The 72,089-nt window shown below is 37.7% G+C and overlaps 2 protein-coding genes and 6 non-coding genes across 8 annotated transcripts in view; all 8 read left to right on the plus strand.

Annotated features, from left to right (window-relative positions):
- Positions 1-20,687: 20,687 nt before the first annotated feature.
- Positions 20,688-26,542, plus strand: LOC134757015 (uncharacterized). The gene has a single exon (XM_063697465.1). It carries the CDS (start codon positions 20,688-20,690, stop codon positions 21,057-21,059), a length of 372 nt encoding a protein of 123 aa, XP_063553535.1. The 3' UTR covers positions 21,060-26,542.
- On the plus strand, positions 22,515-22,598 carry MIR17 (microRNA mir-17). The gene has a single exon (NR_106267.1). It is a non-coding gene; the product is annotated as a microRNA mir-17 (primary transcript).
- On the plus strand, positions 22,661-22,731 carry MIR18A (microRNA mir-18a). The gene has a single exon (NR_106268.1). It is a non-coding gene; the product is annotated as a microRNA mir-18a (primary transcript).
- MIR19A (microRNA mir-19a) lies at positions 22,801-22,882 on the plus strand. Its single transcript, NR_106269.1, has one exon. It is a non-coding gene; the product is annotated as a microRNA mir-19a (primary transcript).
- MIR20A (microRNA mir-20a) lies at positions 22,975-23,045 on the plus strand. The gene has a single exon (NR_106270.1). It is a non-coding gene; the product is annotated as a microRNA mir-20a (primary transcript).
- Positions 23,102-23,188, plus strand: MIR19B-1 (microRNA mir-19b-1). Its single transcript, NR_106271.1, has one exon. It is a non-coding gene; the product is annotated as a microRNA mir-19b-1 (primary transcript).
- MIR92-1 (microRNA mir-92-1) lies at positions 23,224-23,301 on the plus strand. Its single transcript, NR_106272.1, has one exon. It is a non-coding gene; the product is annotated as a microRNA mir-92-1 (primary transcript).
- Positions 26,543-70,737: 44,195 nt separating the features above from the next.
- Positions 70,738-72,089, plus strand: part of GPC5 (glypican 5) — a 1,465,923-nt gene continuing 1,464,571 nt past the window's right edge. The window contains exon 1 of the mRNA XM_019039972.4: positions 70,738-71,343. Within this exon, the coding sequence (XP_018895517.3) occupies positions 71,181-71,343 (163 nt within the window). The 5' untranslated portion in view covers positions 70,738-71,180. The remainder of the gene's footprint in view (positions 71,344-72,089) is intronic.

The following is a 72,089-nucleotide window of genomic DNA, read 5'->3' on the forward strand; positions in this document are numbered from 1 at the left end:
ACTTACAATTTAACAAGCATGCCAAAAATATGCATATGAGTATATACAGACTTTCTGGATCAAAATAAAATCAAGGGGTATTTTTTGGTAGTTTTAAATATAATATTTGAATCCATCCTGCTTCTTTGGTAGATAGTTTTGTGGTATGTCATCCATGCAAGGAATTAAAAGTCAGTCCTAGTAATTAGGCACCTACCAAAGTGTGCTTCTGAGCTATGTTACTTTCTAAGTTTTGAAGCCTTAGAGAAAGATTATATGTTTCCCTCAGTGTAAACCACTAAAGGGAATTATAAAATTGGTGTTTTCTAAAGCCTCTTTTAAAATGTATTGACACTGTGGTTGATGGCCTGCTTACTAATGGTTTGTAAGCAAGGTTTGCAAAGATAGCTGATTATATACACAGTTCATTTTAGAAGACTATTAAAGGCTTTTGATTGGTAAAAGTGCTATGTTTCTAAAAATACTTAATTAGGGGTCTATCAATACAAAAAGACAGTTAAAAGCCTTGTTAATTCAGATTTCTGCATCCTATCAGGGTTGTTCTTGTCTCTGATTGTTTCATTGAATAGATACATTAATCCTTGGAAAATCAGAGGATCCAATAGAAATAACATACTGCGTAATTATGACAATTAACTGACATGTTTCCATTTTTCCATAGCTCGTTTAAGTAATAATAAATTAACATCTACCAGAAAAAGATTAGAATCTTAGACATAGTAGAGATTTTTCTTTCATGCACATGCATACACCACTTAAAATGAATTAACTTTAAGAAGATTTAACTTAAATAACATTCAGAATTTTTGTTCTTTTTTTTTATCCTTTATGCCTTTATTTGGCAAAGAGAGGAGCTGATGTGAAGGGTAATAGGGAGACTGGAGTAGAAATCACTTTGAGTAAAATAAAGTTGGGATTATGAAAAAGAGGAGTCAATAAACCAGAATCTTTAGGTTGTGAAGAATCTAAAAAAGATGACTGCCTTATATTCTAGTTGAGAGAGGCAGCAATTAAATAATGGATAAAAATATGAAATTAAGTGGAATATTTTAAGATAAGTGCTTAAAAATTGTAGAACAAGGAGAAGGTTGGGGACATTTGCACTTTTAAATGTATTCTACAAAGAACATGGGAAAACGGGACTTGGCTGCAATTATTGGGGTAGAGGTGGGGTGGGGGGGTGTTAGATAGAGACAGGCCCTGGTAAAAGAACCTCAAGAGATTTTTGGATGAGACCACTATGCTGTTAAATAAATAAGGAAAGAAATCAGTGTTCTCTGCTTTGGTCCTGCTTTCCCTTCACTCATCCACGGACAAACGCTGACATCTCTCTTAATCTCAGTTCTCTGTACAAACAATGCTGAAATGATAGAAAATCAGTGAAGATCCACTTTCGGTACATTTTTTTTTAATGTATAGACACATACAAAGAACCCCTGTATCCAGCATCATCTCACTGCAAGGTATTGTGCTGGCTGTTTTTCCTATATAATACTTACACACATGTACATCATATGGATATTTCTCTTTGAAAACAAGCTGTCTATGTTATACATTTCTGTATCTTACTGAAATATTATTTGTTGAATGACATAAGATGTAAATGAATTCATTGATTCATTCATTCATTATTGAATATTAGATTTAGCCAAAGGAAAAAAGAAAACAAAAAAAATGTCCTATCATGCTCCAAAGGAAGACAACACCATATTCAATATAGAGCAAGTGTATAAGTTTAGAGGTAATTTTAAAGTTTTTTATTTACTCTCATAAATCTCAAACCAGGGAGAAAAGACTTTGTAAAAGAGTAAGTTTCTCTTCTCCTTTGTGCTAATTGCATAACTAGATGCAAATGTATTTTGCTTCAAAAACACATAATTTGTTCAGTTCTGCATCTGCTGAATGTGTGTGTATGTGTGGTTGGGTATGTAGACATGAGCCTATATGGAGAGATCTCTAGTACTTTGATGGTAGAATGGACATGCTTATGGTGAAAATATTGCTATAGCATCTTTGATTACAATTTATTCATGGAAAATGGAATATTGCGAAACTGATTCAATATATATACGATTTAGCATCTATTCAACAATAAAAAGCTACATGTTGTAATCTTACAATATATTTTAACTTTCCATTATTAATAATAATAACTAATATTTATTGAGTCTTTGTATATACCTTTATGACACTCAACCACTTACATATATTATCTTCTTTAATTCTTAGAAGTAATCAATGAAACACATATTAATAATCTTCTGCTTTTATTTTATTTTATTTTATTTATTTATTTATTTATTTATTTATTTGCTTTTCGAGACAGAGTCTTGCTCTGTCACCCAGGCTGGAGTGTAATGGCGCAATCTGGGCTCACTGCAACCTCCGCCTCCCGGGTTCAGGAAATTCTCCTGCCTCAGCCTCCTGAGTAGCTGGGATTACAGGTGTGTGCCACCACACCTGGCTAATTTTTTTGTATTTTTAGTGGATACAGGGTTTCACCCCGTTGGCCAGGCTGGTCTCGAACTCCTAACCCCGTGATCCACCCGCCTCAGCCTCCCAAAGTGCTGGGATAACAGGCGTGAGCCACCACACCCAGCCTGTTATGCTTTTTAAAAATGAGGAAATTGAGAGGTAGAAGGTTGTCCAGGATTATAGTAAGTAAAAGATCTAAAACCCCTACACTGATCTCTATGGCTCTAAATTTTATTCATCAAACATTGGACTATGTTGTGCCTTCCCTGCTTTCACAAAGAGCTGTGGAAATGCCAGCTATTTTATTAACCAGATATTTTAAGATGCGCCCGAGACTTCAGGAGAAACAGAAAGAGATTACTTAGTTTATGTTATATTCTCAATTTTCTATTATCTAGAAAGGGCAATGTGAGGAAAATCCTTGTCTTTTACTAGTAATCAGAACAATCGCAACTTTGCTATTCTTTGGATATCTGTTGGAACTGAAGAAAGTTAGATATTTTTGAAATGAGTACATTTTTATTATTTTTTCTAAAGGTTTACTGAAGGAGGGTTTGGTGTCTTGGAAATGTAAAGACTTAATTTTTCTTTAATATATTCATATGACAAATTTTGAATGACTAAGAATCCCATATAAAAGTAGTAATACCCTTCAACCTAGCTTGGCAGTTTTTAGATTTAAAAAACCACAAGATATTTCTGAAAAATGAAAATGAAAATGAAAAAGTATACAGAGTGTTTTGAATCTCTAAGTCTCTAATTCTAGTTTAGCTGACATTATTCGAATGTCATCTAAAATGTATCAAATGTAATAGTGTCTACCTGTAAAGTACTGCTAAAATGTATCATTTAATCTTGTCTGAGACCAGTAATAGAAGCTGGAGGGAATCCAGCCTCTAGGGTCAAAGAAGGAATAGCACAAATAGAGGGGAGTTTTATGAAAGGTGGCCCCTGACGTCTCAGCTTAGAGTCCAGTCACTCTTAGTTTCTTATAACACCTTTAGTCTCAACTTCACATACCTGCTATTCCTTACTGATTTAGGACTGCCAGTGTTTAGTATACTCCCTGAAAAGGAAATACTTAAGAAACTCCTAGGTGGAACAGAATTTTACCTCTATATCGGTTTTTACCAGACACTGTTATGATTACTGGTGCTTTGCATTGACTTTTTTCATGCTGTCATCCTCACCTGATTTCCACTGTTCTACAGGGGAGGGCAGGCCTTTTGGCAGGTGGGCAAGGTTGGAGGACTCTTCTCATCCTAATATCACCTTTGCGTTCCGCATGGCCCCAATTTGATGAACTAGATATAATTCACAGATAATGATTAATGATTTCTGTTTTCATGCATGCATATAATATGTGGTTATCACTACCCGTGTGTCAGCTTCTTCAATTAGATAATGCATCCACTTAGCTTCACAAATACATACACGTGAATGAATGGTTATATTAACACATCATTCAGTTGGTCAATGATTACAGTATAATCTGCTACAATTTTGTAAGACTGTTCAGTGTTCTAGTCAACTATGTTGATTAGAAATGCTCATTTCTATCCCATATCTACTTGGTCTTTTTTAAATTAGAAAAAAATTTTACGTAATTTATTTTTTATTGGCTCAGATATACATATTTTTTGGCTACAGGTGATAATTTGATACATTCATATAATCAGATCAGGCCAATTTGGGATATCCATCACCTTAAATATTTATATTTTCTTTACTCAAGGAGTGTTTGAATTAGTCCCCTGTATCTATTTTTGAAAGTACACTTGATTAATATTTTGTTTTGTTTTAAGATGAGGTCTTGCTTTGTTACCCAGGCTGGTCTCAAACTCCTGGCTTTAAGCCATTCTCCCACCTCGGTTTCTCAAAGTGCTGAGATTACAGGCATAAACCACCACATCTTGCCTTAGAATCCACTGATGTTAATTATAGTCACTCTACTCATCTATTGAGCACCAGGTCTACCAGGTCTTAGTTCTGCGAAGTGTACATTTGTACCCATTAATGAAACTCTATTCATCCCCTCTTTTTTCTACCCTTCCTAGCTTCTGGTAACCACCAATCTACTCTCTATCTTCATGAGATTCACTTTTTTTTTTTGAGATGGACTTTAGCTCTTGTTGCCCAGGCTGGAGTGCAATGGCACGACCTTGGCTCACCACAACCTCCGCCTCCTGGGTTAAAGCGATTCTCCTGCCTCAGCCTCCTGAGTAGCTGGGATTACAGGCATGTGCCACCACGCCCGGCCAATTTTGTATTTTTAATAGAGATGGCCAATTTTGTATTTTTAATAGAGATGTTGGTCAGGCTGGTCTGGAACTCCTGACCTCAGGTGATCCATCTGCCTTGGCCTCCCAAAGTGCTGAGATTATAGGCATGAGCCACTGCACCCAGCCAGAGATTCACTTTTTTAGCTCCCACATATGTATGAGAAGATGCAATGTTTGTCTATTGTACTTGGCTTATTTCACTTAACATAATGACCTCCAGTTCCATCCGTGTTGCTGCAAATGACAATATTTTAATCTTATTTAGGGTTGAATAATATTCCATTGTGTATATTTACAACATTTTCTTAATCTGTTTATCCATTGATGGACACTTTGTTTAATTTCATATTTTGGCTATTGTGAATAGTGCTTGTATTAGTCCATTTTCACATTGCTATAAAGATACTTCCTGAGACCGGGTAATTTATAAACAAAAGAAGTTTAATTGATTCACATTTCCACATGGCTGTCGAGGCCTCAGGAAACTTCAATTACAGCAGAAGGCGAAGGGGAAGCAAGGCACCTTCTTCACAAACCAACAGGAGAGAGAGAGAGAGCAGAAGGGAAACTGACACTTTTAAACCATCAGATCTCATAAGAACTCATTCACTATCACAAGAACAGCATTGGGAAAACTACCTCTATGATCCAATCACCTCCCACCAGCTTCCTTCCTTGACATGTGGGGATTACAATTCGAGATGAAATTTGGGTGGGTACACAGAGACAAACCATATCAGTGCTATAATAAATATGGGAATGCAAATCTCTTTGATATATTGATGTCTTTTCTTTTTTTCTTTTCTTTTTTTTTTTTTTTAGACAGGGTTTCACTCTGTCTCCCAGGCTAGAGTGCAGTGGCATGAAAATGGTTCACTGCAGCCTCAACCTCTTGGGCTCAATTGATCCTCCTGCCTCAGCCTCCTGAGTAGCTAGGACTACAAGTGCATGCCACCACACCTAATTTTTGTATTTTGGGTAGAGATGGGGGTTTGCCATGTTGCCCAGGCTGGTCTTGAACTCGTGGGCTCATGCAATTCACCTGCCTCAGCCTCCCAAAGTGCTAGGATTGCAGGAATGAGCCACTGTGCCCAGCCTGATTTCCACCAACAGTGTATTTACATTTCCACCAACAGTGTATGAGGACTCCCCTTTCTCCACATCCTCACCAGCATGTTATTCCCTGACTTTCTGATAAAAGCCATTCTAATTGTGGTGAGATAATGTCTCATTGTTGTTTTTATTTGCATTTCTGTGATTAGTGATGTTGAGCATGTTTTGTATACCTGGGGGCCATTTCTTTGTCTTCTTTTGAGAAATGTCTATTCAAATCTTTTGCCTATTTTTTAATCAGATTATTTGTTTTTTGCTATTGAGTTGTTTGAGCTCCTTATGTATTCTGGTCATTAATCCCTTGTCAGATGGATAGTTTGTAAATATTTTCTCTATTCTGTGGGTTGTCTTTTCACTTTTTTCATTATTTCCTTTTCTGTGTGAAGCTTTTTAGCTTAATGTATTCCCATTTATCTGTTTTTGGCTTTGTAGTTTGTGCTTTTCAAGGTCTTAACACAAAAATTCTGTGTGTAGCCCAATGTCTTGTAGCATTTTTCCAATGTTTTCTTCTAGTAGTTTCATAGTTTCAGGTCTTAGATTTAAGTCTTTAATCCATTGTGATTTCATGTTGGTATATGGTGAGAGATAGGGGTCTAGTTTAATTCTACTGCATATGATTATTGTTTGCCTGGCACCATTTATTGAAGAGAATCTTCTTTCCTCACTGAGTGTTCTTGGTGCCTTTGTCAAAAAATGAGTTGGCTATAATGTATGGACTTATATCTGGGTCCCGTATTATGTTCCATTGGTCTATGTGTCTGTTTTCATGCCAGCTATTTTTTTTACACCATGATAGTTTGGTTACCATAGCTTGGTAGTTTATTCTGAAGTCAGGTAGTGTGATGCCTCCAGCTTTGTTCTTTTTGCTCTGAAATGCTTTGGCTATCGGAGGTCTTAGGTGGTTCTATTTATGTTTTCGGATTTTTTTTCCATTTCTGTGAAGAATGTCATCAGTATTCTGATACAAATTGCATTGAATCTGTAAATTGCTTTGGGTACTACTGCCATTTTAACAATATTAATGATTCTACCAATCAATGAGCATAAAGTATCCTTTTTTTTGTTTCTTCTTCAATTTTTTTCATCGATGTTTCATAGATTTCCTTGTTAAGATCTTTCACATTTTTGGTTAAATTGCCTCCTAATATTTTATGTTCTTTGTAGCTATTGTAAATTGGGTTGCTTTCTTGATTCCTTTTACAGATTGATTACTGTTACTGTATTCAAAGACTGCTGATTTTTGTATGCCGATTTTTTTTTTTTTTTGAGACAGTCTCACTCTATTGCTGAGCCCGGAGTGCAGTGGTGCAATCTCAGCTTGCTGCAACCTCTGCCTCCCACATTCAAGAGATTATCCTGTCTCAGCCTCCCGAGTAGCTGAGACTACAAGCACATGCCACCACGCCCCTCTAATTTTTCTATTTTTAGTGGAGACAGGGTTTCACCATGTTGGCCAGGATGGTCTCAAACTCCTGGCCTCAAGTGATCTGCCTGCCTTGGCCTCCCAAAGTGCTGAGATTACAGATGTGAGCCACTGCACCCAGCCTTGATTGTATATACTGCAACTTTACTAAATTTATTTGTCAGTCCTAACCAATTTTTTGGTGAAGTCTCTAGGTTTCACTAAATACAAGATCAGGTCATTGCATTCAAAGCATATTTGACTTCTTCCTTTCCAATTTGGATGTTGTTTCTTTCTTTCTCTTGCTTAATTGCTTTAGGCAAGACTTCCAGTATTATGTTGAATAAAACTGGTGAAAGTGCATCCTTGTCTTGGTCCAGATCTTAGAGGAAAGGCTTTCAATTTTTCTCCATCCAGTATTATGTTGGCTATATGTTTGTCATATATAGCCTTTATTATTTTGAAGTATGTTCTGTCTATACAAAGTTTGTTAACAGTTTTTATTACAAAAGGATGATGAATTTTATTGAATGCGTTTTCTTCATCTATCAAAATGATCATATGGTTTTTGTTCTCTGTTCTGTTAATGTGATGTATCACGTTTACAGATTTGATTATAGTGAATTATCCTTGCATCCATTGGATGCATCCCATTTGATCATGTAAATGGTCTTTTTAATGTGTTGAATTTGGTTTGCTGCAATTTTATTGAGAATTTTTACATCTATGTTCATTAGGGATATTGGCCTGTAGTATTATGTTTTTTTGTGTCCTTGGGTTTTTTTGTGTGTTTTATATATATACATGTGTGTATATATATGTATATATATGTGTATATATGTATATATATGTGTGTATATATACATATATATGTGTGTATATATGTATATATGTGTGTATATATATACATATATATGTGTGTGTTATATATATATGTATATATATGTGTGTGTGTATATATATATATATATATATATATATATCAGAGTAATGCTGGCCTCATAGAATATATTTGGAAGTATTCTCTCCTGTTAAATTTTTTTTGATGAGTTTGAGGAGAATTGCTATTATATCTTCTTTAAATATTTGGTAGAATTCAGTAGTGATGCCATCACATCCTAGGCTTTCCTTTCTTGGGAGACTTTTTATTATCACTTTGATATCATTACTCATTACTGGTTTGTTAAATTTTTCTGTTTCTTCAGGTTTTAATCTTGATAGGTTTTATGTGTTTAAGAATTTTTCCAAGTCTTCTAGGTCTTTTAATTTGTTGGCATATGATTGTTTGTGGTGGTCTCATAATTCTTTATATTTTTGTGGTCTCAGTTGTCGTTTCTCCTTTTTGTGTCTTATTTCACTTATTTTTGTTTATTTCTCTCTCTTTTCTTTTTTAGTAAGTCTAGCTAAAAGTTTATGGATTTTATCTTTTCAAAAAACCAACTTTTTATTTCATTAATTTGTGTTTTTTATCTCAATTTTATTTATTTCTGCTCTGATCTTTATTATTTCTTTCATTCAATTTTGGGGCTTGGTTCATTCTTGTTTTTCTAATTCCTTGATGTACATCATTAGGTCATTTATTTGAAGACTTTCAACTTTTTTAATGTAGGCATTTATTGCTATAAACTTCCATCACAGTACTGCTTTTGCTGTACCCCATTGATTTTGGTATGTTATATTTTCATTTTCATTGGTTCCAAGAAATTTTTAAATTTTCTTCTTAATTTCTTCATTGACCCATTGGTCATCTGGGAGCATGTTGTTTAATTTCTGTGTGTTTGTGTAGTTTCCAAGATTATTTTTGTTATTGATTGCTAGTTTTACTTCTTTGCAGTAAAAAAAAAAAGCTACTTGATATAATTTCTACTTTTTAAAATTTATTGAGACTTGTTTTGTGGCCTAAAATATGTTCCACTCTGGAGAATGTTTCATGTGCTTATGGAAAGAATGTGTATTCTACAGAAGTTCGGACAAATGTTCTATGAGCATCTAGTTTGTCTAGTGTGAGGTTTTAACTCTGATGTTTCTTTGTTGATTTTCTGTCTAGGTACTCTGTCCATTACTGAGAGTGGGATGTTGAACTCCACTACTATGACTGTATTGCAGTCTATATCTCCCTTTAGGTCTATTAATGCTTGTTTTATATACTTGGGAGCTCCAGTGTTGGGTATATAGACATTTATAATTGTTATACCCTTTTACTGTATTGACCCTTTTATCACTATATAGTGAATGTCTTCATCTCTTTTTATAATCTTTGACTTATAGTCTATTTTATCTGATACAAACAGAGCTACTCTTGATCTTTTTTCTTTCCACTTGCCTGGAAAAACTTTTCCCATCATTTCTCTATGTGTTAGTCTATGTGTTTCTCTATAGGTAAGGTAGGTTTCTTGTAGGCAGCATACAGTTGGGTCCACTTCTTTATCCATTCAGCTACTCTATGCCTTTCAGTTGGAGAATTGAGTCTATTCACATTCAGTGTAATAAATAAGGACTTGCTACTGCCATTTCGTTGCTTATTTTCTGATTGTTTTGTAATTCCTCTCTTCCTTCTTTTCTTGCTGTCTTCCTTTATGGTTAAGTGATTCCCTCTAGTAGCACTGTTTAATTCATTGCTTTTTATTTTTAGTGTATCTATTACAGGTTTTTGCATTGTAGTTACCATGTACCATGAGGCTTACAAAAACATCTTATAGATAAAACAAGTTATTTTAAAGAGATGACAACTTATCTTACATTACACACACACCACAAACAAACAAACAAACAAAAGCTTTTAAAGAAAACTCTACACTTTAACTTCATCCTTTTCACTTTTTGACTTTCACTTGTCTCAATTTGCATATTTTATAATGCCTATCTCTCTTAACTTGTTTCTGTAGCTATTATTGTTTTTGATAGATTTGTCTTTTAGGTCTAATATTAGAGTTCTGAGTCGATTGCACACAACAACTATAGTATTGGAATATTCTGGGGTTGTCTCTGTACTTAATTTTACCAGTGGGTTTTAAACCTTCAAAATTATTTTTGGGCATTAGTATTTTTTTTTCCTTTTAGATTGTAAAACTGCCTGTAGCATTTCTTTTAATATTCCTCCAGTGGTGATGAATTATTGTAGCTTTTGTTTGTCTGGGGAAAACTTTACCTCTCCTTCATAGTTGAAAAATAGATATGCTGGACAAAGTATTCTTGGCTGGCAGGTTTGTTTTTTTTTTTTCTTTCAGTGCATTGAAACTGTCATTCTTCCTGGCCTGTGTGGTTTCCCTTAAGAAGTCTATTGCCAGATGAATTGGAATTCCTTTCTATGTTATTTGCTTCTATTATCTTGCTGCTTTTAGGATAATTTATTTGCCTTTGACATTTGAGTGTTTGATTATTACATGCCTTGGGGTAGTCTTATTTGGGTCAAACCTGTTTGGTGTACTCTGAACTTCCTGTACCTGGATATTTATATCTTTCTTAAGTTTTGGAATGTTTTCTATTATTGTTATTTTTAAATTAAGCTTTCTACCCCTTGCTCTTGCTCAACTCCCTCTTGAACACCAACAATTCTTAGAGTTGGTGTTTTGAGGTAATTTTCTTTATCTTATAAGCAATCTACATTCCTTTTCATTCTATTTTCTTCTCTTCTGATTGTATAATTTCAAATAGCCTTCATTTAAGTTCACTTATTCTTTCCTCTGCTTGATCCACTCTGCTGTTGAGAACCTCCAATGTGTTCTTCAGTTCAGCGAATGTACTTCTCAGTTCCAAGATTTCTGGGTTTTGTAATTATTATTATTTCAATCTGTTTGTTAAATTTCTCTAATACATTTCTGAATTGTTTTTCTACATTATCTTGGATATCACTAAGTTTTTCATACTGCTATAAATTTTTTATACTGCTATAAATTTTTTATACTGCTATAATTCTTGGTGAGAGAGCTCACATATTGCTCTCTTGTTAGGGTCAGTCACTGGCTCTTGCTTTGTCCATTTGGGAAGGTCATAGTTCCCTATTTGCTATCATTTCTTATGTCTTTGCATTGAAAAATTAGTTATTTATTTCAGTCTTCTGGTCTGTCTTGTTTTGATTTTTTAACAAATAAATAGCATCTTGCTCTATCATTCAGGCAGGAGTTCAGTGGTACAATCATGGTTCACTGCCAGCTCAGCTTCCTGGGCTCAAGTGATCCTTCCACCTCAGCCTCAAGAGGAGCTGAGACTACAGACACGTGCCACTACACCTGGCTAATCTTCATTTTTTGTAGAGGCAGGGTCTCACTATGTTGCCCAAGCTGATCTTGAACTCCTGGGTTCAAGTGATCCTCCTGCTTTGGCCTCTTAAAGTGCTGGGATTACAGGCATGAGCCACTGTGCCCAGCCTTATTTGTTTTTCGTTGAATATGTTTGCTTAGAGATTCTTCATAATTTACCTATTGAGTTTCTTATGTTTTCCCACACTAAGTCACTACCTCCTTTTTGGTGCTAAATGGTGCCTAAAGCCCAGGTTTGTCTCAGCTCTGGCAAATAATCAGAACACTGCCCATTCAGAGTGGGAAAGATCCCAGAAGGACTATCTGTGTAGTGTTGAAAGACTTGCTAGGGGTTTGTGCCCAGGGGACCTGTGGAACATACCCACTTCAGCATGGTGCTGCTGAACAGCCATTCTAATTTGGCCTCTCCTTTGGCTGAGATACACAGCAGAGTTTCCAGGGGTGGAGATGCTAGTCTAGCTTCCACCCTTTGCCACTGGCTGTTCTTAGAGATATATCTCTCTTCAGGCAATCATGATGTTTCCTGTGGTTTGAGGCATGGACAGGTCTCCTGCCAAAGAAAAGATGGTGGGGAAGCTGCTTGTCCACCTCGATTTCACTTTTTCTAGTGTAGAAAACATGAGTCAAGGACAAGTTTTTGCACACTGGTGCCAGTCAGCTTGGGATAAGGAGTGTTGCATATGTGAAAATCTGATTCTCACACAGTCTGGTTGGAGAGTTGTTGTTGTTGTTGTTTTTGTTGTTGGTTGTTTGCTTGTTTTTACCATTTTTTGTGACCCCAGGAACTGACTCATCTTCATATTTGAGTTCTGGGATATTCCTGGTGACAGTTTCAGTGCTGTATATTTGTTTTTTTGGTTTTCCATGGGGGAAAGCAAAGCTGGCTTGTGTCTACACCACCATTTTTGAAGCTGGAAGTTTCCTGTTTTAGTTTTTATGTCACGGATATGTGATACAATATATAGTGCCCTAGAAATTTAATGAATCAACCTATATCTAGCCCACACAGCTGAAATTCCCCATTGGCCTACCTGTGAAGTAGTCACTCTGATATTAGAATAACTCAAATGACACATGGACAATGGAGGAAGGCAGTGTCTAATGCTCTTTAAGACAGAATAACTTTCTGCTTAGGGCCAGAGATGCTTTGGAAATCACTAAGCCTTCCCAGATAAAATGTGTTTTCTTAAGACCCACTCATGATACCAGTGATTTGTTCAGAGCTTCATCTTTGTTTCTGTTTCTCTGATTCGAAGTGTTTATATCCTGTTTATATCTTTCTGCTTCCCTGCCATTTTGATTATACCCCTTACCCCCAGCCATTATTAATATTTTATTCCTTGGTCTCAACTCACTCCTGATTTTGTAACTCAAAAGCCTGACAATCTTAACAGATTCTTATATCAGTATCTCAATCATCTCTTTATTCTGGTATTTTCTGATCTCTGGCATCCCACTGGTTCTTACCAAGGCTTCAAAGCTTCAAAGCTTACCAAGGCTTACCAAGCTTTGTATAATACTACATGAATGTAAATTAAACCCAAATGTGTTTCCCATTTCAGATAAGATTATAAGACATATTTATTAAATATGTCTCTAAGGATACACTCATAGAATGGTAATTGCACTCATAATTCTTTAGATAGGATTTTCATACTCATTAATTATTTCAACAAACAATTTTTGAGTACACACTTTGTGGCAATTATTTTAAGTGAACATGTATTAGACTTTAAAATAGTCCAATCTTTTTTTTTACCAATATTAGGCACTAATCTTTCTTGAACACTGATTATTAAAATAACCAAGTGCTACAGCTAATGTTCAGTGAGGATCTAAACAATGTATATTAAAACATCCAGCTCACCTGGATAATGTAAGATGTCAGTCATCTCTTAACCATGTAATATTGCAAAAGAGAATTCCCTTGGCTAATGTTAGCGATTAGTCTTTTCTTAAATATTTGGTATCATAAAAGCCACCTCTTCTGACTGCTGGGCATTAGTAAGTAGTTTCTTAAATATTAACTGTGATGATTTGTCCATTCTGCTAATGACTCCTTAATTGCAAAGAACACATAAAAGCCAGCAACAGCAAATATGTAAGAATTTAACTACATTGTCCTTGTGTGTACCTCATTAATCCCTGCCCTTCTGTTTACCTTGGGTTCCTACACTGATTTCTTCCTGCTTGCTGTTATTGCTGTTAGTACTGTTTTGAAACTGAGAAGTAACACACAGAAAAAAAGGCATAAAGTACACCAATTATAAGTGTGTAATGGTGACTTTCGTTTACATCTGTGTAACCACTTAGAGCAAAATATAGAATATTTCCAGCACCAACCTTCCTAGGCTATTTTCTATACCCTATTCCCATCCTTCGGGCTCCATCTTCCTCCTTGTTTCAATATCCTGCTTGGGTTTTTATGACTCATATGCTTCAGTTTTCCTCATCCTTTCCTATCTTGACTTGGCTTTAAATACTTTATTGGATAAATTTTACTTGTGGCTCTTAATAACAGCTACCATGACATCGCAGCCAGAGAAGGAGAACAATTTGCTCTAAATATCTTGCAAGCAAATGTTAACACTGGACACATGTAAGCATGTATGGCTAAATCAAATATTTGCTTTTTAATTTATACCCACATAATTTTGGAAAATTCTTACAAACAAATATGTCAGACATAGCTGGTCTTCCTACTAACACAATGCCATTATGCATATATTCTCAGAGAACAAAGAAGATCATTCACATTCTCAAGGATGGTTTCTGTGACTTGGGTGGGTACTGATTTCTCCCCGGACAATTGCAGTACAGAGCTCCCACTTATTCTCCATAATGTTAATTGGTCCTTACAGTTTTATCATTTCAGACATGATTTGTCATTACTGTTCAAATTCAGTCTTGGTTTTACCTAGTCAAAACTTTGTAATATACTTATTTGTTTTGAACATGAGTATGTGAAAAATAAGCTGGTATATTAAAATTTACTGCCTGCATAGGGGAAAGGCTTAATTAACTGGTATTTAGGGGAACTAAGGTGCACTGGTTTGCAAAATTTATCAAACGTGTATTTCCTTCACTGTAGTCTCATGTAAATAATACTTCTGAGTTTTTATAATTTTATCAGTTTATTCTTTGCACACTTAGAAATACAGCAATTGAACCTTCATAAATATTCCTTCTGAACACGTTGCTATCCAACTTTTAAAGTGCCCCCAGAAAGGCAAATTATTAAAGATATAAATAACCAATTACAATTTACACAAAATAAAAATAAGTTTTCATCATCTTGATATACATAGAAATTATTAGGCTTGATGGTTAAGATGAATATTGGTACTTAAGTATAGTTTTGTGAAATAGTATGACAACTGTCAAATCTGTGTTATTCTGAGCAATCTTAAGGACCAAATTATATAATCAATATCTTAAGTTGTTTCTAGAACTATTATCTAGCAGAATAAAGCCAGATGATAGGCTGAATCAACTTGTTTCTTCTGGGAAAAACTGAAGTTAAATCCTACATTTGAAAGCAAGAATATTAAAACAAACAAACAAGCAAACAAACAAACAAGAAAAACCTAAGAAGAGTTTAGCAAATTGAATGAAATTAACTAAAATCAGTAGTATTTGGCAATTTCTCTGCCCTGGACACTTCTTGTTGTTGTCTTTTATTATTTAAAAAAAATTTGTGGATGATCCAGGTGATCTCTACGTAGCCCTTTTTCATTGCTAAGTGATTGAGAACAAACTCAATTTATCATATCTAAACATGTCCACTCCAGAGAATTTTTTTCAAACATAACACAATCCATGTGAGGAATAATTTTTCCACGATTAAGTATATTTGTTAGTTAAATTAAACTTCAACCCCAGATAGCAAAGATATAACAGCACTCTAATTACCAATGTGTCTTCCCAAACAAGGTTACTACAGTTTAAGGCATTAAGTTTTCAGAATTATTTCTGAAGGTTTTCTGTCTCTCTTTTTTTTAAACTTTATGCCCATAACTCCTTGATGAAGGAGTTGCAATATCCTGGGCCAGTTTCTCATTGCTTCCTTATGTGTTAATTAATAACATACATATGCAGTAGAGATAAAAACAGGCACAAACACTTATCAAGATTAATCAGCTAATAGTAATGATTAATCAAACATTTTTAGTTCATTCAAGAACTAAGTACCAGAGCTTGTCAGTCGTGATTCATATAAGTATGACCAGGGAATTTTTTGAAAAGGATTTTGGCCCCACTTCTTACCACCTAAATTAGAATATCTGCAAGTAAGGGTCACACATTTGCATGTTTCAAAGGCTCCTGGTTGATTGTAAAGTACAGCTGGGCTGGGAACCACTGAGTTAAGAACAAGAAATTGAAAATAAGCCATTTCCAATTTTGATGTTTCATTCTTCTAGTGAAAACAAATGAAAAACTAGTGAAACACTTTACCACGATGTACCATAACAATATATTGCCTTTAAATGTTTAAATTCAAAATGTATTAGTTTTATAAAAGCCATACCACTTTACATATACTGATAGACATCAATGCATAGCAAACTTCCTTAAGGGTAGAGACTATATCCTCTTTATTGTGACAAATAATACCTATTCTGTTTATTTTTCTTAATTAAATAATAATTATACCCATCTGGTTCTACAGAGTACCACAGTAACAACTTCAAAGATATGAAAAAAGAGTAATTTTTTCAAATTGCTTCTTTATTCAAAACCACACACGTTCATTTTTCCCTCTATAATTTATAATTTCTTAATTCCAAAACCTTAAGTCTATCAGGTTAAATGATTATGGTCTTTGTGTTCACTATAAATTTATTGTCATTAGTAGCACCTTGGAATGCCATTTGTAGTGAATAATTCATATATTCATGTTATGCAGGATTATCTACTACCATAAACAAAATGCAGATGTTCTAAATTCTAAATTAAGAAGGATGTAAAATAACCTGCCATCAGAATAACAGTTGGATTAGACATTGGAACAAGTAAAAAAAAAAAAAAGGTTGAAGACATGAAACCTTCAGCTTATTTGTGAACGATTCGTGGTAATCAATAATATTCTGGAGTTCCTAAACTTTTCATGGACACGGGTTCTGTCTTATCCCTCCTCATATCTTTGACCAGTGCAAGCATAGCAGACACATAATACATAATTGCTAAAGTGGACCGAACAGTTTCAATGGAAAACATAATTAATATGGGAGGACTAGACTGTGTCTTTTCAGACATTTATAGATACATATTGTAAAAAAATCCCAAATTTCATCATTGAATGTGTGTCATTGATTACTGTTTGCTACATTACAAAAGAGTCCAAAATGTTCTCGGTTTATAACCAGTTCACTTTCTGAACTCAACGTGGTGTTTAAATTTGTATTCCTTTTCCATAAAATACAAATGCCGTGGGAAAATAATACATACTTACAGGCATCTATGTTAAAAATGCCAATTCGCAAAAATATGAAATATACTTAATTGCTTAGCCAATTTTTAGACCCTCTGAATTACTATTTAAATTATATATAAATACAGGTTTAAAATAACACTAGAAGTTGTCTTTAACTTAGATTCTCGCATCATTCCTATGTTTTCACATCTATAATGTGAATGTGATTATTGTTTTATTAGTTTCTTAAACCCTATAATTATGCTAAAACATAACATTTTAACTGAATTTATCTTTCAAAAATTCAACACACTTAACTCAGTTGATACTGACATAGTTAAACAATAAAAGGTAGGAAATAAAATCCTCAATATTATTTACAAGGTCAATAAGTTTTCAGATCTTCTTAATTCATAACATCTATAAGACCGAAACACATGGGTAAAAAGTAAAAAATACAGATATTCTCTATTACTTTCTATATATCATGTAAACTGAGGGCTATATAGAACTGCTCTGACGTTGAACTGAGCTTTTCATTTTATCTAAAACGTTCTGAATGTTCTGGATTGTGTAAAACAGTACTGTGTTTTAGCTGACTTGAGAAGGCTGTGTGTCTCACTTTGGCATTTCAGATTGCTTTATTTTTACATTCCTTGGTTGCAGAAGGCATTTGTTAGCAGTTCACATATTTTTGTGATCTTCAAAATCATAACCACAAAAATCTTCCCTTTAGTTATCAAGTATACCCAAGTGTGGCCCCTAAAATCGGGGAAGATAGGTTTCTCACTAGTAGTGACTTCCAAAAAACATCAAGTTGGCTAAGCTTCAAATTCACTTGGGATTAAAACGTTTTCAATTATTCTAATTATACTTAAGATAATTTATTAATTTTGAAAGGAAGTATGAGCGAAACCCTTAAAAATAAAATGCAACCTACTAATTCTGAAACTTTCTGGAATTTCCAAGTCAGTAGGTTTAAATGAATTTGCGTCTTCCAAAATCCTGATTACCATAAAAAATGTGTATACATTAAGAATTATTTCTTATACTGTAGTCACAGAAAATAGTTGCTTGTATGTCAGATTTCCACCGAAATATAGTGAGATATCTAAAAACAGCTTTTTAAAGCTAGTAGTATTTCAATGTTGACTTTAATTGGAAGGAAACTATGAGATGAATAACTCCTGCTAAGAAACCTGTATATAGGTGGGATTTCCCATGATTCAGAGAGTGTGATGAACAATCTTACTCACAACACCCCCCGCCTCAACCATTCTAATTTGAAACAGAAGATAAAGTTTTAAAGAAAAAGGCATTGACATATTAGTCAATGCCGACCAAAAGTAACGTAAAATTAGACTTGTAATAAAATTAGCAGTGTTTTCCTCTTTGAAACGTTCATAAATGACTATATTACAGAAATATTAGATATTGTAAAATTTCAGATTTGGCCTTCTATTTTGATTTACAAAGAAAGGAATGTCTAGAAACTAGACTCAATAAAAAAAGAGTAGCAAAACTTTAATCCACTATTTTTTATGTCATCACTAGTTTGACAATTGGATTTAAGCAAAGCATGATAAAATGAGTCAAAAAGACGGTAAATGACAATACTGTCAAAGTTTGAATGTCAAAAATTTTAACATTGGGGCATTAAAGACATCCTTTGGTAATGTGTGTTTTACAGTTGACTTGTACAATCACGAACCAGTGATATGTGCTTTGCAGTAGCTACTTACTAGATTTAAACCAATTTATAATTGCTGTATTTCTCGTAAATGTTATGAATCCTCACTTTTAACAATTATGTTTCTGAGAATTCCGGAATTTCCTGAACCACAATGTGAAGAAGGAGGTGCTCCTGATTGGGCTTCTTTTCTCAGCTTTGTGGTTGTTTATGAGGTTCTTTCCCAGCTATGCTATTTCTACTGGAGAACCCAGAGTTCTTACTAAATGCAGCTGGGCATGAGAGGGGAGGCTCAGGTACTGCAGCTGTGAAACCTCTGCTCGGGCAAGCGTTTTGGTTTACACGCGGCCAGGTTAAGGAAACACATTGCCACGAAGTGTGCATTCACAAGAGTGTCGGGTGTAATGTATTTATTTCTGGGTCTCAAACGATCTTTGCAGCGAGTAATTCTGTTTCGATGTTAAAGTCACTGGATTTTACTTCTCTGGTTCCGGTTGGCCTGGAGCAGGCCCCTAATTACCTCGGAAACCCACCAAGGGCCGGTAAAGTAATAAACTGTGATCGCATCGCGTACACGTCGAGTCCCAGGGAGAGCAGGGCTCCCAGGAAGCCCCGGGAAGCGTGCGCTTCCAGGAGGGTGTGCGGCGCGCGGGGGTCTGCACGCGCGCAGAGCTTGTTAACGGAGGGCGTGCCGGAGGCGTGGCGCGAGGTGTTCGGGCGAGGCGCTCCGCGAGGCAGGCGGCGGTGGGCGGGCCACGGGGGAGCGCGGCCCGGCGAAGGCTGCGCGGCGCCGCCAGCGGCTCCCGGCTCCCGCTCTCCCGGCCGCCAAGAACGAGCCGCCGTGGGCGGGGCCTGCGGTGATTGGCGGGCGGGCGGGGAGGTCGGAAGTACTTTGTTTTTTATGCTAATGAGGGAGTGGGGCTTGTCCGTATTTACGTTGAGGCGGGAGCCGCCGCCCTTCATTCACCCACATGGTCCTTCGAGGTGCCGCCGCCGCCGCCCGACCTGCGCCTTCGCGCCACTTCGCGCCCTCGGGCGAGGCCGAGGGGGTGGGGACGACTCCCGCAGCGCCGCCGGGGCTCGCGCTCCTCCGCGAAGCTCTCCTCGCGGGGCGGGCCGGCCGGCCGCACCCCCGGCCTGGGGCCTCCGGTCGTAGTAAAGCGCAGGCGGGCGGGGAGGCGGGAGCAGGAGCCCGCGGCCGGCCAGGCGAAGATGGTGGCGGCTACTCCTCCTGGTGAGTCTGCCCGCCCCTCCGGCGACGGAGGGAAACCTGTTGTGTGCGGCCCGGGTCTGGCGGGCGGGGCGGAGCGGCCCGGGGCGGACTGGCCCGGGGCAGCGTGGCGGCGGCGGCGTGGCCGGGGCGGGTCTCGGCCGTTGGCCGCCCCGGCGTGTGGCAGCCGCATCTGGCTGCCCCCTCGCTCGCCCGCGGGCCGGCCGAGGACAGGGCAGGGCCGGGGCGGGAGGGTGGAAGGGGGCGGCGCGCGCGTGGCGGCCGCGCCCGGGACCCGCGCAGACCCTGCCTGGGCCGACCCGAAGGCGGGGGGGCGGATGGCGAACACAATGGCCCCTCGGGGAGAGGACGTGCGAGGCCCGTGCCTTCTCCGGGGCCCGGGGCGCGCGCGGGGCGTGGGGTCTCTGGGTAGGAAAGTTTCTCCCGAGGGCGAGAGTTAAAGCGCCTCCAGAACAAAGCGGCGGCGGCGGCGGCACATGGGGCAGGCCGCGGGCCGGGAGGGGGCGCGCCCACGAGGTACCTGCGCGCCAGCGGGCGGCGTGGCGTGGGCGGGAGCCCGCGGTTCCCCAAACTTTGTACGCGCGAGGGTGGGCGGAGGGGCGCCGAGATCCGCGCGGCCTGGGCGCCACCCCCGCTCCGCGTGGGCTTTGTTAGCCCGCGTGGGCAGCCTCGGGGCGGGGCCCGCAACTTCCCCGCCGTGGCCCTCGGAGGAGGCCGCAGTCGGCCTCAGCTGCGGCGTGGAGCCGCCTGCGCCCGGCCGCTTGCTGGGAGTGTGGCGCGGGAGGGCCGGCCCGGCTCGGCGGGAGCGGCGTCCCCGCCGCCATGTTCCTGCGGGGCGGGCTGCACGGGGGTGAGGGCGGGGGACATGGCGGCGACTGCGCGCCGCCGCCGATTGTTCCCGGCTTAGGCCTTGGGCCGCGTGCGACGGGCACCGCGGCCGCGGAGCCCCCGCCCCTCTGGGCCGAGCTCGGGGGGGCTGGGGGACACAAAGGAGGGGCGGCGCGCCCGCGTCCCCGCCGCACTCGGGCCTGGGCGCCGCCGGTCGCCGCGCGGCTGCCGCCGGGAAACGGGTTGGGGGGGTTGCCGCGTCCGGCGGGGCCTGACTCTGACCCGCCGCCCCCTGGCGGCTACGCGGAGAATCGCAGGGCCGCGCTCCCCCTTGTGCGACATGTGCTGCCGGCCCGGGCTCCATGAGCGTGGCGGGCACTTTGCAGTCTCGGGTGTTCCTGCCCGGTCTTCTGTTCCTAAACTGCAGCAAAGGGAAAAGGAACTGAAAAAGGCAGGCTCGTCGTTGCAATATCACCAAAAGAGAAAATTAACGGCATGCCGTCAGGACCACAGCAGTTGGAGAAACAACTCTTTATCCCGGCTTGCAGCCACGAGGTCTTGATTGGGGGAGGGGTGGTGAAGAATAGTCTGTGGGCTGCTTTTTTTTTTCCTTTTACTGGAGCTGTACAGTGGAGTCGGTGATTGCTGCTGATCATAATCAAGTATTTTAGGAGCTTATTTAGACATGTATCTGATAGCTAAGGATTTTTCAACTTTATTCTCTTACGTATTTTTCAGCTGTACATTATTGGGCTTTTAAATCCTGCTAGTATTGCTCGACTCTTACTCTCACAAATGGATGGAATTAATTGCTGTTAGGAGGTTGGAAAATAGCAAATATAGATTTGGACGGTGGTAGTAATTTTGAGCAAATAATGTTTTATCTTTTTTTTCCTTATTTTTCCCTATTCCAGTCATACACGTGGACCTAACTGCACCAGTAGCTTTTCTGAGAATACTTGCTGAAAAGGAAGTTTTCTGGAATGGGTAAGTGTATTCTGATTTTCTTGAACTTTTCTTAAAAACAAATTTTTCTTGCTATTAAAGTTGAATAAACAGGATTGGTTTCTTAGAGAGTAAAAGTAGGTGTTTCTTACTTTAGACAATGTACCTTTTCTGAAAAACTAACTCATTAAGTACGGATTTGCCAATTTTAAGGTAGTAAAATTACAGTGTAAATATTCCTGTACGTTTTTGGAAACTGGCTTATGCAGTTTACGAAATATAATTTTAGACCCTCTTTTAAGTTGGGTGATAAAGTAGATATAACCTGAGATGATAGATTTAAACAGGATATTTACGTTCTGCTACAATTGACTGATAACACTTGAAGTGTAGTCTGAACAGTAATTTTGTTAATCATTTCAACAAGTATTTGCTAAGTGGAAGCCAGAAGAGGAGGAAAATGTTTTGCCACGTGGATGTGAAGATTTCCTCTAAAAGGTACACATGGACTAAATTGCCTTTAAATGTTCCAAAATTAGTTCTCATTTATTTGCAGTCTCATTTTGTTTTGTTTTTTTTCTTTATGTGTCAATCCATTTGGGAGAGGCCAGCCATTGGAAGAGCCACCACTTCCAGTGCTAGTTGGATGGTTGGTTATGATTGCCTTCTGTAAAGAATTCTTAAGGCATAAATACGTGTCTAAATGGACCTCATATCTTTGAGATAATTAAACTAATTTTCTCTACCCCATTAGGGATTATGCCGAATTTGTATGGTTTATAGTTGTTAGAGTTTGAGATGTTAATTCTAATTATCTATTTCAAATTTAGCAGGAAAAAAGAGAACATCACCTTGTAAAACTGAAGATTGTGACCAGTCAGAATAATGTCAAAGTGCTTACAGTGCAGGTAGTGATATGTGCATCTACTGCAGTGAAGGCACTTGTAGCATTATGGTGACAGCTGCCTCGGGAAGCCAAGTTGGGCTTTAAAGTGCAGGGCCTGCTGATGTTGAGTGCTTTTTGTTCTAAGGTGCATCTAGTGCAGATAGTGAAGTAGATTAGCATCTACTGCCCTAAGTGCTCCTTCTGGCATAAGAAGTTATGTATTCATCTAATAATTCAAGCCAAGCAAGTATATAGGTGTTTTAATAGTTTTTGTTTGCAGTCCTCTGTTAGTTTTGCATAGTTGCACTACAAGAAGAATGTAGTTGTGCAAATCTATGCAAAACTGATGGTGGCCTGCTATTTCCTTCAAATGAATGATTTTTACTAATTTTGTGTACTTTTATTGTGTCGATGTAGAATCTGCCTGGTGTATCTGATGTGACAGCTTCTGTAGCACTAAAGTGCTTATAGTGCAGGTAGTGTTTAGTTATCTACTGCATTATGAGCACTTAAAGTACTGCTAGCTGTAGAACTCCAGCTTCGGCCTGTCGCCCAATCAAACTGTCCTGTTACTGAACACTGTTCTATGGTTAGTTTTGCAGGTTTGCATCCAGCTGTGTGATATTCTGCTGTGCAAATCCATGCAAAACTGACTGTGGTAGTGAAAAGTCTGTAGAAAAGTAAGGGAAACTCAAACCCCTTTCTACACAGGTTGGGATCGGTTGCAATGCTGTGTTTCTGTATGGTATTGCACTTGTCCCGGCCTGTTGAGTTTGGTGGGGATTGTGACCAGAAGATTTTGAAAATTAAATATTACTGAAGATTTCGACTTCCACTGTTAAATGTACAAGATACATGAAATATTAAAGAAAATGTGTAACTTTTTGTGTAAATACATCTTGTCTTGTTTTCATTCAAAAACATTTCACTTTTGGGGTTGCGTGTCAGATTTGGCAGTATAAATTCTGGCTATATTTTTTGTTGTTAGATTTATTTGGCTGTTAAGTATCGCGATGTGACTAAACATACTGTATACGTGATGATCATCTGTAAAGTTAGAATATACCTTTTTGCTTTCTTTGGAGTTAGTGTTATTCCAGGATATTTTACTTAATCTAAAAGTTAATTTATGTTGCTCATATATTACTCAAGTATTTAAATTTAGAATGCCGCTCTGTTTAAAGCAGTGTGTAAAGATGGGTTTTTTTAAGCATGGAATTTAGGGTTGGGGTACAATTTGTTTCTATTAAGCGAGTACTAGTTTACCAATACATGAGTAACTGAAGTGTAACTGTTAAATGCTTGTATACTAGTTTTTCTTTCTGATTGTCAGTGATTTATAAGCTATAAATGACCAAGGTCCTCAGACTGCTTTTAGCATCTGCAACTTAAAAAAATGGGAGTTAGAAAAAGAACAAATGCTAAATAGAGTAACAGTTAAATGTATGTGTACACTCTTCCCAAATGCCAAGAGTGCAGCGGTGGGGTGAGATTCAGATATTCATTTATTTCTAAGTCTGTAGTTAACATTTATGTTCCCTACTCCCTACGTAAGCCAGACTTTGGCAACAGTGATAGTTGATTCCAGGCTTATTTGACTTAAAGTCACTGAAGTGGAAACTAAGAAGTGGCAGTTAGTGTTTTATCCAACATTTCTGCCTTCTCTCTTTTCTTCATGTGTTTTTGTCTCTAGCCTATGTGTATCTGTGTAGAATAATGTGGGATACCTGAATAATAGATTTAAAAGGACCAAGTGGTAAAATTGGACCCAAGCTGTACAGGCAAACTTGATGTTTGAAAGATAAGTTTTGAGAAATGTCATTGTATTTTGGAGTAAAAGAGGCTATCTTAGTAATATAAGAAATAAACTTCCATAACACTAGGTTAGACCACCCAGTAAATCTAGAAATCAGCTTTTAAAAATATTGTCTGAAGTCTAACAAAGTTTTCACCTCTAATGTGTTCTTTAAGAAATTTAAGGAACTTAATCTTGGATTCCTGAATAGAAAGGTAAGAATTCCATCATTCTGGAGTTGATGAAAAGATAAATTTTCAGGATGTGAAATGAACAGTGATTTATAAAATGGAAATCAGATTGTACATTAGCAGAGTTCTTAAGCTTTTTGAATTGAAGGAGACCTAATAATTGTGTCTTTTTGGTTATTTAGTGACAAACGTGGCTTTAAAACTATGCTTAAAAAGTTCCGGCTGGATGCGGTGGCTCACACCTATAATCCTAGCACTTGGGGAGGCTGAGGCGGACGGATTACCTGAGGTCAGGAGTTCGAGACCAACCTGGCCGACATGGTGAAACGCTGTCTCTACTAAAAATATAAAAAATTAGCCGGGTGCAGTGGCGTGCACCTTGTAATCCTAGCTACTCTGGAGGCTGAGGTAGGAGAATCACCTGAACCTGGGAGGTGGAGGTTTCAGTGAGCTGAGATCCTGCCACTGCACTCCAGCCTGGGCGCAAGACCAAGACTTCAACGCAAAAAAAAAAAAAAAAGTTTCATAATACAGCATGGTCTGGTAGTTTGCAAAATGGTGTGCTGTGGTTATAAGTGAGGAAAGTATTCTGTTTTACATTTGTCAGACTATATCATTTTATTTTAAAGCTTTTGGGGAGATACACTAGCAATTCTTTTAAAAAATGGAACAGTGTGATAGGAAGCCTGCTGGATGATTTCTTAAATATTCTAAAATGTAAGTCAAATATGTTTTAATAACAAAGACTTAAATGGCTTTTCTCCCTAGAGACTGGAACTAGTATTCATTGTGTTCAGAACTTAATTGGGCTTGAACTGAGATTTAAATCTAATAAACAAGTTAATAAATGTGTATGTTTTGTTGTGGGTTTGGTAGTGATCTGTGGTTCTATAGGGTTTAATAGGAATTGCTTTTGATTTGTTTCTGGCTTTAGAATGTGAGGCAAATTTTACATTCTTGGTTCTATTAAGATTTTCTTAGGCATGCTAACATGCCAAGAAAAAGCCATGTAAGTATTGTATAAAAAGATTCACATTGTTAATTTAGCCATTTTGAAATTCAGATGAGTGAGCAAGTTGATAATGGCCTTATCTCTGACCTGAGAAAAAACAGCTTTGACCCTTGTTCTTAAAATGCTTTAACCTTGAAGTTGCTTGAGACTTAAGAGGTCATGTTGCTTTAGGTTTAATAAATAGCCTTAACTATTTGGAGGTGAAAAAATGGGTCAACATTTTTTTTTTTTTTTTTTTGGCGTTTGCATGTACAACTTTCTATTTTTAGCCTATATTTGGAAAGAAAGCACTTAACATTTTAGGAATTCTTTTTAAAGCTGCTTGCAAAGTATTGGTGATTTTACTGAAAACTTTTGAGATCTTCATTTTACAGGCAGACCTGTCTAACTACAAGCCAGACTTGGGTTTTCTCCTGTAGTTTGAAGACACACTGACTCCTGACAAAATGCAGCCTGCAACTTCCTGGAGAACAACTCAGTGTCACATTAAAGTTTATTATGTATTTAATGATACACTGTTTAATTGACAGTTCTGCATAGTTTGTCTAACTTTAGAGAATTAAGAGCCTCTCAACTGAGCAGTAAAGGTAAGGAGAGCTCAATCTACACAGAGCCAGTTTTTAGTGTTTGATGGAAATAAGATCATCATGCCCACTTGAGACTTCAGATTATTCTTTAGCTTAGTGGTTGTATGAGTTACATTCTTACTAAAGTCGAAATTAATGTAGTTTTCTGCCTTGATAACATTTCATATGTGGTATTAGTTTTAAAGGTTTATTAGGAAAATGCACATATTCCATGAATTTTAAGACCCATAGAAAAGTTGAAGAATGCTTAATTTTCTTATCCGGTAATGTAAACACACAGACACAACATTGAGATGTGCCTAGTTCTGTATTTACAGTTTGGTCTGGCTGTTTGAGTTCTAGCGCATTTAATGTTAATAAATAAAATACTGCATTTTAAAGCTGTTAAGAAATTGTCCAGAACGAGAATATTGAAATAAAAACTTCAAGGTTATTATCGCAGTTTTTATGGCGTTTTTGTTTTGTCACTACAGATGGTCTAAAGGTTACTTATTAATTAATTGGGGAAGTGGAGACAAGGACCAAAGTTTATCTGGATTTTCTTATTTAATCTTCATTACCTGTGAAATATGTATTTGTATTCTTACTTTACATATGAGATCAGAAGTTCATTTTCAAGCAGAATGGAAAGGTGGTAAATGGACTCTGAATTAAAATATGTCAGTATTTTAAAAGGTTATCTTCTGCCTAGTATTTTTATGGAATCTGACAAGTTCTCAGATCACACTTGTTTCCTTAAATCTTGATAAGTCTGAAGCATTCCTCATTTTGTTTATATTATACACGTTAGTAAGGTGGGAGTTCTTTTGTTTTTTGTGTTTTTTGGCCAATTGATAACATGAAAGTTTAAGAGAGGAGGCCAAAGTATATAAAAAGTCTTAAACTCCTGCTTCTAATAAATGTCCAATATTTGTTGGCTCCTGGGTTGAGTGTTTATTAATGGGTCTGTACTAACTCTAAAATTTTACATTAAATAAGAATGGTATGTTCTGACCAGCCCTCAAAGTTCAGCCATTTCTAAAAGTTCAAAAAATCATTGTAAATATTTTTTAAATGAGGTACGAGATTGTACCTGTCTATGGCCAGTAACACAAGAAATCTAGGCTCATGCAGAGTTTTAGCATAGTTGACCCTCAGTATCAGTGGAGGGATTGGTAGGACCCTCAGTGCATACCAAATTCTTCAGATGCTCAAGTCCCTTATGTAAAGTGGTGCAGTGTTTGCATGTAAATCTATACGTGTCTTCGTGTATGCTTTAAGCTGTCTATATATTGCTTGAATAATCTGATAAAATACCTTACATATTATTCATGTAGATTCAGTATAGTATTTGTGTGTGGCAAATTCAGGTTTGGCTTTTGGGGACTTCGTGAGATTCTTTTTCCTGAGTATTTTCAGTCTGTTTGTGGTTGGATGCAGGAACCACAGATACATAGGGCTAACTTAAGTAAGTGCCGACATAAATGCGTTAGTCATAGAGGTAAATAACAAAGACCTGAGTTTGGTAGTAAGTTCCCCGAAATGAAATGTTAGTATACTCCTAAGTGATTAGTAATTAGATCTCAGGTTGAATATACATCCTTAATAACTGCATGTTTACTTTTAAGACCTAGATTTGTCAGTATATTAGTAGAGGTGAGCATGTACTAATTGTTCACACTTGTTTATAAAAACATATATACTGTGAATTTTTAGTACATTTAACGTTGACTTCAACTTAACAGACTGAAAGAGATTGAAAAAAAGCTTCGACGACATCAGTTCTGCACTTGTTGAGATGTACTGATCCAGATGGAATACCACACTTTTCTGCAGGTTGGGGTAACTAGATGAGACTAGTGAATGTTCCAAGAGTAGATGAAAATTGGGGTCCTGTAAGGTGGTGCTAGGAATTCTAAAGTGATTATGCATTTATCAAGAAAAGGTTCTTAACCAGTTGTCTTAAAATTATTAAGACGTAAAGACCTGGAATCTTAATCTAGCTGCATTATATTAGAGTCTTTGGGGCAGGATGCTGCGCAGACAAGTATTTTGAGAAATACCTGTTGATTTTGCTGTATATACTTCAGGATATATCTACTACCCTGAATTGTTGGAAATGCTGAGCCATAGGAATGCAGAAGAACATCAAAACACCTTAGAATTTATATGCAGGAAGGAGACCAGTAAACTATTTTTATGGTTCATGCAGTCATTACTCAGTTTTATAGCTGACTGACAAAATATGTGCCCCAACCCCACATTTATTTCTAAATCCACAGGCTTTTCCTTACTCTTCAATTTCAGTAACTTCCCTTTTTCTTCTCCAATGATACTTTGTTTTGGTAACAGCACCTAACAGGCCAGGTGTGTAGTTGTCTTTGTGCTATACCTGTATTTCCTTGGTTGGCTACTGTCACAGTGGCCACCATCATTCTGAACAAGTTAAGGTGCACAAGGTACAAGCCATGTCTTTAGACATAGGTTATCGTCAGCATTTAGGTTCTTCTCTAAGGCTTTCATCTAAAACTCCCTTGGTTTTGTGTTTAAAACTTAGTCCAGTTTTCTAGTGTTACCCTCAGAATAATTGTCAAAATTGTACTTTCTCATACTCAAGATTGCATCTAAATTTCAAGTTAGAAAAGATGTTTATGCCATATTCTGAGTGTCTTGTGTTTATAACCTATGATTCTGCCCTTGACTGTACTTACGAATACTCCTTTTAAAATACGAAACTTGATTGAGACCCCAGCTCATTTACTGATGTCTTAATACAACTGCCTTTCCACTTAAGTGTTTTGGCTCCCCCAGTTCCCATCATTTATCCTCTCCAGGCAGACTTCCACTTCAGACTGCATTTGCTATTCCCTTAGTTTGGGAACTCCCCACTCCGGATACCTATGACTTAGTCTTGTTTCCTTGTAGTCTTTGTACACAGATGTCAGACTGGCTCTCCCTTAAACTGCATACTCTGTTCCTGTTCTCTGCATCATCATCCTGAATTAGTGGCATCACCTGGGATATTGGAAGTGCAGGTCCTTCCCACCCCCTTCCAAACCTGAATTGGGAGCTTCGTTTTTTAATCCCCCCAATTAATCTCTAAGATACAAGGCCTCCAAGGGCAAAGATTTGAAGATGTGTGGTTCATGGATGCTTATTCAACATCTAAAATGGTACCTGGTGTGTAGAAGGCACTGAATAGACTGAACAGGTAAGTGGAAATGCCCGTGGGTGAATGTTACTTCTAGAATGAGACAGGGTCTGAAAGAGAAAAGCAAAACAAGACTAGTATGGGGGCAAAGTGCATTATTGACGGTGTGGTAAAAAGTCATTAGAGCAACATTGGTGGAGCAAGAAAACAGTAAGTAAAAAGGATTTGCTGTGTATAGTAATCCCAGCAAAAATGAAGGAAAGCCTAGAAGTGAGGGATCAAGAAAAAAACCAACTGATAGATGCTCCATTTGTGTGGATATGTAATGTCCATCTGTTGGAAGTAAATGTAAAACCCAGCTTCTAAATCTCAGCAACTGACAGCAGCAATAGGGTGAATGTGAAAGCACTGAACAAAGTAACAAAAGTGCTGAGAAGTTGTACTTAGTGACAGATTAGTTTTCAACATGATGTTGCGTGGATGCGAGAAGGCTCTGCTAATAGTTATAGTCAGGTGTCTTTTTTTTTCGGTTTGGTTTGTTCTCTGTATTACTTTGAAATTTAGACTATCAAGTACCAGAATACTATAGTTTTCTAACTCAGGTTCACTCCCTGCAGAAGGTTCAGGAGTACAAGAAGCCCTGCACTGAATCGTGGTGCCTCAGTTAAATTTTGAGTTGTCCCTTTGGCTTCCTGAGACAAAACAACGTGTTAAACCAGTTACTTCGAGTGTGTGACATGAGAAGATGGATGATGGTAAAGAGAAGTTGAGAAAGGCACCTCAGATTAATTTTAGGAAACAAATGTAAACTAAACTTGAATTCTATTCTTTTTGAGTCATGTAATACTTGGCTAATTGGTTGAGAAGCTTAAAGAACTATTTAAGAAGTCTTACAGTGTAATGTTTAGGACGGAGAATTCTGGATTCAAGTACCAGTTTCCTCCATTAATAGCTTAGGCAACTTAAGTGTGTTGTCTTTCCCCAAAAATTGTAAGCTTAGGTAGGCTTTCCCATCTTGATCAAAAAGGTAGCTATCATGTTCACATCCAGCTGGAAAATAAACCTTTCCTCAACTTCAAAGTGAATTTTCAGCTCCACTCTGCCCACCTGAACTCGGTCTGAGGAACAAGATTACATTCAGGCTTGAGCTTTGTGTACCGTGTCTGTTGACAGTACCACTGAAAGTCTGTTCCCTTCCTGAAGCACACAGGATACCTAGGCAGGTTGGTGGCATGGATAACTGAAAGATGAGAATACAATATTAACATTTGGGGGCACATAGATTTTAGTGAGGGTAGAGATGGAAGAGAGGAAGGGAGAGGGTTTTCATTAAGTTGATAACTTGAGCACAAGTCTAAGGCAAACATTGTCAGGCCTCTGCTCTTCAACCGCACTTGGCAGGGCTGATGCAGCTGCTGCTTATAGGTCTTGGCTAAAATATTACTTCCTCAAAGCCTTTTCTGACTGCCCTCCCCTATTCAGTTAATCTCTGCCATGTTTTATTCAAAGTACTTAACTACAATTTGTAGTTATGTGTATTTGGATATTTTGTTATTTTGAATTCATTACATTACTGCTTTTAACAAATTGCCATAAACTTTTTTGTTGTTTGAGACAGTCTTGCTCTGTCACCGAGGCTGGAGTTCAGTGACCCAATCAGCTCACTGCAACCTCTGCCTCCTGGGTTCAAGCGATTCTCCTGCCTCAGCCTCCCCAGTAGCTGGGATTACAGATATGCATGCACCAGCACGCCTGGCTAATTTTTGTATTTTTAGTAGAGATGGGGTTTCACCATGTTGGCCAGGCTGGTCTCAAACTCCTGACCTTGTGATCTGCCCACCTCGGGCTCCCAAAGGCCGCAAACTTTTAATGGCTTGAAATCTTACAGTTCTGTAGGTCAGGAGTCTTGACACAGGTCCCACTAGGTTGCAATTAAGGTGTCAGCAGGGCTGTATTAGTCCCTGGAGTCTTTAGGGGAGGCAAGGTTTTTTTTTTTTTTTTTATCTTTTCAAGCTTCTGAAGACTGCCTTTGGCTCACGGTCTCTTACTCCATCTTCATATCTAGCAGCAGCAGGTGGCGTCTGCATCACACTGGACCTCTCTTACCTCCGTCTTTCACTTTTAAGGACCCCTGTGATTAATATTGAGCCCATCCAAGTATTTAGAAATAATTTATTTTAAGGTCAGCTCATTGGCAGTCTTAATTCCCCTTGTAACATTTCACATTTGCAGGTTCTAGGATTAGGACTTGGATATTGTTGGAGGTCATTCTGCCTGTCTTAGGGAATTGTGTTGGTTTTGGACATGGTTATAGTTCCAGGCATACATAACTGCTTAGAGTTGTTTTCAGACAGCGTTAAGTGAAATGAATGAGCTAAGGAAAATACTTAATCCGATAAGAAAAAATAGAACGTACTCGGGCTGTCTCAATGTTTTCTACGGCTTTTAAGTGCCAGTTTATGGAGGTTTTGAAGAAAAGATTTTCTCAGACGAGAAGAGCTTATAATATACTTCCTGCAAACATTCTAGAAAATGTAGGTCCTTATCAGTCAACCTTCAGAATGGGGAAACCACAAAATAAGTGAAATTTTGTTAACCTATCTAAGTAAACATTAAAGAATTGCTTTTAGAAATGACACAATGTAAAGAGACCATCAGGGTCTAAAACCTCAAAATTAGCCAGAACTGGAAAATGAGCTTTTAAATACAGGTAAAAAGTAAATAAGCAATTTATCTTCTACTTTGTTAGAGTACAGAAATAGTATTTCAAAGCAACCACTAGCAGAATAAAAGACTATACTTAACTTTGAAATCAGCAGGAAAAAGGCTAGGAAGACAGCCCACAAAGCAAAAGACAAAAAGGAGGAGACAGAAATAAGAACATTTTTAATTAAAATTAAGCACAGAAAAATTTTAAGTAGTTTGTATTCAAGTCAGTTTTACTTAAATTTTATAACACGCAAGCCCTGGTTATTTTTAGTGATTGGAAATGTAGACAACTGGTGGTTTGCCCCTAGTCAATGGGAAGTCCTGGCCCTTGATACTCTGGCCCAGCAGTAAGAGCTTCTATTAAACCTCTGCTCCTTGAACAAGGAACAAATCTTACTTTGTATTCCCCAAAATGACTGCAAAATAGGCATTCAATAGATAGCTGTTGAATGGATTGGAGATTTCTCCTAAACATCATGTTACAATTCAGCTGTTCTTTGATGTACTGCAGTAGACATTTTCATGCCATTCTTAAATTTCTCAGTCTCCTGATGCCAAATTTTGTTTAGAGGTAGAGGCTGAAGGTTATGCTTGCTTTGGTGGAGAGTATAAAGACAATAGTGTGTGTGTAGCGGGGAATGAGGCAGTGGATATAAAGAAAAGAAAAGGTTATTTGCACATCCATAAGTAATATGTAACGGTGGCAATGAATGGCTGGCTGGGGTGGGATAGTGGTTCTGGTCAGCTCCAGGAACTTTGTTGGTCGGTCATAGTGTGATAAAAGAGTTCAGAACAGATCTCAAATTAGGTTTTGTTTGTTTTTGTCTTTATAATTTAGGAAATTAGAAATGAGTCCTACCTCAGGACTGTAATCTGTCTTTTTCACTTTTTGGCTGTTATGTTCTTCACCAGATCACTCTTTGGGAAGTAAGCTGCAGAGTGAACTGATGGATGTCTATGAAAATAAACATGCATGACCCTGTAACAAAGCATGTGTGTCCTCAAGAAGATTGCAGGTGATTTTCAGATGAGTCTCATGTCTGCACAGTGAGAATTCATAAAATGAAGTGTTAACCAATACTCAGAAAGTGAGTTCAGAGGGGGAAGTAACTGCTGCAGTACTGTGTGTGCTTGATACACATTATGACAGGTAGGTAATTAGAAGAGTCTTGTTACTGCATCTAGTTTAGCATACATAAATACAGTAATTAGGTTGTTTTTTTAAAAAAGCAATTTTGTCACAGAAAGATCCTTAGTATGACGAATCCAATATTTAATATTTTTTCCACCCTAAAATGGAATGTACAGTTTAGTACCAAGTGAAACCATTCAGTCTTGGTTGATTGATATTACTATCAGAATAAATTATTGGTTTTCTTGTTTATATAGGAGTTGAGGCATCTCACTACTGTAAAGTACTGTGCCTTCTTAAAATGATGATGGAATATTGGAATATCAAAGACCCTAAACACATTTTATTCATTTTAAAGACATGTAATCCTGCTGATATTTAAAGTCTAATATTTTAATCATAGGTCTGTCTCCAAAAGGATGTCATCTAAAAGTAATTTTCATATTTTGTATAGGGTTATTACTTTGTATTGATTTGGTTTATAAAAAAATTAGGGACAACAATCCATTTAGCAGTCATGTAATTCAATTTTAAATTATAGGTTTCTTAAAACACATCTGATTCTGGATAATAGGATCTAGGATATGGAAGTAGTGATGAGCCTTAAAATGAAAAAAAACTACCAATAAAGTGTTAAAGTTTGATAATTCAATGAGGTTACATTGCAGCAATTAAGCAGGCATGTTATATAATGCCTATTGTTGAGAATGAGTTAGCCATGACCTTTGCCCACTTTTAAAAAAATACAATGCTATGCACAGAGCACATGCTACAAAGATGCTGAAGAAAATTATGAGATTAATGATTGGTTTTTACACATTAACCATGTTGTAACAGCCTAAGTGCTACTGACGCTGTTCTGTCTTAGACTCATCAAATAATTGGACCAAGTTTGAAGAAATCAATTTCTACTAAATAGTTAACCATAAGGTATATTTGTATTAGCAGACAAAATGCTTTCAAAATGTTCCACTTTTGAAACTGTTTGAGTCTTTTATGTTGACTCAATGACTTTGTTTACAAAGGGAAACTGAAGTGGAGTTAAGCAATTATCTGGCAAATTTGATCACTGTACACAATCACAGGGAATACAACAAATAATATTTTAGAAAAGTTGTTTGATGACATCACAGCTTCACTCTTCATAGATCTTTAGTAGTTTTGGGGTTTTTATTTTTTGAGGAATTGTTGGAATTGCAATAATGCATGTTTGCTTGCTTCCATTTTTTCCCCTCCCCCCCATATTTGTATCTCTCAATAATATGTACATGGTTAAGAATTTAGTAATTATTAACCCTATCTATTCTTACGACACTTTAAGAATTTGTAGACCTATCTAGGTAGTCAGAATACATTTTGAGTTTCAGTTGGATGTTTTACATTCATATGGAAAACTCAGGGGCAAAAGTAACTATTTTAAATAATGGCATACTTTGAAACAGTTGCTCAAGGCCAAGTTATTTTCTAGCAGATTTATTAAGTTACTGCCCCCTAAACTTAACTGCCTATTTATTGGTCTGTATTCATAACAGTGTCTCTTATTTCCTAGTCACCTCAAATTAAAAGGAATTTGTAAGGTACTTATCTTGAAGCCATATTAGTTTGAGCATTAAATAAAGGTCTTTCAAATATTTTTTAATCTCATGAATCCATGCCCAAAGAACAGAGTAAGGATGTGTATGTAGCAATATATTTTTAAATATTACCTGAAGATTTTCCCCAGATACCTCCCTTTACCTCATGTCCTTTCTTCCATTTTTTCAGTTCTTATTCAGTCTCATAAAAGGAAGAAAAACAAGGAATTTGCTTGGCGTTTGGATTTCAACTATATCCCTTACTGGAAAATGAAAAACATGTGCATAAACAATACAGTAAATTTAAATGATTGCATAAGGATCTCTATATGCCTGAAAGTCATGCTTGAAAAGGCCTCCAGTTTAAACAAGAGACAACATAGCAGTGACATTCATGGCCTGATGTCCAAAGACCAGTATAGAAAAAAAAAAGCCATTACCCCTGCCCTGAATATGTGGGCTGAAATTCATTGTAACTGTATACAAGAGATGAGAGACAGAAGGCAATAAGAAAGCACTGGAAGTGTTTGGTCCAGAATCATTTAATAGTGTATGGATTAGAAAAGGAGGTGGTAGTTAGATGGGATTAAGAAACCGTGTTTGTTGCTAACAAGAACCCTAAATTCTGCCACAGTACAGTGAGAGGAGACCATGGTTTGATCCCTATTGACAGTAATAGTGGATACTGCTAAGAAAAACCCAGCCAATTATGCCGCCGCCTCTGAATCACTGCTGTCCCTACTGGTTTAGTTCCTTAGCAGAAACAAAGTAGTAATAGACGAATAAATCTGCCCTGCTGCAGAACTGCATTAGAGAACATGAAGGTAATTTTATTGGGTGAAAACTTGGAGAATGGTTTTTTTATAACCTTAAAAAATCTTATTGAGTGGCCTGAGTAATTTTGTTACGATTTACTCAGCCCTCCATCCTTCCTGTAGGACTTGTGAATGTCCTTGTTAACTATTTAAAGATGATAATGGTAGCTAACAATTTTGTCAAGCATTGAGTATTCATTTAATCCTAACTCCAGTCTGAGGTAATTGCTATGATAATTATTCCCATTTTACAGATAAGGAAACTGAGGCAGAGACAGATGTAGCGGACCAAGTTCACAAAGCTGATAAAACAGAGGAACCAGGATTTAAATCTAGGTAGTTTGGCTCTAGCACAAGTTCTCTTAACTGCTGTATTGCCTTTCAGTCCAGCTTATACATTTTGATAACTATGCTAACAAAATCCAAGGAAATAGCAACAAAATATTAACATTAGTTATCACTGAACAGAAAAATTTGGAGTTTTAGTATTTTGAGTTTATACCTTTCCCAAATGTTATAGAATAATCACATTCCTGTTACGATCAGAAAAAAATACTTTAAAATGAGCATAATTTTTATGAAAATTAGGGAGAGAATTACATAAAATATTCTCACAAGAAAGACTGGGAGAAATACATGCAAAAAGGTCTGTTGCAGTGTTACCTGTGTAGTGAAATTTTCAGTCATTTTTTTCCTCTGTACTTTATTTTTTGGTATTTGATTTTAAACCTGTAGTTTTTTTTTTTTAAATGCTAAAAAATATACAATCATCTTTATATAATCACTGATTTCTGGAGAAATTATTTACCAAAATGATTCAGAAAACATGGAAACTGTTAAGTGAGTCACCAAAAAATATTTTAAGATGTAATTAAATGATTCTATCAAAGACATTAGGCCTAGAGAATCTGGGGTATTTATTTTAAATTTCTGAAGTATGAGCCAATTCAAATGATGTTATAAACTCTTGAAAAAGTAAAAGCTTCCTAATGCATTTCCTTAAATTAGCATTAAAATCTGAGAAATAAGCAGAAATATAATGGTCATCTCACTTATGACAGATGCAAAAGAACTACATAAAAAAATGCAAATAACAGAAATAATAGTATATACTAAAATAGCTGTTGTCCCCACCGTGAGTTAGCTCTGCTTTGCTAGTGTTAAGAAACTCAATTAAATAGAATGCAGAAATAATTGGCACAATTATTGCTAACATCCAAAAATATTATCTTTGAAAACCCAAAGAATTATTAGAAAAATTAGTACTGATAGAGACCACAGTGAGGTAATTTGACACAAAAATTAAATGTAAAAACCAATGTTTTCCTTGATACTAACAAATATAAGTTGCTCAATAAAACAAAAAGACTGCAAAATATTAAGTTATAAAGCACCTAGAAGAAAATCTTGAGACATATGCAGAGTGAAAGGTAAAAAATTTATACTTCACTTTTTCATAAACTTTTAATGAAATTCAAAAAAGGTGCATAAATAGAGTTTATGCATTCTAGCCAGTTTTTTTGTGTGTGTGTGAGAAAACAGTACTATGTCAGCCTTCCCATACTATGTTGTTCTGCTAACATTGCTACAATAAAAAGTCAGTGGAGTTTACTTTTGGTCTTGGAAAAAAATAATTCTAGTATCTCTCTGGAAGAACAAACAGGTGAGAAGATGAGTAGATGTTAAATAACATAAGGACTAGACTAGCTATTGAATGTTTTCTGAAGCTACACTAATAAAATGGAATGCCCTGGCAATAATCAAGATAAATCAATGGGACAAAATGAATAGGCCTCAAACAGCCATCATTGTATATTGAGCCCCAAAATAATTTAAAAATGCCAGAACCAAAATTAAAATACACTAACGAAAATGTGAAGTAAATATGAGAAGCAGCATTATTAATTTTAATACATAAAGCCATCATAATTAATAAAAATCAACGTTCTCTTAAGTGAACAGGCAAAACAGGTGTGGATATACAAGGAAAATGAAACACAGATGGCAAATACAGAGTGCGTTTGTTGAAAATGGCAGAATTAGTGTCAGATAAAATGTTGAGGCATACTTATATGACCAGATACTTAGCGGTTATTACTTGTTGGTAGAGGGAACATGTTTTGAAAATTCTTCAATATATACTACTACATTTTCTATATGTTTCTGTGGCAGAGACTGCTGTCAATATCCACTTCTCCCATTCTTCATTTAGGAACAGGATCAACAAAGGTTTACCTGGGCACAGGGCTATCCAGCTAGACTACAGGTTCCTTTGCAGTAGAGTGGGTATGTGACTTGTTGCGAAAGCGAATTTTAAAAAAGTGATTAGGGATGTGTGCAGTGTGGCTCATGCCTGTAATCCCAGCACTTTGCGAGGCCGATGTGGGAGGACTGGCTTGAGCTCAGGAGTTTGAGACCAGCATGGGCAACATGGCAAGACTCCATCTCTACAAAAAATAGTTAGCTAAGTGTGGTGGTGTGTGCCTGTGGTCCTAGCTGCCTGGGAGGCTGAGGTGGGAGGATTGCTTGAGCCTGGGGAGGTTGAGCCTGGAGTGAGCCCTGTTCATGCCACTGCACTCCAGCATGGGTGACAGAGCAAGACCCTCTCTCAAAAAAAAAAAAAAAAAAAAAAATGTGCAACTTCCAGGTCACTTCATTTGAAGTAATGTTCTTGTCTTCCTCGATTTCTTTTTCACTGTTTTTTGAAATATGGACCTGGTGCTAGGGAGTTGGCTTTAACTATGCAGAGGAGCAGAGAGGAACTTGGGAGGAACTTGGGAGGTTGGGAGAACAACAGGGTGAAAGGAACCTTGATTCCTAGATGACCTTTTGGAGCAGAGCCTCCTACCTTAAATAAGGTTGCCTTGATAATCAAATCTGAGTCAAATACCTACATGCAAGTAGTTTAGAACTTATCACAGGAGCAGGAATAAGGGAGAAGGAATGTGAAATAGGAAGAGTTATCAAGTTACAGTCACTGCTATAGTTGTCTGGTGTTCCATCCAATGAAACCCTCTGACAACCCTTATAGGTAGCCAGAACTACCTAGGGCTGAAAAGGGGATATCATTTTTTCCATTGGTTCTCATCTCCCTACTGGTGAAAATGGTTCCCCAGTGCTAACTACCCCACACTTTGGATTGCACACATACATTTGTATCTTTTGAGTTTCCTTGAGCAGAGAGATATACAGCACAAATCCAAGGTTAGTCATTGTCTGGGTGCACTGTAAAGCCTGGTCATTTTGTCTAGAACGCGTTGCCTAAGAAGGGGCTGGAATAAGGGGTGTGATCATGGAGATTTAAAATGGTGCACAATGGTGTTTAACACAGCGCACTTTCTGCTTCCACCACTCAGATCTGCTCGTATCCTGCATTCATTCACAGAGTTCCCTTCGAGTTGTGGCTGGCCACAATCTTGGCAAGTGCTTAATATTAAGACGCGCATAATATTAATATTATGTTCCTATTACTGCAGCTAATCCTACCTCTGTCATTGACATTCAACATTTCCTTCCTCTGCCATGTTTTTAGAATCTCTAGATCTCCCTATCTCTCAGCTAGCATCTCAGCTGATCTTGGTTGCTTGCTTGATGGAATCATCCAGGCCCTCATCCCTGAGAGACCCCTTACTTGCCATATCCTACTTGGCCTGCAGTTGCTATGATTGCCCATTTGTCCTGATCAGTGGGCATAAAGGCACAAAGTAACAGCCTTGTGAATCCCCTGCACTCAATATATTCTCTTCACTCTCCTCGTTGTACACCAGCTACCATAGCTCGTGGTGATCAGAATTACATTCAGCATTACAATAACTTTCTTTTTTGGCCAATTTGTTCCCAGCATTAAGGAGCCAGGTTACTAGGTGGTAACTGTAGCATCAAGTTCACTGTAACCCTTGTGTCCTAATAGAAGCATTTCTCATCCCACCCCACTTCCAGACCAGGACCTCAAATATGGCTGACATAAAGTTTCAAAGTCAAAAGCGCAAATTCTGCAAATGGGTCACAGGGAGTAATGGTTTGAGGGGTCAGTCCTACTTTCGCCCTTTGATAAAATCTTGCTTTCACTTCATGTTCTGAGGATTTCTTGGTGAAATCCTACTTTCACCTCATGTTCTGAGCAACATGTATTCTAGTTTCAGAGTTACAGCACCATATATTAGCCATTGATTTAACACACATGCTTCATGTTGGAGTATCCCAACCCATCAAGGGTTGTCCCTTGAGCTGGAACTTATCTGGGCCTTAAACAGGTTATTATGTTTATTTTTACCATCATGATTAGATTTCTCAGTGAGGTGTAGTATTTAAGACCATTGGACAATGTATCAGTGGTCCTAACTTCTTTGCTGTAAAGTAAGTCTCTTGGTTTGAGTGATGGATGAGGTATGATGCTGAATCTGATGTTCTGTAAGACTTGACGTGGTGAAACTGTGGGCAGAGACAGCAAACTCCTATCTAAGGAAGGTGTCTGCTTGAGGACATATTGTTGCTCCGTTAAGAGTTAAAGTCTGAGTCAAGGCAATCAGCTTGTCTCCCAAGTGGTCGGCTAGTCTCTTGGTATATCAAAGGGGACCAGTACACCTCCTGGAGGCAGTCTGCCTACATCTAGACTATTATGTGAGAGAAATACTTATTGTTCGAATCGCTGTTATTTATTACAGTGTATAACAAACTAATGCAGACATTATTACCTGAAATGAGGTGCTGCTATAACATAAACTTACAATATGAGGTAATGACTGATTGATTGGAAAGTAGTTAGTAAAGAAACAGATGTGGCAGGTTTGACAGTGATTATCAGATAAGAATTAGTCACTTTGCAAGCAGAAGTGAAAGGGAATATAGTTAAAATGGAGGCTTTCTTATATATAGTATAAATTCATATTTTTCTAATTTGACAGTATTAGGGGGCTTTCAGGTTTGGCAAAGCCAACTTTTTCTGTTTCTCCCAAACCACAGGAGACGACATTGTCCCTCAGGCAAGAGCCTCCTATATATGTTCCCAGCCAGAAAGTGGGAGCTAGCCCTACAACAATAGACTGAGGGCATTCCATTCTCACCTAAGTCGTCTTTTTTTAGGTGGCCTTGAGATAGCCACTCTAAATTAAGGGAGAGCTGGGTATACTGAATGTAACAACCAGAAAATAGAGTCTGAAAGCTTAAGAACTGTAACAACATGTGATCTTTGAAGCCTCTTTAACATGGACATGAGTGGAAACAAGGAGACGAGGAGCCTACTAAATTTGGGGGAACATTGTTTGCCAAGGAAATCACAAACATGGTGCCTGACCCAGCAATCTCCAACTGGGAACTGTACCAGCAGAAAGCATACTGCAAAAGCCATGCAGTCACCAACAGGGTAACTCCCAACCACTCACTTCAGATGTGTGCCAGTTACCATCTTATGCCTCCCCACTCTAATACATTCATCTTTTATGGCCTGCACTGCAGAAATGGAGGTTACCCTTTAAATATTTTTCTCCTGCCAGTTGGTACAGTGTTAAACTCTGTCAATAGAAGGTGCTGGAAAGAGATTGCAGAAGGAAAGGGTTTTCTTTCCAGCTTTGGTGTGCTCAACTGGCAGGCTCTTGTAGCACGTGTGGCTTCTCCATTGCTTGGTTCCTACGGAGTATGGCAATCAGCAGTACTGAGAGGCAGCAGCTTCCTCAGGCAGGTTCATAGTGATGTTCCTATAGCAAGACACCACCTCATGAACAGCTATTTTTAGCACCCTAGAGGGTGGATTTCTGGTAAATTTCACTGAGTCAACCCTGCAGTGGCTTCTCTGACATTCAGTGAGCCATGGTCTCTCCACTGAGGTCTACATTTCAGTCCCTGGGGGGCTTCTTCCTCGGAGTTCTATCTCAGCCCTAAGGATAGTGACTGCTCCTTATATAAACAATTCCTATTATTTAGTTCTCTTTTATTCTTATTAGCCAAATTCTCGTGATTACAAATCCCTGTTATAGTTAGTAATTTATAGTAAACTTTCCTTGTTCAAATTACTCTGTGGTTTCTCTTCTGATTAGACCCAGACTGATATAAAGTGACACCACAGTAGAAAATGGATAATGGGCAAAAATGACTCACAAGGGGTAAACCCACTGGCCATGGGGGTGGGGCACAGTAGATAAGGGAGTTCCTTCCAGAGATCAGAACCAGAGCCTAACCAAAGAATTTACTTTATTCTTGGGAAGGAAGCCTTTTGAATTCCTGCCAAACAATGTCATAGTGATTACTATGTTTCCTAGTCTTTCTTTCCAGAATTGTAGTGTTTATTCCATTTCTTTATCCTACTCCACCATTTTGCATTGAGATATATGGGATTGTAAGTAACTTGTATATTAGATAATAAATCACTAATTTCTGAAGAGCTAGTTTTAGATCAGGTGGAGAGAAATAAAGATCTCAGATTTTGATCTGGGAACAATAACTGGATAAGCTTTAATTGCATTTTTAGGAGAGAACCTGCTGTGTTCTTTGTATGGCAAGATGGTACATGTGGATCCTTGGTGGCTCAAGGCCAAAGGCAGAGACTTCTAGTCTTTCTCTAATATACTTTCCCTGTTTTCCTTTAATAATAAAGCTTCTCAAGTTCTTGCTGAGTGCTTGCCCAGCAAGACACTATAGTTTCCAAGTTTTCTGTGTGGATATGTAAGGCTGGGTTCTTGACAATGCAATGTAAGGGGAACTGATATATGCAATATCCCAGTCTTGCTCCCTGCTCTCTTTTTTCTCCTTTCCTTAGTTTTGGGTAGACACGGTGCTGGTAAGCCAGTTTTTAATATGTAGTCAAGAGGAAGCTCTTGAGGGGTTCAAAGAGCCCCACATAGAAAACCTGGGTTCCTTACTGTACCCTTGGGAAGCAGAGTCTCCTGCTTGCCCTGAATCCCCTGCCTTCCTCTGGACCGATATGTGAGAGAATAAAATTCTTTTTTTTTTTTTTTCCTTCGAGCTATTGTATTCTTGGTCTTTTTGTTATATCAGCTTAACCTGTTCCCTAACTAAAACAGTCTTCTTTCTCATATTCCTTTCAAATTAAATATTTTATTTATGACGTGCAACTTTTACAGGATTTCTTTCCCTTGAGCCTCCTCCTCCCATTTTTTTGCAGAGAGAAGAGTTTGCAGAAATCTTTGGCTTCATCTCATTACTCTTTACTGTCATTGCCTGCAGGCAGAGCCCATAATGTAAATGTAAAATTGTGTTCTGCATAAGTTCCCTTGAGTATGTAATTATAATGCATTCCAGGGTGCGCCTAAATAAGAAGACTCGGCTTCTCCATCCTAAGATTGCTTTTGGTGTCAATCACATGGTAAGATATAGACAGAGGCAATAGCAGTAGTAACTAACACTAAATGAGGCAGAGTACAGAATAAAACATTATCCATTTTCATTGCTGATGATCTGGGGAGGATTCAGATAATATAGAGGCCCTAAGGGTGGAATGGGAAAATTCTAATATAATTTGGAGGTGTGCAAAATATTTCATAATGAAATAGCATTTTTGTTCATCTTCAAAAGCACTGTGACTTAGTTCTGTTTTATACTGAACACAGACAATTTACAAAACATCAGTATTTTCTGTTATATCACAAATACTGAACAAAGTGTCAGATACTAGTTTCGGTTATTATGTAACCACTAACAACTAACTGTATAACACATATAAAAATCCTTTATATAAATATGCTAAAACCATTTTTAATATAAACATCTATATACTAAAATTTTAAAATATGCATACAAAAGCAGTGATTAAAAAAGTGATTGTTGATCAACTATTTTATTGACCCAATTAAAAAATATGTATTTCAAAACTATTATATGAAGCAAAGGTTGAAAATAGATTATCTTAATTGTATTTGAAAACACATATCACAAGATGTGGAGAAATTTGGATTTAGAACCTTTATATAGGAGAAAGTAGTTTGTGAATAATTTAGAAAAATTATTTGCACAACTAAAATACCTTTAAATTCTAAAATAAATACATTTAATTGCTGACATTAACTTAATGCCTTTCGTAAACATATTTTAGAAAAGTAAAGGGTTATAATTAATACTAGAATTGGGAATCAAATTAAGGAAAAAATTAGAAATAAAGCATATTTTAAATGTTTAATTAATTTAAACCACTTCGACAATTTTTGCCATATCCATTTAACACCTAAAATAATCATTTTATTATATTTCATTTCATTTTTACCTAAATATATTTGATTTTTTAGAAAATAGCGTCATGGCTTTACTTGACATAAATACTTTACTCAACACATACCATTTTCTTTAAATAGAAAGGACAGACACATTTATATACATTCAAATAAATACCTACTTAAGTAAAAATGTTCTTAGATGTGCTATCTATAAAATCATCTCACATGGCCCACATACCACACTTTGATTCATGATTGAGATGGCATTGCAGTATATAAAATCTTCTAGTATTCAGGGCATCAACAAATTTAAAATCTATACTTGAAGTCTCATTGCAGCAAAAGTGTGTCCATGCCCTACTCAGTCCATCAGTCAGTGCTAACAATAAGTATGTAATAGATAGGTCTCTTTTTCATCATTTTCAGATACTAACACTCTAGAGCAAACCAATACAACTCATACTGTGTACAGAAGTATGCTGTTATTAATAAGGTTAACTTCACTCCCTAAATAAATGCTCAGAAATCACATTTATCATAGTTAAAGAGATAAAGGCAAATGGTAAGGGCTACCAATAAACTCCATCTCTAAAATTTAATATGTTCAGTAGCAATTATGTTATTAAAAATACTTTTTTATGCCCAACTTTTCAGGAATGTTATATTTGCCCAACACAATTTAATAATATACTTTACAATTATCTTTGTGAGAAAATAATTATCAGCATGGTCTTTAACACATTTTTTAGGTTTTTGTGATTATGTTTGTGCTTTTCAGGTATTTGTAAATTGCGTTTGCAGACAAGAATTCTCAAAAATTCAAATCCATTTGTTGGTCAGTAAGTACAACAATAAGAATGCCAGCTTATTCCACAAAATATAGTTTACCATTTTATTTGACTGTTACACATCTTAGGGAAGTGATTTGGATTTAGAGAGAAAATATTGAGGTAGGGTTTTTCTATCATACAATGTCTTGGATTACCATCTGCTTACAAACATGATTATGGACCCAAATACTGAGAGGAACTGAGCTTCAAACTCATAGAATTCTTGGAGTTTTGCCCAGATCAAATGTGCTTGATGAGTTTGGACACTATACATGCTTTTAACATACTAAAGCTGAATGATAAAACCTCAGTACTCCGTAAATCTGAATACTTTGTGAACCCACATGAGTTGTTCAGGGTACGGTATGACTTCTATTGGACAAGTCTGTGCCCAAAAACTCTATGTTCTGTCAACCCATGCTATCCCAGTGCACTGAAAGGGATTTGTTTGGCCACATTTGGAGGTGTATTCATTTTCTACTGCTAGGTAATGGATGACTACAAATTGAGCAACATGTAACAACATCCATTTAGCTCAGTTCTGTGGGTCAGAAGTCCAGGCAATTCAAGGCTGGATTCTGCTCAGGTTAACATCAGGGTGTCAGCCAGCTGCGTTTTCACATGGAGTTGAGGGTTCTTTTCCTAATTCATTGTTGTCACTGGGATAATTTAGGTCTTTGCAGTTGTGGCATCAAAATCCCTGTTTCCCTGCTGGCTATCAGCTGGGACCAGCTCTAAGCTCCTAGAGACTACTCTCACTTCCTTACCAAGAGTTCCCTTCCGTCTCAGCAACTAAAATGCCCTTTGAATCTCTCCAACTTCCCCTTTAAATCTCTCCAACTTCCGCTGCTATGACCAGCCAGAGAAAACTGTTTTAAAGGGTCATTTGATGAGGTCTCAACCTTCAAGGGATCTCTCCATCTCAGGGTTAATGGTATCATTTAACCTAGCCTAATCATGTAAAAGACATCAAATTTACAGTTCTGAGGATTATGTAGTGTGAGTACACCTGGGACAGGGAATACTGGGGGACATCTTAGAGTCCTGCCTATGATAGAGACCTGTTATTTTCACTTTCAGCTTTTCACATTTCTTTGGTTCTGTCTTCACATTCAACCTTTCGTTTTTCTATATTTTTTCCCCAAAAGAAACTCAGAAAAACTCCAATTGTCACAAAATTAGTCTACATGTAAGAGTGTAAAGGAATACACATATACATAAAAGATGCGTGTTTCTGAGCCTGCAAACGTGTTTCAAGGTGATACCAAATAAACTTTGATGCTATTCATCTGGCTCATTGCATACATGGCTTCAACAAAACCATCACTTTATGAAGAAGCATTTTTGCGACATGAGAATAGCTGACTATAGTTATAATAATGAGGATATTGTGAATTCAATGAAATTTCTTCCTAGTAACAGGCCTGCTGTGTAAGCAAGTAACAGGTTTATTTCAATGCTAATATTTATTTATTTGTAGATGTTCTTCCTACAAATTAAATTTTTTGGGTTCTATGAGAGTAGTATGCAAATGGTGAAAAACTGAAATAATTATTGGTGATTTGCTTGTGTCCACCTATCCTGAAATGCCTTAACTCCCCTTCCTTACCTTAGTACCAATTGGATTCTTATAGTAACTAACTCTGAGCCAAAGCCTTTGATTTATCAAAGCATCGATGAAAAAAATACTTACCAAGAACATAAATAAGGACTTTGGAGGAGTTCACTAAACACCCAGAAATTTATTACCAAATTCCAAATGGCTAATTTTAAACCAGGATAAAGACCAATGAGTGAAAATAAGATATGCAGTGACATAGTGTATTTTACTGGGAAGAATAATAAAAAGACCTCTGGATAAGCTATTTTATTAACTTATCTGAATCTCAGTTGTTTTTCACTATAAGAGCAGGGTCATGTCCCAACTTCACTGAGTTGTGAGAATTATTTATTAAATGTGTATAGTTTGTAATGTGTTCAGTAAATACCTGTCTTGTCTGAAAGTGAATAAATTAATACGTTCTTAACTTACTTTAAAATGGGAGAAGCCACATTTTAAAAGGAAAGAGGACGTGACATAGACTTAGTTTGATTTTTAAAAATTTGTAGATTCAGCTACAAATACACAAAAACTGCAACAGAGATAGGATAGCTAAAATAATACTGGAATACTTAAAAAACACTAGAGTAACTTTATGGTTTTGAAACAGAGGGCATTTAACCATGGACTTAGTTTAGGTGGTGGAATAGTTGAGAGAAGTCAGATGGGATGGTATGTCAACCCAGAAATTAGCAACAGCGGGGGGTGGGGCACCATCTCCCTACAATGGAGGAAGAAAGGGAGAATGGAGTGTTCCTGAAACCCAGGTGATAGGGTCATGAAGGAAATGCAGCTACTGGCCAGAGATTCTACCCAAGGCAGAGGGAGGAGTACCCTCACTCCTTGCTTCCAACAAAAGGTAGATGACATAGGATCCTGATGAAGAGCCCACCAAATTTAGAAGAACAAAAAGGCAATGAGCATTTCTGAGGGCAAACAGGCCATGAACCAGCATTTTAATTGGTGGAACTAAGAGAAAATTAATGGACCAGCAATTCAGATTTTAGGTAATACTGTATTGATTAATTTCTTCCACTTGTCTTGAGTCCATTCTCAGAGCGTCAGAACCACCACCAACAAAAAGAGAGCTGTCAAAGATGGAGACTTATTCCCTAAACGCCTCTGTAACAAGGCTGTAGTTGGGTAGAGGGTGGCGGGAAGTTTGGGGAAGTATAACTGGTGGCCCAAGTTTGGCAGGCTGAGGAACAGTGATCAGAAATATGGGCCTTGCTCTTCCTGGCCACAGGGTGGTGGTATAAGGTATGAAACCACTATTGTCTTACTTTCACTTTTTTCAAATACTGGTTAATTTTGCCTGTCTTCATCACTGCATGTTTGGTATTTTGGAATGTAGAAGAGTATGTTTTCCAAAGGTGATCACAATAATCTATATCCCATCCTTTGTGCTCTTATTATGGTGCAATGTTGACACTTGTCCATCAGTAGGTGTACAGGTCTATATTTTCTCTTTGAATCTGGGTAGGTCAGTGGCCATGGAAAAGGTGACACTGTGTGACTTTTGAGATAAAAGGGATGAGGCTTCTGCTTGATTCTCTTAAGGTGGAACCAAGCCACCATGCGCTGAGGAAGCTAAGTATCCACATGAAGAACCCGTGTGCTAGGATTCTGGTCATGACCGCAGCAGAGGTCCTACTGAGAGTCAGCATCAACTAAATGTTAATAACTGAGCCTTCAGATGATGCCAGCCATCAGTTTTCAAGCTGTTTCAGCTAACTCCAACAGGAGCATGGATAACGTGTCCCCACCAAGCCCTGCCCAAATTGCACATTTATGAACAGAATAAATGTCATTGATTTAAGTCACTAGTTTTGGAGTAGCCTGTGACTCAACAATAGATAACCCAAACACAGGAGGGTTAAACTTACAATTTAGTCAACCTTTGCCACACATGACAAGTCACATGCTCATTAGAATAAGAAAAATGTGCTTCTCTAGAGATCCTGGACATACAATTTTACAGAGTAGCTGGATTTGATTTTATGTTGCTGGCCTCTGGGGAAGTGTAAGCACATTTTCAGTTATAAGTGGGATAATGGTATTTACTATATTAGGCAGAGGAAATGTGGGAATTGTTTGTGCGTGTCTAAAATGATGCTAAAACTGGATGTTTTCTGTCTCCATTCTGACAGAGCCATCAGTGATCAATATCAGGATATCTTAATGAGAGCAGACGATCCCAACTTCATATTCATGCGTTCAACATGGAGTGCCTATTACATGACACTTGTTAGTCCATGTGCTGAGGATGGAGCAATAAACAAACCTGTTTAAGCTTTCTGCCCTCATGAAGCTGACATACGCAGAATTAGAAAGAAAAGGGCTCTACTGAGTAAAATTGGTTAAGTGATTTTACTGGACAGAGTTGTTATTATGTATATTGGCCAGAAGAGGCCAGGTAACAAATATGCACAGGCGGTACAGAAGTGGGACATGTGTAGGATGTCATGGATCTTGTCTAATAAGAGCCAAGAAACCTCAGCAGAAAAAAACGAAGATAGCAGCCAGGTGCAGTGGTTTACACCTGGGATCCAGTGCGTTGGGAGGCCAAGGCAGGAGGATTGCTTGAGGCTAGGAGTTCAAGGCCTGCCTGGGCAACACAGCAAGTCTCTCTTTCTACAAAAAAAGAAAAATAATGAAGATGAACATATATAGGCCTAAAGTTATTGAAACAATGGCAGAAGACAATGTGAAATAGACATCTGCCTGTACAGGGCACTGTAGGAGACAGTCTGTCATGGACTCCCTGAAGAGAAAAATGGTGAAGGCAGAGAGCCGAAGGACACACCCTCTTTCCTCCCACTTCTCCTCACCTCGGCTTCCCTATGGCATACCTCCAGAGAGAGAGGCTCCAAGCTTAGGATAAAAGAACTTTTGATGATAAATCAAGTTTGAAATTGTGTTTAATATTTTATACTGGACATTCCAATTTTTAAGTCAAAACTGTTTACCATTAACTGAAGAACTTTTTATTTTCCGAGTAACCACAAAAATCATGGGCCTGCCCAAGTATTCTTTCAGGATAAGGGAAGAAAACCTAAACTGATTACGTTTAAACCAGGGTACAAGATGCAACTTAATCTTCACTGTGATCACAGTCCTTGTGTTGTGCTTGCTTTGGGAGGCCAAGGCGGGCGGATCAGTAGATCAGGAGATCGAGACCATCCTGGCTAACACGGTGAAACCCCATCTCTACTAAAAATACAAAAAAATTAGCTGGGCGTGGTGGCGGGCGCCTGTAGTCCCAGCTATTCGGGAGGCGGAGGCAGGAGAATGGTGTGAACCTGGAAGGTGGAGCTTGCAGTGAGCCAAGATTGCACTACTGCACTCCAGCCTGGGAGACAAAGCGAGACTCCGTCTCAAAAAAAAAAAGGGTGTGTTTTTCCTAGGTAGACTGTGGATACATCTGTACTTTTCCTACTTGATTTCTGGTAAGAGAACTCCATTTAAATGTGGGGAATGAGTGAGATAGGCAGAGATCATCCCAATCATCTCTGGTCATGAGAGTGGATATCTGACCAGTCTGAATGAGAATGAGGGGTAGTGGCATAAGCATTTGACACAAGAATTCACGAGACTCTGCTTCCACAACTGTTGGGGAAGTGTTAGGTCTTTCAGTTGATGTTCCCGAGCTGTGGGTGGTCATGGTTTCCACAATGTGGAGATGGCAGAGGAGTTTACATGTAGAAAAAACCAGAGTCAAGCAGACCAATAGTGAGCCTCAACATGGACAAAACCAGGAGCAGACTGCACTATTAATATGTTTTCATCCTGTTGTAAGTTGGAAAAATAACAATAACTAAAATTAATTTAAATTTAAAATATGCAAATATTATGATTTGATTATGCTTAAGTACATACACATGACTTGACTGAATTCAACTAAACTATTTTAATAAAATTTAATGACTGTTTATAGAATGACAATTTCAAATAAAATACTTGGAAAGACAATATAATAATTTTTTTTGTTATCGTTTCTATTTTTTTGTTTAAGAAAAGAGGTTAAATTGGCTCACGGTTTTGCAGGCTTTACAGAAATCATGGCACCAACATCTGCTCCACTTCTGGGGAGGCCTCAGGAAGCTTACATCACAGTGGAAGGCAAAGGGGGAGACTATTAGCAGAAAGTTTTGATATTTATATAAATATAAAAGGATGTTCAATTTGTTTGAGATATATGGCAAATCTCCTTGAGATACCAAAATGGTAAACAAGTACTCAATCATTTTGGAATGGTTGATAATTTTACTTAGCTAAATATAAAATTGTCAACTTTCAGAACAAATATTATTTTTGAATACGATCTATGCTTCTGGTTTGTGAATATTAGTGTTCAATGAATAATTATACTCCCTATAGTAAATGCTTTTACTATTGTCTCTAGAATATTGATTCCTCCATAAGAAATATCTTAAATTCCTTCTTAGTGATTAAATTAGTATGATTCATGTTACTTATGTACTAAAGCATAATATTTTAGAAAATTGGTATACTACTATCAATTTTTACTATACAGACTTTGCAATAAAGAAGTAGTGACAAATAACAAACTTCTGAGGGCCACATTTATTCTTCTAATATCAATAATAGTATTTCTTCAGAATCACCTTCTTGAATTTTGGTTTAAATACTATGTTTTCAAATTTACATCATGCCACTACAAGAAATCGCTGCTTGAAAACTTGCTTTTGCATTTGTATTAAGAATTTTGTAATACTTGTCTTTCCTGCAACTTAATATACTACTTGAGGCAAGTACTGAGAAAAGAAAAGGAAAGAGAGGAAGGAAGGAAGAGAAGGGGGAAAGATAAGAGAGAGGGATGGAGGAAGAAAGGGAGAGAGGTAAAGAAGTGAAAGAAGGAGAAAGAAAGGAGAGAACATTGTATTTGAGGAAGTAGTAGCCTTCCTTCTTTCTGAAAATGAACCAATGCCTATTTACTTGCCTGTCTCCTCAGTGGGTCTAGGAATTCTTTGACGGCAGGGAGTGTATCTTTTTCACTTGCATTTTTCTGATGTGGAGCGTAGAAGCTTTCCATGGTAGATGTTCAAGAACATTTGGTAAATAAATGAATGAACAAGTCATGTTTCTTTTTTTACCCTGGCAAAAAGGTGGACACTTTGCCTTCCTCTTCCTTCTGGGACACTGATTTTCCATTTGGACTTTTTCAACCTATTGGTTATATTTAATATGATGGAAATTACACAGGCGCTGAAGCCAGATTGCCTGTGTTGAGATCCTGACTCCATTTAAGGATAATCATTCAGTATTATTTTTGTCATTTTACCATTGCTCAACATTCCTTCTAGATAGTCAAACTCTTGTACTCGTTATCCAACAGGCAAATCAAATTTCTGTTTTTCTACTCTCATTTTGCTCCCATTTCTTGGAATGTCTTTCTGTTTCTCTTGTATTTATCCAAGTTATATATTATATATATTCATATTATATGTATGTGTGTGTGTGTGTATATATATGTATATACTTCAGAGCCCTCACAGGCCTATCCCGTCTAGTACAAAACTTCCCTGCTACATCAAGGGTTCTTCGAACTGGTTGGCACTAATTACAAAGTTTAACACCCGCACTTTTTCTGTAATTTTCATTTGGGTGCTATAGGTGTCAGTGTTGTCTCTACAACTAGTCTGTAATTTTCATTAGGGTAGAAATCAAATCTCTACTCCTCTGTATGACACAAGAAGTCTGGGCTCTCTATTCCACCTGTAAAGTCTACTTCAATACTTTATTGTTTTTCCATTTGAAATTGTATTGATGGGTAACTTGTTATACGTTGCAAAACTTTCACAAGTATTGGTTACCTATAAGCTAATTTTTTTGTAAGAATAATTGTTACTGCAAAATGACACCATAAGTTAAAAATTTTAAAACAAGATGTTTCAAATGACACATTTAAAATATATTAAATCAGAAGACCATTTTTGAGATGGCATCCAGTTTTAAACATACTAAGTACTTTTGAATATAGACTGTTAGCAACAAACTGATAGTTCTAAGAAAGTTTCTGAAGGAAGATTTATTTTTCATATAATTCAAGCCAGAATTAGAAAACCTAAAATGTTAAATTTCCCAGAAACTTGATTTGAGTCCACAAAGGAAAACATAAGGTCATACAGTATTATTAAAACTGCAAAAATCTCTTTAAATGTTAAAATTATTTGTTTTGCCTACAGGTATGTAAATTTCAAAATAAAGATTGCATAAGTTTTCATGCCTTTCTCCTGGACAGGCTTGTGAACCCAGGCTACCTCTTCTTGCAAACCTTGTCTAATGCCATCATGTTTCATTTTGATGTTCTCTAAGTGCAGCAACTGGGACATTTCCTTCAGATGTCACCACATCTATAAAGTTCATTTTCTTAGCAAAAAATAAGAGTAGTGTTTGGCAGTAGTTCATATCTGGACACTCTTGGAGAATTTCAGGTTTCTCTTTGGCCATAGCTACCACAGATAAGAATAATGGCCTGCCCTTCTTTGTAGGAAATTCCCCAGAACCATGGTGACATTCTTGTTAGACTTGTCAAATACCATGAAAGACAAACTGGATGACGTGAATTCTATTGCAGGGACTCTGCCCTAAGGTTTAACATTTGAAGGTTTAGATTTGCTAAGTTTGTTGTTTTCCCTCTATCTTTCAGCCCCTGGTAGAAAGCATGTATCTCCTTATTCTTCAGACAAAGCTACCTAAAAAATTTTCCTCCAAGACAGTCAAGGGATTCTGCATCTCTCATGGGAGCCAAGAGGGCCCATTAGGCCTCAGGTGCCACATGGATTGGCTATGAGTCCTAAATGAAGCACCAGCTAGAATTTGGGGGAACTGATAACAGTCATAATTGTCATTAGCAACACTACTGTATTAGAAAGGGCCTTGGAGAGCCATATCCCACAGACATGGATCCATTTTTTTAAATCATAAAAAAGTTCTCAAACTTGTAAGTATTTATTTAAAAATATGCATAATCTGCTTTATTTCCTGTTATGTAAAATATCAAATGTTATTTTCTGATTTCTGCTAATTAAAATTTCCAAATAGCATAACTATATGTTACTCAATATTTGCTAGAAATTTTTTGATTTTTATACGGTTTTTAATGTACTTATCAGTATTCTTTTATCATGAAATATTTCCATCTATTTTCCAAACAGAACTTACTGAAATGCAATCCAATATATTTTTTCCTCAATGGATAAATCACATTGCTTTAAAATATAAATAATACATATTGTCTACATGTTATTCAACATTTTTTCCTTCACAGAATTGTGTTTCTTACAGATATTTATTTCTTGTTCTGTGAGTCAATTAGCTGGGTATTGCCACTTTTGAACAGTTGGTGGCTCCAATGCTTTGCAACTGTCTTGCAAGTGTGATACCAAAAATAAGTAGCTCTCTTCTAACTCTTCATTGCAGAAGTTGATAATGACAAAATACATTTGAGTAAATATAGTGTATTTTATCAGAAATTAAAAGTTTTATCAGATATAAATTGAGAAGGAAAGTTTTAATACTAACGTATGCTTCAGACTAGGTAATATGAATACGTATTACAACCCTCACTGTGTGCGCTTAAAAGATCTAAAGCGTTCCAATAGAAATATGTGAGCCACATACATAATTTTAAATTTTCTAGTAGCCACAGTAAAAAATACAAAGGAATGGGTGATTAATATTAATAATTTATTTAATACAATATGCCTCAAATATTATTTCAATGACATAATGTAAAAATTACTGATGAGATGTTTTATATGCTTTTCTTCTGTTGGTCTTAAGTCTTCAACACCCAATGTGAATTTAATACTTATAGCATGTGTCCATTGGACTAGAAGTGCTCAATAGCTGCTGCAGCTAGTGGCTACAATACTGGCGAGCTCAGATCTAAAGTAGCAAGTGGCAACCCTTCTATTCACATTAGATGGATCCTATTAATATTTGATGGAGAGTAATTTTTATAAGTGAAATTCTGTAAAGAAACTCTTTTTGCACCAATTTTGGTTCTAAACTTGAAGTTCTTTTCCCATAGAAAATCATCCAGAAGGCTTGCTTCACAATTTTGATGACATAGGAATGAAACATGTGGCTTAGCTAGCAGCATATTAGTATTGCAGTATTAGCTTTTCGAGAGCTTTGCATTACTAAAGAATTCTTAGATCTCTGTAGAGCCGTTTTTATCTTAATATTTTAGACATATCATACAATTTATCCTATGCTTGACTTCCATTTCTGGTTCTTTCCTTTCACATTTCCAGAATTTAACTTACCATATTCTTTTATTTATGAATTACGAAGTGTACTAGCATTAGTGATTACCCTTTACTGGCTGCTGTTATCATCTAGATTGTAAAGAACATGGCTTCTGGAATCAGACTACCTGGGTTTGAATCCTGGCTCCACCATTGACAAGCCGTGTGACCTTGGACCACTTACATACTTGTGCATTCTTTAACATCTAAAAAATGTAGAAAATATAATATTTGATTCCTGGGTTTTAGTGAAGATAAACCAAATGTATTAATGCCAAATATCTAGTACATGATAAACACAGTAAACACCAACCTGCACATGTGTAGATTCTGTAATAGGTACTGTTGTCCTCCTATCAATTTTGTCATATTTAATAAAATAAAATGACGACACCAGGCCTTTATTTTTATTGCAGAGTGAGTCATTTCATTGAAAGTTGTTTCTTATTTACATAGTTAACTTAATAAAATGGAGTCTAGGTTGTCTTTCCTCAGAGTAGAGGGTAGAATCTTCTGAATATTTCACTAAGAAAGTGCTGAAAAGCACAGGAACTAAGATGCATGGCTCTGAACAGCTTTCTGGAAAATGCTATTTTAGACCAAATACATGATTTCCTCTAAAGCTGTTCATTCGTTATTATATAGTATCTATTCTGTTGCTAAGAAAGACAAAAAATGAACCATTTTATAGTGTAGCTGGTCTGTACATCTATACAACATATTTATCGGGTAATGGTTGTGATATGGTTGTGGTACTGGAATGTCAGAGAAAACGAAGCATTTAAAAAGTTTAAGCACAGCAAAGTAGTTTCGAGTCTTGGAGCATAATCTCCAGTTGCTGCTTAATCTCATCAAAATCGAACACGTTTTTGAAGCTAGTTAAGAATGTTTATTACTTTCTCAATTGTAAACCAGCTTTCACATTAAGAAAATTTAGAACATCTGGAAAAACAAGTAATCTGTACCATCTGCCAAACTCTAATTTAGGAACAATGATCTGGGAAGGAAAAAAATGAAAACCAATAAGTTGGTAACAATTCCAAAAACAACTACTAGAAGAATATGTGTGTAATCATCAGAATCTGGGATTTTCAACTGATAAGCCTTTACCCTCTGTGGCCACAGATGTTAGATATACTATGAACAGTAAAAATGTGGAATAAGTTAGGGACAAGAAACATATTATGAAGTATATCAGGTACACTAACTTAGGATAAAATTGTAAATATATACCATATTCATGTTTTAATTCTCCATTTCATTAAAATATTAATGAATAGATTATATATCTCTACATCCAACAATGTGGAGGCACCTGAGATCTTTTAACTTTCTTGTGATTTATTTGCATCTCTTTTGTATTTAACCATCACGTTCTTTGAAGTGGCAATTTTCATGTTGTAGCTCACAGAAGTCTTTGCAGAATGAATGGCCTATGAAGTTGAAGCTTGAATTAGGCTGAAGGTAGTGTAGCAAGAAAGAGAAAGTGTAAATCTCAGAAAACTTTCGGAGGGAGAATTGACCACAATGATTGACTACATATATTAAAAGAGAAATGAGTATCAGATATAGTTGTGGTGAAAAGTGTGAAAACCAAGACATTTGGATAAGATCGTTTTCTTTTTTTTTAAATGATGACAGCATTGCTATTTGGAGAGTAAAAGTCTGATGGATTCAGCTGTTGAAGAGACTTCTAGGGAAGTGAAGCAGGCAGGCAGGTAAAAATGAACATATTATAAGCAGAAAGAGCCAAGGCACTGTTTGAAAACATACTTTTATTTTTATTTTTATTTTTATTTTTTTTTTTGTGAGCCCCAACTACGGGCTATGGACTCCCTACAATAGAACTTCATGGCTGTGAGGACAGATAAATTCTGTGAATACATTGAAAGTTTGTTTGATCAATGTTTTCTGCTTGTAATTAAAATCTTACGGTAAGAAACAAAGTTTTAATTTTCAAAATAATTTATGTGTAGATGTTTTTACTGTGCAGGCACTACCACAGTTTTACCTTGAGTTTTACAGATTAACCAGAAAAAGAAATGAGAGTAAAAATGTTAAAGTGATTTTTCTTTGATGAAACTTTAACATATTAAATATAATATTTTATCCAAGGTCTTAATAATTGTTGTGAGAATCAGAAATATAAAATGAAAAGTTTCATGGCCCAAGTCGACTTTCTCCATATTTCAGTGAAAATTAACCAAAAATTTAAAAATAGTCTTCTCAGCTTTTCTTTAAGGGAGAGAGAAGTGGGGAAGAGAGAGAAGTGGTGGGGTGTGGGGGGCGTGGGGGAGAGGAGTGGAGGGAGAGAGAGGGAAGGAAGAGAGAGAGGAAGGGAAAGGAGAGAAAGAGAGAGAGAGGGAGAGTGTGTATGTCTTTCCCTCTTCAATGATTCCTTGATGAGAGGAGTTCCAGTTTCCATTACGTGTTACTGGACCTTAAAACAAAACAACCATTTGTAAACTTTCTGATTGTCTGAGAACAAATAGTTGTATTCTAAACCAAACACATTCCCTCTTGTGCTAAATTCCTTGATGATACACAAATGAACTCTTCATTGATTCTGTATACAAGGACTTTAGCAGAGGTAATAAATCAAGGCACATGAACTATAATAGCCAATAATGAGGTGATAAATGCCATACAAGAGAAGTGATATGAGAATTGAGGAGAGGATCATGGCTTTCATATAGGACAAGCTGGTTTAATGAACATAATTTGAGACATGTTTAGGGACTGGGAATAAAGGTCTAGGAACAAACGGCTTAGGCAAAGGCACAAAGATGAGAAGAAGACATGATTCAGTTTGGCTTGAATGAAGTTCATATAAAAGGGAACAGTGGAAAACAATTCTAAAGAGCTACGTTTGGACTCAGTTCAAGAAGGACCTGGAATGGTAGGTTGAGTAATGGACAATGGTGTGTCATTGGGCAGAGTGAAAGTGGTTAGGGGCACAGGAAAATCTCCCCCTCCCTCCCCGCCCCCCACCGGCTCTTAAAGAAGAGCTGAGAAGATTATTTTTTAAATTTTCGTTAGTTTTCACTGAAATATGGAGAAAGTCAACTTCGTCCATGGAATTTTTTATTTTACATTTCTGATTCTCACAGATAAAATATTATATTTAATAATGTTAAAGTTTCATCAAGAAAAATCACTTAAACATTTTTACTCTCACTTATTTTTCTGGTTAATCTGTAAACCCAGATCTGTGTTCTAGATCTGGTTCTGACACTTGCTGGCTTTGTGATCTCAGGCAATTCATTTAACCTATTTGAGTCTTGATTTCTTTCATGTGTAACAGGGATTATAATTGTACCTACAAGCTGTAATGTGGATCAAAGGAAAAATGAGTGTTAAAACACCACAGACTCTGGTATATATAGTAAGTGGTAAAACAAAATGCTATTACTAATAGATAGAATAAAATAGTCTTAACTTTTACATTATGCAAAATTGTCTTAATTCCTAAATTACCCAAATCAGGAGGCAAAACCATCCCCATCATTCTCTTGCAGAGCTAAACTTATTTTCTATTTTATACCTGAAGTTGTTTGTCTTATTTTGATTTATATATAGTTTTGGGACTGTCTTTATATACTTGTAGAATATGAAGACTAAAAAATTAATTATATACGATATTTTAAAAATCTACCTAAATAAGTGAGAATAAGTGCCTTAATTCATTTTGAGCAATTAAATTTTTTCTGCTTATTCTTTTTCAAGAGCCCTTGTTTAAAATCAATAACTATCTCTCTTATTAAAGTCTGTAGAATTTCACAGCTGCAAGAGACATAACAGACCATTTAGCCCAGTCTCTCTAGGGAAACCGGAAGCTCTGAGAGCTTGGCGAATGGCTCGAGATTACAAAGTACTGAAAATGGAGGAAAATTTTGATTATATCCAAGGGTTGATAATTTTCCCTCCCCATCATTATTTTTTTTTGAAGATTTTTTAGTCGTGGTAATAAAGTGCAAGGGACAATATTTTATTTTACTTATAGCACTGTCCAAATTAACATACAAACAGCACACAAATGTCAATAGCACTTATCCTTTGGTCTCTTTGGCCCTTCTAGAATAATTGTTGATATGCACTATATTTCCACCACTGGCTGTCTAGACTGACTTGGTTCTACCTCCTCTCTGTCACCTACCTCACTGGCTCCTAGGAAGCCAAGTTGCTGGAGCAGGGGGAAATGCTGAGGCTGAGTGAATAGGAGCAAGGGACATGAGCAGTGGAGGAAACCATAGGCAAGAAAGGCAGAGAGGGGAGTTCACATTGTTTAATAATCTGAAGGGCCTGGTGGGCTTCCACTTAACTACTACTGCCCACTGACTTCAGCTCCTGAAATCGAATTAAGGCATACTAATTAATTTGGATATAAGGGTTCATCTTTAACAGAAGTATACTAATCTGCACAACGAGCAGTCATAAGCTCCCACTAAAATCTCTTGTGATGGGGAGGGAAGGCAAGTGCTAGCCTTCTTTTTAGTGCATTTTTCTTCCACTCATCTTTGTATATGCTGCCTTTTCTTCCTATAGTATTGGGAAAGGTGGATTTTTTAAAAGACAGTGTAGAATTTTATTTGCATAAAATGTCCATTTTCAGATTTTAACTGTAAATTTGGAAAATACTTGAAAGTATAAAAAAAGTGATAAACTAGAAATAACCGATTAGCATTTTTAGTATATTTTAATCACCCCTTTTTTCTATGCAGTTGATAGTGCAGCAGCTATTATACTTTATGTACACTTCTTTTTCTTTTCTATTTTTTTTTTTTTGAGATGGAGTCAGCTACATTGAGAAGTCCTCCCACCTCATCCACCTGACTAGCTGGGACTGTATATATTTATAATCTTAGTTTTCTCATCTGACAGCCCTCAAGTTTTTAGAAACTTCAAAATGTAATTTTTATTGACTACATTCCTTTCCATCATATTGATGATGTGGTATGTGGACTGTTTTTATAAGTGCTGTGAGTGAAAACATGAGTCTGGACTTTCCAAACCCTATGATTTTCAACATTCCCCCTTATATAAATGACTTATTGTAAGGAGATATATGTTCTTAATTTAAACATTTCTATTTAACTGCATTTTGAAATATCAAGAAGAACACAGGTTAAGCAATCACACAAGAAACACAGCTTACTTCTCAGGCTTCATGCTTTGTGAAGGTGTTGCAGCCTTTCTTTGAGTATTCTGATTAGGACATCTGTAACCCTTTGTGGTCTGTATTTGTTTTTGTGCCTTTCTAGTTTTCAGAATTGTACCTTTTTTTGAGGGCAGGGACTATATTTGATCCAGCTCTGCATCCCTAATTCTGTGCTTGGAATAGAGCCTGGCATGTATATAAGTGCTTTGATGTTTCAATGTATCATTGAAGTGATTCAGGGCATACTGAGAGTTGATACAGAAGTCAGTGGGGTTTGCTCTGAATGAACGGTTTAGGTAATCCTTCTTGGATTCTGAGGAAACATTCACTATATTAAATGTGTGAGCAGAGGTGATATTGGGGAGAGCTAATATGATTGTTTTTCCAAATTTTCTGCATGTAACATCTCCAAAGTGAGAATAAGGACAAGAGAATGCGAGGAATGTGTTTTGAATTCTGAAGTTTGTAATATATATTACACCTTTTCTCTTAGAGAGGAATATGCTAATTAGTGAAAGCCAAGCCAGTTTAAAAACATATGTTCCTTTGTAGACAAAGTTTCTTGCTAGGCTTGGTGGCTCATGCCTGTAATCCCAGCACTTTGGGAGCCTGAGGTGGGAACATTACTTGAGTTCAGTAGTTCAAGACCAGCCTGGGCAACATAGGGAGACCTAGTCTCTACTAAAAAAAAAAAAAAAAAAAAAAAGTTATCTGGTGTAGTGGTGCAGGCCTGTAGTCCCAGTGACTTGGGAGGCTGAGGGAGAAGGATCACTTGAGCCTGGGAGATGAAGGCTGCTGTGAGCTGAGATCATGCCACTGCACTCTAGCCTGGGTGACAGAGCAAGACTCTGTCTCAGAAAAAAAGAAAGTTTCTTAAAGTATCATTGTGTCTATTTACATTGATATGGATTTAAGAAAATAAAGCAGGCTGGTAGAATGTGTGTACTGTAGTTATTTCTCTGCAGAATATTTAAGCTTTATTCTTCATAAAGAGCAATAGAGATCATTCTATGTTTGATTTCCATGATTAGTGTGCCATGGGCCAGGTAATCAATATTTTGATTTGCATAATACATAACAATGCTCAATAAATATCGGTCAGAGTGAATGCAGTGATTTATATTTAGAAGTGAATAATGAACCCAGATATGGTTTTAATTTCTAAATTGTACTTTTATCAACATAATTATTTCTTTAGCTTGTTCATCCAGTTTTGTTGTATTAACAATAATTCAGTGGCTATTAGACTAGTAGAAAATATAACTTTAATAGTTTAAGCCTGGTTATCTGCTCTCACATTCTTGAAGATCAAATATAAGACATGGTATCATTGTTACATTATCATCAGTCAACCTTCATAGTTGTACTCAAGTGGAATGAATAGGAGTATAAGTATCCATCCCCATTAGTGTACTTCCTAACAAGGTGGTCTACATCTGAGTGTCCTATATGCATTTGTGAGCTTTTCAAGATGCTGCCCTTGGCCTTTCTTTCAAGCACTAATTTAGAAAACATTTACTGAGTTCCTGTTATGCACTAGATCCTGTGCAGAATCTGGAGCAGCTTAAGATTTTCTTAAGGAAACAAACCGGTAATGGCATGTTTACCTAAATAATGACATATAATTAATCAGTACATAGTAACTGGCACAATAACATGTGATAGGAACCCAGAGGTGGAAGAGAATAGTGTGGAGTTGCATGGCTGGAAAATTCCTTGTGATGAGTAAGCAACTTGAGTGGAGCTTTTAACGAAAGAGAGGTGGAGAGCAAGAAGGAATTATTCCAGGCTTAAGTGATGCTTCAAGTTGAAATGAGCAAGGTACATTTTAGGGAAGATAAGTGGTGGATTTTTCTGCCTCCAGAAGAAACAGAAAGTTTATGTAGGAAGAAGAGTGAATTTAAATAAAAGTAAAGGGAACTCAATACATTTAAATGTTGAGCTTTCATGAGAATTTTATGAGAATAGCCCGGATCCCAAACCAAGAATGTGATTTTGGATAAGACCCAGGAATCTGCATTCTAATACTCCAAGTGAATATGTTACTGGCATTCCCTGAACTATATTTGAAGAAATATAGAGGTAGATGCTAGACTCTGGTTTGCCACCAATATACATTACACTAATATATACGTATGTATATAATATACAGTATATAATATATATTGTATATAATAAGCTAGAAATAACCAATTAGCATTTTTTAGTATATTTATAATATACTAAATATATTATGTAGCATATATATATTAATATAAAAGCCTGATGCAAATGGACTGACATGGGCCTAGGATGGAGAATGATTTAGACCAGAAAGACAGTGTAGGTGATGACCCCACTCTGGGGCTAGTGCAATCCACTGGTAATTTAAAGAGAAAGGGTGGGGAAGTTGGAATGAAGAAGATGAATATGAGAGAAAAGTGGATAATTTGATAAGTCATGTAATTTATATTACGTAGAGGTAATAAAGGAGAAAGAATATGAACATTCTGGTTTAGCACGGATGATTTTATTAACAAAAAGAACAGACCTCAGGCTCTTGTATTTGTCAATAAGTTTAACAATGGATAAGGGAGAGTGTGAACTGGGGAGAAGATAATAACATCCCTTTGTTAAAAATAGAGTTTGAGATGATGGTAGAATACCCAAATTAAAAAGCAGATGGGGTAGATAAGAGGCCAGACCTAGAGAGAAACGTCTCTGGATATTTAGCACAGATGCTAGAGGTGAAGGCATAAGCCTTCAGTATTCATTTTCTAGGGCTGCCAAACCCACAAACTTGGGGGCTTAATACAGAATTGTATTCTTTCAAGTTTCCAGAAATATCCATAGGTCTGAAATCAAAACGTCAGCAGGGTTGGTTCCTCCTGGAGGCTCTGAGGGAAGAGCCATCTCATTCCTCTTTTTTAAAAATTTTATTTTAAGTTCTGGGATTACATGTGCATGATGTGCAGATTTGTTACACAGGCAAACGTGTGCCATGGTGGTTTACTGCACCTATCAACCAATCACCTAGTTATCCTCAGCAAACTAACACAGGGACAGAAAACCAAATACCACATCAGGCTCATTCCTCTCTTAACGTCAGGTGGTTGACAGCAATCCTTGGCATTTTTTTGGGTTGCAGCTGAATCACTCTAATCTTTGCCTCCATCTCATATCTCCTCCTTCTCTGTCTGCGTCTCCTCTTATAAGGACACCAGTCATTGGATTTAAATCTCGGATGATTTCATCTTAAGATCCTTAATTAATAACACCTGCAAAGATCCCAGCTCCAAATAAAGTAATATTCTGATATTCAAAATGCATGGGTGGGCATGAATTTTGAGGGGAAACTATTCAACCCAGGACACCTTCCTAGGAAGAATAACTAGAAAAGCAAGGCCTAGGGCATAAGTCTTGGGAAATTTGGAGGCAGGGGAAAGGTGGAAAATAGGCAAAAGAATAGACAAAGAAATGTTGGAGAGCTAGGAGAAGACTGAGGACGGTGAATTTTCAGGAAAGCTGAAGGGGACAGAAACTTTACGAGAGTGTTTAGCAATGTCAGACTCAGCAGATATATGAAAAAAGTTGGCTGTGTGGTTTTGGACTAATCTGATATACAGAGATCAGGAAAGTAGCTAGATCATTTGGAAATATTGGCAGGAAAAGGAAAGTGAGGAAAAACTAGGATGCTATATAGGAAACAGAGCCCAGATGAAATGATACATATTTTCCTAAGATAAGAAGGGCCTAAATACATTATCCAGAAGCAGAAAGATGGCAATGATGTACAGTCTCCTCTGGCATATCCAGAGAGAGTATTGTTCTCTCTTCTCTCAAAATTTGGATCAAGAAGAGAATTCAAAAGTGGTCAGAGCAAAGGGTTTCTCCTTTCTGCTTGAGAGCATGAACTGCTTGTATCTTTTCATATGCAAATGTAAAGAATTAAGCCGAATATTAATTAAATTGGAAAGACAATTGTAAAGTAATATTACATCTAGGGAGAGTTAATAAGGGTGGTACATGGTCCTTATTATAAATAGCAGAGATTAAACATGATAAAAGGGATTCTTACATGGAACAATTAAAGATCAATTATGACAATGGTACACAGCAGCGAAAGCCTCTGGAAAAACTTCCTACTCATTAATCAAAGATAATTATCAATTATAAGGCTTAATTATTAGGAGAGAGTCTACATTTTGCATCTTAAAAAGCTGATGATAATTAGTTTCCAGATCCTGCTCTAAGTGCTCATTATGTTCAGAGAAGAGTGACTCTTTTACCTTTAAAAATGACTTTTAGCTCATGACCTTGAGCAACTTAAAATCTCCTGTACCTATGTTGAGTTGAGATGATGCTCATTTGTTCCATTACTCAAAAAAATAGTTTGATAGGTGCATAACTGCTATACGACATGAAAGAACCACATTACAAATATGGGGAGGGCAAGAGGTTTTACTTTTGAATTGTTATTGAGTTTAGAGGAGAGGGCTTATTACCTTAAATACCTCTAGGATGTAACTAATAGAGCACAAATTAATGGCAGGTATTTTTTTCAAGTGGGGAAGAAGAATAATGTCTAGTTATTGAGTGGTCACATAATCCAAGAATTGTACAAAATACTTCACATATATTATCTCAGTTAACCCTATCAACATTATAACATAGATGTTGTGTTTTCCCCTCATTTTACATAGTAAGTAAAGGGAATATCAGAGTGGTTTTAACAACCACCAAAGCGACACAGATAATGAATGCCCATTCTGGAGAGTATTTGATAACTAGCATTAAAAGTAATTTTATCTGAAAATATTTAAGATATTATAATGTAAAAGTTGCAGGAAATCAATTAGGAAAATAATTCTTTAACTCTTGATTCAATAATTCATTTAGTGGTAACATTAACATTTTAAAACATCTACCTCAAGTTTTTAATCATTCTCAGTAAACTATCGCAAGAACAAAAAACCAAACACCGCATATTCTCACTCATAGGTGGGAATTGAACAATGAGATCACATGGACACAGGAAGGGGAATATCACACTCTGGGGACTGTGGTGGGGTGGGAGGAGGGGGGAGGGATAGCATTGGGAGATATACCTAATGCTAGATGACGAGTTAGTGGGTGCAGCGCACCAGCATGGCACATGTATACATATGTAACTAACCTGCACAATGTGCACATGTACCCTAAAACTTAAAGTATATATATAAAAAAAAAAAAAGCTGAGGGCATGAGATCTGTGCACTCTAGCTTTGATTTAAAAAAAAAAAAAGTAATGACAAGAAGTGAAACAGACATTAAAGACTTACTGAAAGTCAAATCTAGAAGATGAAGTGATCCACAAATAGCTTGAGAAATTGCAACCTGGTTTTGAAGATGTTTATTGATACTATTCTATCAGATAGTGAATTTTCCACTTTGAAAGTAATATAATAATTTAGGGATTAAGTGAAGTTAAAAAGTGGACTGCTGCTTAAAAAAGAATCAAAGATTTTAATAAAGATAACATAGGACACATGAGATTATCAACCTTATAGCAGCCAAATTCATTCAATAAAGTTATGCAATGACTACAGAGGGTAGAGGTGGATATGCGCAGGCTCACTTGACCTCAGAAGGCTTATCATCTGGCAGATAAACTCTTGTGGCCCCTTAGTTCTCAGGTTAAACAGCCAGCAACATTAGGTATACAATCTTATAAAGGTTAGAGACTTTTTCCCTAGTTTAATTTCTGGAAAACATTCACCTAGGCAAGATTATGTATTTCATGTAGTTAACAACTGGATTTATTGGTTAATATAATTATTTTTCCTTAAGCTGTTGATATAATTAATGATACAATGAAATTCTGGATGTAAATTTCACTCTGTTTGGAAACCAAAAACAGTTGGTGCAAAACCAACATTTGAAAGTGAGAGAAATGTGTAGTATATTCATTTCCATTATGTTGTAATTATACATACAATTTACGCATGCAACGTATATTGCAACTTTGAGGGACACGGTTTTCACATTCTTACATTATAGACTAGAAGAAAATTATTTGAAGACATTTGGCTTCATAAAATCATTGAGTGTTGCTGGTTTCTTTTCGTAGTCTTCTTTCTAATACTTTACATTCTCTTTTTGAAAGCAACTATTATTTTTATTTCTCCATAAGTTCTCTGAAAGAAATGAAATGTCTTTCATTAGAAATTGCAAATATAAAACACGTAAAATTAAAGATAGTACAAAATACTTTTGAAATTTTCACACAGTAACAGTATTTATTTAAGGCTTTTTGTGAAATAGTTAACATTGTCTTTGCCTTGAAGCACACTCACTATGAGATAATAAGTACATCTAAAATATTTAAAAATAATTGATAAACATGTACTGATGATTATGAGGATTTTCAAACTGAAAATATAGATTAGTGGTATACAGACACACGTGTGTGTATATATATACACATTAGTGGTATACTGACACGTGTGTGTGTGTGTGTGTGTGTGTGATTTTTGAAAATGTTTGCTGATCAAAGATTCCCACTGACTGTCATGTTAATTTCAGTTTGGTGTCTGGTTTTGAGTATTTTATGTAATATTTTATTTGCTGTGTAGTCTCTCCTTTAGGCAGCCTTGCCTTCTCCTCTCCTCTCCTCGCCTCGCCTTACCTCGCCTTGCCTCTCCTCTCTTCTTTTTTCGTTTCTTTTGAGACAGGGTCTCACGCTGTTACCCAGGCTGGAATGCAGTGGTGCGAACATGGCTCACTGCAGCCTCAACCTGCTGGGCTCAAGCGATCCTCCTACTTTAGCCTCCCAAGTTGCTGGGGCTTACAGGCATGTGCCATTATGCCTGGCCATTTTTTTGGAATTTTTGTAGAGACAGGGTTTCCCTATGTTGCCCAGGCTGGTCTCAAACTCCTGGGCTCAAGTGATCCTCCTGCCTTAGCCTCCCAAAGTGCTGAGATTACGGGCGAGAGCTACTGTGCCCGGTGGTGATTTTTTTTTTTTTTTTTTTTAACAGAACCATTACTATCTTCACTAGAGGAGATTTCAGGGGAGTATCACTCAATTTTCTTCTGGTTACTTGGTGGCAGAAATTCATTACTGGGGCAGCTCGGGCTGACATCCAACTTGGTTCTCTTTATTGTGCAACCAACGGCTTAGAGCCTACATCGGAGGGAGAGAGAAGGTAGGGCAAGACAAAAGTCAGCACTTTTTTGGAAATAATGAAGTGGAAGTTATTTGTATTAAGGATATTCTTTCTCTGACAACCTCCTTTTCACCCAGTTGATAAAAGAGGGATCCCCCTTTGTAAATTATACGAGATGATCAAACACACAAGACTGGACAGATGAGATTTACAGCAGTTTGTTAGTCACACATACTCATAGCCCAGGGGAGGAGGCTACCACATGCCATGCAGGGCCATACAGGGGAGGAGGGGCTTCATTTGGGAGCAGACTGAACCTGCAGGAGTTGTGGGAGGCAAGCTTTGTAGTAACAAGAAGATGGTGTGTTGTGGGGAGGACCCCTTGGTTCCCACAGGAGGATGTGATTATCTTGTTGGACTAATTGCTCTGAAGGGAGGTGAAAGCCATTAGGTTGAAGACAGGGTGGGATGGAGCTGGTCCAGCTAAGGGAAGTAGCCAGCAAGCAAGCCTTTCCTTCTGGGTGGGGGGCATATCTGGCCAGAGCAGGAGAACTCATGGCTAGGGACCTGGGAGGCTCAAAGATGTCCAGGCAGTTCGTGGGATTTTAGTGCTTGCAAAACAGTTCTCCTAGTTAAAAACTTAGTGGAGGTAGGAAGTAGGAGCAGGTAGTACCTTGGCCAGCCGCACGTCAGTGAGGTACTATCAGGCCGTCGTTGAAGCCAACGCAGGGCTCTGGGCCACTATAACCAAGGTGTTCAGCAGGTTGTCCACATGGATAGCTGTGAGTACCAGAGTTTATATTTATATGATAGGTTGAGTTCAAGGGGCCACAAACCAGGTGTCTGGCTTTTCAGGCAGGCGAGTGTAGTGACTAAAGGGGTACAGAAGTTATGAAGCCTGGCTTGCATTTGGGCTCTTATCAGGATTTCTGGAAAGTTATTTAATCTCTTTGTACTTCAGTTTTCTCAGTAGTATAATAGTAACTGTCTCATGGAATGGTTGAAATGTTAAATGAGATAATATCTGTAAGTGCTTAATAAATCTTAGCTCTTGTCATTGACTGGGTATAAAAGTTACCCAAATCAGCTTCTGAGGGTAAACTAATTAGTGGCCAGTCTTAGCCTAAAAGAATAGTCAGGGTTGAAGACTCTGTGATATCATTAAATCACCTAAACCACACTGGAGGTTTTCTTTTTCTTTCTTTTTTTTTTTTTTTTGTGAGATGGAGTCTCACTCTGTCCCCCAGGCTGGAGTCCTGTGGCATGATCTGGGCTCACTGCAATCTCTGCCTCCTGGGTTCAAGCGATTCTCCTGCCTCAGCCTCTTGAGTAGCTGGGATTACAGGCATGGGCCACCACACCCAGCTAATTTTCATATTTTTAGTAGAGATGGAGTTTCACCATGTTGGCCAGATGGTCTCGATCTCCTGACCTTGTGATCCACCCACCTCAGCCTCCCAAAGTGCTGGGATTACAGGCGTGAACCACCGCACCTGGCCGAGGTTTTTTATTTCTCTTTACAAGGTCCTAAATTGACAAACTATAAACATATAAACAGTTACATAGAAAGTATCAGGGAAGTTTTGGATTTAGAATATTACTAAGCTGTATTTTAAATAATGACCATTTAAAGATTCTCCTATTCAAGGGTATTGGTATTTTGAAAGCAAAGCGCAATGCCTATTATGTAAAAGACATTCAAAACATTTTTAAAATACATTTTGTAAAATAAGGCATTATAACTATCAAATTATGGAAAGTTTTCCCTAGCTTCATTTGTAATGTTTACCAGTAAATTGAATAAAAGGCTAGTTATGGTATAATTTGCAGAGGTTGCTCTAGAATGTTCTTATAAAAGGGATGGTGGCATTGTGTTCTGGGTGGAACTAGAAAACTTGTCTTGAAGCTTGGTAGCTTCAGTAGCAGGCATACTGTTGCCTTGCGTGGTGGGCTTAGGGATGCTAATAGGACAAGATGCCCTTCCAGGCCACATGCTGGCTCATCCACTTTGCTAGCAGTTATGGATAAGAGGTAGAAGGAAAATATATTTATTTTTTGTTAATGGGGATATTTTATACAGACTAAATATATTCTCGTTAGTTCCTATGGCATTTCTATAAATGACCTCCCACCTGTTTTGTTAACTTATAAAATCACTGAGAAAACTTGCTTGCGTGTCTCTTTAAACTCCTGTTAAGCCTAGAATAGTGGTTAAAAAAACTGTATGTTTTCAACCAATATGTATTAGTCAATTAGCTTTTACTGAACCATCAATACTCAGTTGTGTTTATGATTTTTCTCCTTGCAAGACACACTGTTTTAGAGATTCCAGTTAATGGGTTAGATGGTAATTTAAGGATCTTTTTGATGCTAAGAGTCTATGATGATCAAATCTATCAAGGAGAGATCTTGGTAACAATAAAGATGTTTTAGAAAAACTTGGGAATTTATTAGCCTTATATAGAGATACACATAATTCTAGTAGAATACAGTTATATAGATAGAAATTATGCATATTTACTAGTAAAAAATCTGCTTAATGAATAAACAGCCCTTGGTGTTGCTGCCCAAAGGCCTTTGGTGAAACCTGATGGGTTTTTGTGTACCACAGAATAGTCAAGGAGAGCCTCTGGAGAAGAGCATGCGGTCTGGATTTGGAAGCCTCAGTTTGATTTCTGGCTTTGTCACTTACCTTAGGCATTCAGTAAGTCACTTCACCTCTCTGTTCCTGTTTCCTCATCTGTAAAACAATGATAATAGTAGTAACTACTTTATAAGGTTGTTATAAAGATTACAAGAGTTAATTCATTTCCATAAAATACTTAGAATATTATCTGGCCCATAAGTACTATATACATTCTCATGGGTTTTCTTGTTTCTTTTCATAGATATAGCTGGCTTCCAGACAATCTTTCCATACTTGGTGGTTAGAGCAGAAGAGATTCATGAAGAGCACTGCCCTTTGAAACAAAATCTCATATTCAGAAAACTGATGCCAAACACCAAGTAGCATGATTTCACTCCGAAGCAGTGTTTCAGCCATTGCCGTGGAATGGTTTTAAAGCAAGTGATATACTGCTGAAAGTGCTGCCTTTGATATTAAATGTTCATTAAAAATCTTCACTAAGACATAAAGTTTTTCACTACTATCTCTTGGTAAGGGTTCAAATTTGAGATGAAATTCCTTAAAGTGGTTAAAGCATTCATTGTCCCCTCTGCCTGATGCTTTTAACTAGTTTATTTTACAGAAGGAGTACTCTCTTCAAGTGGCTGTAGATTGAGACACTCTTACAGGCTTAGTTGTTGAGTCAATCACATTTACAAAATGCACCTGCCCTTTGGTTTATGGTGCATAATGCATTCCTCTTATAAACTGTAAATTGACAAAATTCCTTTGCCATTTTAAAATTGCTTAAAGTATTTATTTTTCTATATTCCTGGTAAGGAACTCCCCTGAGCACTCTTAACTTAGTTGCTGTCTGAAAAATATTTTAAAGAAATTCCAGAAGTGGTAAAGCTCAGAGGAGCCCCACAGATACAAAGAGCTGAAGTAAAATATGATGCTAAATGGTGATAAGAGACTTAAAACTAGATTTCATTGTGATAAGAATGTGATAAAGTTTGATTGTAATTTTTATACCTTCTTTCAGAAAATCATGTTATAGAAAAATGTTCCTAAGCAGTAAAACAAAGCAATTTTAAAAAATAACTTCTCGTGCACTCTTTAAAAACCTAAGTGTTATGAAGTCTCTCAATTGAGATCTTTAACCGTAAATAGTTTTTGCCTTTTGTATTATGTCCAGATTCTATTTAATGCAATTAGAATACAAATTCCTATGTACTGAGGACCTTGATTACATAGATATTTCTTAGTTCCAGTTGGTGTTTCTCATCTCTTGTCTTCTCTGATCCTATTTATACATTCTCTGTTTTTATCAGATGATTCTTCCCCAGAACGGACTGGGAGAGCGAGGTCCGGGTTTCCTTCTATTTATTTGCATCGATGTCGCTCCGAGTCTTCAGCCCTGGGCCGAGTATGACAGCATCTCAGAGGGTGCGGAGCGGGACAGCGCGCCGGGGGCGTGGCGGGGGCGTGGCCTGTCCGCGGAGCGGGGAGTGCGGGGCGGGGCTTCCGCGGAGCGCAGCGAGCGGGCACATCGCAGGTTAGCGGCTGCGAGCCGAGCCGGGCGGCGGAGGCGGAGGCGGCGGCGGCGGCGGCGGCGGCTGCAGCAGTGGTGGCCAGAGCGGCTGCTTGCGGGCTCCCTGCGGCTCCACTAGTTTTCTTCGCCCCGCCCAGCCGCCCACTCGTCTCGGCTGGGGAAGAAGACCAGAGGGTGCTCAGCTGGAAAACTCTGGTGTCTCAGCTTAGGGCCTCCTCCGGGAAGAGCTAAGTGCTCCCAGGTGAAGCCGGTGCCCGCGGGCGGTCAGTACACCCCGCAGCCGGCTCGCACCGCTCGAGAGCCTCGGCCGCTGTGTCTTCCACGTCTGCAGCACAGCCAGGGCGCGCAGGGCGAGTGGGGTCCACTGGCGGGTAAAGGGGACCAGGACGGCGAGGATGGACGCACAGACCTGGCCCGTGGGCTTTCGCTGCCTCCTCCTTCTGGCCCTGGTTGGGTCCGCCCGCAGCGAGGGCGTGCAGACCTGCGAAGAAGTTCGGAAACTTTTCCAGTGGCGGCTGCTGGGAGCTGTCAGGGGGCTGCCGGATTCGCCGCGGGCAGGTAAGGGGCAATGAGGGGGTCTCTGGACTGGGGGCGTCCAAGCCCGGCCTTCGCTCCCCCAGGCTCCCTTGGTGGCACTCGTGGGAAGATGACCTTTCGGGCCCTGCAGCCGCGCAGGGTGAATCCCGGGGAGGCCTCCGGGGATGCTTGGTGCGGGTAGCCTGAGTGCAGCGCAGCGCAGCTCTGGGGACCCCTAACCAAGCCTGCGACGAAGCCCCGTTCTGGGCATCTGCTTCCCGCCCGGCTCCCTTCGCCTTGGAGGATGAGTTGGAAGGAACCAGGAAAGCAGACATCAGGGCGTGGGGGACACGCAGTCTAACTGCGTTTCTCTTCCGAGTAGGAATTTCCCCAGTGCCACACCGGTGATTTCGGTTTACTGCTTTCTCATAAGGTGGAGGGAATTGAATTGATCGCCCCAAGTTTGGTACTAAAAATCACAAACCTGCGATATACCCCTTTGCTGGAGAATGGGGCACAGACAAGGGCAGCCGGTCTCCTCTGTAATTAGGACTTGGACCCTGTGCACCCAGAGACGTGACCCTTAGCTGCCCCTCTGTGCCCTCGCATCAAGCCCTGCTTGGAGGAAACCCAACCACCCAGTGTGTCTCCCAGCACCAAGGTAGTTTTTAGCCTGAAAAGTGTTAGGGCAACAGGCGATCAAACCGAACGTACTGGGGAGTCACTTGACATGGATGAGATGTACCAGCGTTCCAAAGGGAAAGATACAGTTTGTGTGGCCAGCGTGG

This window comes from Gorilla gorilla, chromosome 14 (genome assembly GCF_029281585.2).
Source record: "Gorilla gorilla gorilla isolate KB3781 chromosome 14, NHGRI_mGorGor1-v2.1_pri, whole genome shotgun sequence".
In the NCBI taxonomy this organism is placed as follows: domain Eukaryota; kingdom Metazoa; phylum Chordata; class Mammalia; order Primates; family Hominidae; genus Gorilla; species Gorilla gorilla.

What these genes read in the sequence shown, in the direction of transcription:
- LOC134757015 (XM_063697465.1), top strand. Translation starts at nt 20,688, where the DNA reads ATGTTCCTGCGGGGCGGGCTGCACGGGGGTGAGGGCGGGGGACATGGC.